General features: G+C 41.3%; 5 protein-coding genes across 7 annotated transcripts; 3 read left to right on the top strand and 2 right to left on the bottom strand.

Annotated features, from left to right (window-relative positions):
- The first annotated feature begins 718 nt into the window (after window positions 1-718).
- LOC147197741 (uncharacterized) lies at window positions 719-14,974 on the top strand. Of its 2 annotated transcripts, none has more exons than XM_086125995.1 (6): window positions 719-919; window positions 6,019-6,094; window positions 6,241-6,264; window positions 12,547-12,693; window positions 14,080-14,222; window positions 14,320-14,974. In XM_086125995.1, the coding sequence occupies exons 1-6, from the start codon at window positions 914-916 to the stop codon at window positions 14,530-14,532; spliced, it is 609 nt and encodes a 202-aa protein (XP_085982121.1). In that variant the 5' UTR covers window positions 719-913; the 3' UTR covers window positions 14,533-14,974. The 2 variants fall into 2 exon arrangements, with proteins under 2 accessions (XP_085982121.1, XP_085982123.1); XM_086125997.1 differs by lacking the exon at window positions 719-919 and adding an exon at window positions 4,615-4,698.
- A 499-nt stretch (window positions 14,975-15,473) lies between these two features.
- sdhdb (succinate dehydrogenase complex, subunit D, integral membrane protein b) lies at window positions 15,474-24,407 on the bottom strand. The gene is made up of 4 exons (XM_086125998.1): window positions 24,333-24,407; window positions 23,638-23,748; window positions 22,329-22,479; window positions 15,474-16,272 (listed from the first exon to the last, which is right to left on the bottom strand). The coding sequence occupies exons 1-4, from the start codon at window positions 24,379-24,381 to the stop codon at window positions 16,107-16,109; spliced, it is 477 nt and encodes a 158-aa protein (XP_085982124.1). The 5' UTR covers window positions 24,382-24,407; the 3' UTR covers window positions 15,474-16,106.
- A 332-nt stretch (window positions 24,408-24,739) lies between these two features.
- On the top strand, window positions 24,740-26,533 carry timm8b (translocase of inner mitochondrial membrane 8 homolog B (yeast)). Of its 2 annotated transcripts, XM_086126129.1 has the most exons (3): window positions 24,740-24,850; window positions 24,918-25,037; window positions 26,152-26,533. In XM_086126129.1, exons 1-3 carry the CDS (start codon window positions 24,740-24,742, stop codon window positions 26,317-26,319), a joined length of 399 nt encoding a protein of 132 aa, XP_085982255.1. In that variant the 3' UTR covers window positions 26,320-26,533. The 2 variants fall into 2 exon arrangements, with proteins under 2 accessions (XP_085982255.1, XP_085982254.1); XM_086126128.1 differs by having other exon boundaries at window positions 24,804-25,037.
- Window positions 26,534-26,613: 80 nt separating this feature from the next.
- il4i1 (interleukin 4 induced 1) lies at window positions 26,614-30,226 on the bottom strand. Its single transcript, XM_086126127.1, has 8 exons — window positions 30,065-30,226; window positions 29,840-29,936; window positions 29,540-29,754; window positions 29,326-29,438; window positions 28,516-28,717; window positions 28,174-28,242; window positions 27,929-28,065; window positions 26,614-27,782 (listed from the first exon to the last, which is right to left on the bottom strand). Exons 1-8 carry the CDS (start codon window positions 30,107-30,109, stop codon window positions 27,011-27,013), a joined length of 1,650 nt encoding a protein of 549 aa, XP_085982253.1. The 5' UTR covers window positions 30,110-30,226; the 3' UTR covers window positions 26,614-27,010.
- Window positions 30,227-36,806: 6,580 nt separating this feature from the next.
- snx19b (sorting nexin 19b) lies at window positions 36,807-64,063 on the top strand. Its single transcript, XM_086125337.1, has 14 exons — window positions 36,807-36,912; window positions 37,709-37,948; window positions 40,090-40,284; window positions 40,998-42,203; window positions 42,960-43,158; window positions 43,310-43,410; window positions 43,516-43,635; window positions 44,499-44,623; window positions 45,367-45,460; window positions 45,576-45,735; window positions 46,563-46,704; window positions 56,603-56,787; window positions 59,115-59,202; window positions 62,810-64,063. The coding sequence occupies exons 2-14, from the start codon at window positions 37,745-37,747 to the stop codon at window positions 62,931-62,933; spliced, it is 2,943 nt and encodes a 980-aa protein (XP_085981463.1). The 5' UTR covers window positions 36,807-36,912; window positions 37,709-37,744; the 3' UTR covers window positions 62,934-64,063.
- The last annotated feature ends 291 nt before the right edge of the window (window positions 64,064-64,354 follow it).

The raw sequence follows: 64,354 nt of genomic DNA, 5'->3' as shown, positions 1-64,354 counted from the left end.
AGAAATGTGTTAACATCATAATGAAGATGAGGCATTTCCTTTTGATTTTAATTCTCTTTTATTATTGCCCTTATTATGGGGAGCATTGACTTGAAAATGATATAAAATGCAGTATTGTGCCCTAAGATGTGTAGTGATTGACGCATATGAAGTAGTGACTCAAGTGGAGTCAAAAAATCTTTGAATTGAGTTCTTGGAATGTCATATGGACCCCCCCCCCCCCCCCCCACCACCACCACCACCACCACCACGCGCACGCTTGCACACGCACACACCTTATTGTGTTGGCATGAACACACGTGAGTCTTAATCAAAACCACGGGTGTCAAACTCGCTGTTGTCGCACATTTTAATTCCGGCTTCTCTCAGAGGGCCGTTATGACCATGAAACCATATTTTGTTTTGTTTTGAGAAATTAATTTTTTATTGTGAACAGTACATTTTATTTCTACTGCTTTATAATCTGATAGTTTCCGCCCTTTTTCTCTGCAATGACTGTTTTGTTGTGTTTTTTCCGTTTCGATTAAAATGGGTGGAGAGTACAAGAAATAGTTTCTCGAGTGTAAAATAAATAAATAAAACATCTCTGCATTACACGTGCCCTCTTGTGGCAGTAAGGACTCGGCACACTGGTGAATATTTTTTTTTCTTATATACAGTCGAATGAATGAGAATTCCCGCTCTGAAAACCGTGTTGGACTTTCCACTTCCGCGTAAGTTTTATCCGGGAAACGTCTCCACGCTCTCTTGAGTTGATTCGAATCCCACTTGTGAGACGAGGCGTGGCTTACCGCATGCAAAAGACGCATCCGGTTTGAATAAGTTCTCTTTTATTGATTAAAATTAAACCTTAACTCCTTCACCCCGTTCAGCAATCGTTGGTCAAGAGAAACCGGGACGAGCTACGGCAGTCATGTCGGTATGTTAAGCATTGTATCACTCGATATTCGATCGGCAGTTTCAACTTGTTGCAGTGTTAAATCAAATAAAGCACACTCTCATTCGACTAGAAATAGTGACTGCATTCGCATATGATCATTATCACAGTTTGCAGGTGTTCAAAGGTAAAAAGGGTCCGGGGTGGGTGGAACACCTTACGGTGTAAGGCTTCCACAATTTATATTTAATATAACGATTGCCGCTGAAATAACACGTGTGTGTGTGGGTGTGTGTGTGTGGACATAAATCGGAGATGTCTCTAATGCGACTGCAGTCTGGGTGTACTCTTGCGACCATTTGGCACATTTGAAGTCATTGACGAGTCACTGTCATGTGTTATTACACCGTTTAGTGTCTGTTTTTGATAAGCCATCGATTTTATTGCCTCTTTTCAGTTCCACTGCTCAGTAAATCATTGAATAAATTTGTGATTGTTTTGTTGTTTTAAGCATGAATAATCATTTCAGGAATTGTAATGCCTTGATTTTAGTGAGGATAATACTCAGTCAGGGCGGCCCTGTGGTCGAGTTGTTAGTGCGGCGACCTCACAGTGCAGGGTTCAATTCCAGCTCCGGCCTTCCTGTGTGGAGTTTGCATGTTCTCCCCGTGCCTGCGTGGGGTTTCTCCGAGTACTCCGGGTTCGTCCCGCATTCCAAAAACATGCGTGAGTGTGAGCATGGGTGGTTGTTCGGCTATATGTGCTCTGCAAGTGGCTGGAAACCAGTTCCGGGTGCACCCCGCCTGCTCCCGAAGATGGCTGGGATAGACTCCTTTTGGCAGCACCCATGTGTGGAGTTTGCATGTTCTCCCCGTGCCTGCGTAGGTTTTCTCCGGGTACTCCGGGTTCCTCCCGCATTCCAAAAACATGCATGGCAGGCTGATAGAGGCGAACAACCATCCAACAGTACTCAGTGTGCCCTGCAATTGGCTGGAAACTGGGTCAGTGGGGGGGGGGGGGGGGGGGGGGGGCAACTGCTTCAGGGTGTCCCCCACGACTGCCCGAAGACAGCCGGGGTAGGCTCGAGCACACCCCGCGATCCTTCAGAGGGTAAAGCGGATCATAAAGATAAGCACGGACAAAGATAAGCACACGACACGCGCAAAAAGTGCACACACACATTTTTCCACCATGAACTTGACCTTTACAGTGCAATTAAATTTCAGATTTTTTTTAAATTTTCTTTTTTAAACGGGAAGTATTTTTTTCAACACGGCACCAGGTAGCATTGAACTAAATGCTAAAATGAAATCACCATTTAAAATCTGCATTACAAGTTTACTTGGGTTACCTTTGTCTGATATTAACTTTTTTTAATGATCTTTAACAAAGTGGGGAAATGTTCTTTTTTTTATTTTTTTTTGGAGTGCTTAACACCTTTCATTGCTCCTGTTGCACTTTTAGAGGAAACCTTTGGTCTCTGGATTTTGGATCATTAAAAAGAAAATAACCACTGGAACAAAAACAAATTGGCCCTTATCTTTAATAAGCTGCAGCAGGCCTGTGCATACTTTTTATTTTTTTATTTTTATGAGCTATCTATCCAGGGCAGCACAGTGGTTGACTGGTTACCATATCCGCCTCACAATGCTGAGCCCCGGGCCCCGACTTTCCTGTGTGGTGTTTGCATGTGTGGGTTTTCTCCGGGTACTCCAGTTTCCTACCATATTCTGGTTTGGTAGATAAATTGAACACTCTAAATTGTCCACAGGTGCGATTGTGAATGTGAATGGTTGTTTGTCAATATGTACCCTGCAAGTGGTTGCCGACCAGTTCAGGGTGAACCCCCCCTCCCCCCACCGCATTGGCTCCAGCATGCCCATTAATCAATCAATCTATCTATCTATCTTTTCAAATGACCAATCTATTTGAGGTGACAAGGAGTAGAACAAAGTTCGTCTTAGTAATGATGCTTGATACATCTCCCCAATCTGTCATTCTTTTTTCACAGCCCGGTGAGAGAGAAAACACATTTCTCTTTTCTTGCTTAGTGTGTTCTGTCTTGGGTGTTGCAAAAAAGACCAGGTGTTAAATCCAGGTCCAGAAAGTTATCACCTTGCCACAGTTTGGCTATAGCTCACTGAGAGCCCGTTTACCTGGATTTGTCACCTCTGAAGTTCATCCTTCAAAATTGCTCAATTAATAATGTCTTGTGAAGTATGCAGACGTCTTGCACGATATCATCCATTGCACGGTCCTTCTTATGGAAGACAGTAATTTAAAATGGTCAAGTGTGAAGTAATTTTAGAAAATCCCAGATGAAACACAGTCAAACCTCGGTTTTCGTCCATAATCCATTCCAGAAGGCTGTTCAAAAACCGAAATTGCTCGAAAACCGAAACCACGCTCTTTTAAAAAAATAAAAAGGTTTATTGAACACGTGTGCTCACAATGGAAAGCGACACGAGGAAGCGTCACTTCCTCGTCTACCCGAGGAAGCGTCATTTCCTCGTGTAAGGAAGGCGAGAGGAGTCAAGTGGTGCATTCAAGTGCGCTCAGTTTGTTCGAGAACCGAAATTTGTTCATCATGCGAGGCATAAAAAAAAAAATGAAATTTTTGGTCGAAAATTGGTCGAGAACCGAGACGTTCAAAAACCGAGGTTTGACTGTATTTTCATGTCACAAGTAATTAAACAAAATACATTGAATAAAACATGACAAAATAATTTCTATTTTGTAAATTTGACAAAGTAATCATTTTCCCAAAGTGACATCCTGACGAGCGACAAACGCGGAAGAGTGACATCACTTAGAGTATAGGGCTCACTACGGAAAGTGTACGAAGCCAGTCAGAAATTGATTTGGAAAGCGACGGTTCAAACTTATTTGAGGAGATCCGTGTGTTTGAAGAATTGGAAGAAGAGGAGGTTGTTGGCAAGATGTATGTAGGACGATCCATGTACGAGCCATACGCTCCGGCTGCAGAAACTTTTGTGCCCGAATGACATGGAGTGCAGACGAGACCCATCGGGATTGGAAGGACAGTAAACTTTAACTTTATAGGCTGCGGTTATTCACCTCGCGTTATTGTTTGCATTTCGATGCTGTGCCGGTCCATGTTTTCTGGTCCATTGAGGTGCCCTATTCTTTTCTTTTGGCCACTCAAACAAATTTGCCTGAATGTGAACAGTGCATCGCCACACAACGCCGAGGCATTTCGCTAACTAACTCGATAACAATGGCAGTTTACGGGACAGTCAACAATGCATTACAATGGCTAACCGGCGAGTCTGCATTCTGTAAATGCCGGCGATTGTTGAACAAAAGCATTTTCATTGTTCAGCGCACTGCTAAGGGTCTAACTCTGATCCTGGGTGGGTTGCATTAAAAAAGTTCATGAAACCTGAATACCTAAGTATTACTCAAAAAATGGTTGGCCAAGTTCAGCTCATGCTGAACCTTTAACCTCGCCACCCCCAAAATAAGTCAATGAAAAAAGCTACACACCAATGTGTCTTACAAATTTAACGTGACGGTCAGGCAAGGGGTTGTATTCGACATGCTATTCATATGCATCAGAGGAATCCTATTACTAGTGAGTGCAAACTCAAGATACTGTATTGGCAACGTCAGAGCTGTTCAGGCCGGGTATGACCACATTTTTTGAGTACTGTGAAAACAAAAGCGTCTGACACCGTACGTCCTGTGGCCGGAAATAAATGCATGCTCTTCTGGGGAAATTTGTGCTTTCTACTCGCACTTGGTGTTTTTAGGAACAAGCATTGCTTTCTAGTTTATACCGGACACTCTCAGAAATAAAGGTACTGTAGACGCCCATTTTTGTTCTCCAAGGTACACATTTTTGTAATGTATCCTGTAGAATTCACAATTGGAACCCTAGGTACAGGTCAGCACTGTTTATTGTTAGAAAACGTACATAAATGGTCGGAACGGGCAAACCTTTTTGTTGGCATGTGAGGGTACAAACAAGCGCTCGGTCTATGTGAACGCTTTTTGGGAAAGACCTCGGTTGTGAGGAATGCAGTTTATAGAGAAAAAAAAGTCAGAGTAGTAAAATAGATTAATCCCTATGCATCTGCCCGACACCGAGAGGTCCGTCTTCCCCCACCAAATTGAATCAAGCTGGGAGATGTGCGGCATTACCATATTTACAGTATATACAGAATGTGTTTTACAGCAATTCACACCGTGGTGACCATGTTTATAATTTGTCATAGGTGAAAGAGCAAAAGTTTGTCGCCAGTATATTTTGTAACATTCATTTGTTTGTCTCCTTTATACTTTATTCATTGTAAAGTTGGACCTTTATTTTGATGGGGTTTTTTTTGTCAAACTTTATATATTGGGGGAAAAAAACTATTGATTGATTTTTTTAAATTTGGATTGTTAAATAAATTAACATTTATTACCACCCAAAAAAAGAAATGTACCGGAAATTGATACCGTTGAATACCGGTATTGATTCCCATGTACAGAGAATCTGAACAGAACTGATCAAATGGAAAGATACGCATCCTGAGTCATAAGGTTGTTTATCATTATCGTTTAAATGTGTTTGTTGAATGTGTGTCTTAATTAAATGTCACGTTAAATCTAAGTTGCCCATTGTTAATATGACATAACACAACACCGTGGTGAGTGTGCCAAACATTAAAATCCCTGTTAGTTGCAGTGATGCTAAGACAAAGTGGTCACGGTCTCGCTTGCATGTGATTATGCTCATCGTGAGACATACACGGGAGCCTGCCTTCACCTTTTTCTGTACTGTACGCTGGCAGGTTTGTCAGCTTGATTTTATATTCCGAGGAGTTGAAAAGGTTCCACTAATACGTATGAGTGAGTAATATGAATCATTTGAATTAATAGATCAATACATCGATGGATTCTCAACCATGCATGGAATGAGAATGTGATGGGTGGGGTGGGAGAGGGACAATTTATTTTTATATAGAAAAGAAGAATAATTGGGTATGTGGTGGTCTAAAATGTGAGCAGGTATTTTTTGTGCAGATATGTGGAAATTATGCTAATGTGATTACAAGCACCATAGAAAATGAATGGAGAGCTTATGATAATATAACAATGAAATATATATATATATATATTTTTTTTCACAATAGGTCAACTTGATGTGTACCAGTGGCATATTCCCTGTTGAGTTTCTTCATGTCTATGATGACGGCTTCAATTTCCAAGGTTGGTTAAATTCCTGATTGCAACTGTAAATATGAAAAAAACAATACCCGGTCTATTAGCTGTCGGTCGATTAGTGTTGTTTTTGGAATGTTTTTGGCCATCTTTGAAATGGGAAGTCTGAATTCTCATTTTCCTCTGTCTTGCAGCCCTCGTTGACGTGGATGACATAGGTAAATAAATTGATATTGAGAGTACAATACATGGATGAGTATTGTTTAAATATTTCCTTCAATACAAAATTTGTGTGTGTGTGTGTGTGTGTGTATATATATATATATATATATGTATATACCTGTATATATATATATATATATATATATATATATATATATATATATATATATATGTATATATGTATGTGATGGGCGCGATGCGGTAACATGGCTCTGTTGGAATGCTACTACTCAAGCAACCCTAGTCAGAGGGGTTACATGCAGAGAATGTGGGCTAAATGGTTACTTCGAAACCCACAGTCACGGTTGACCACGAAACAACTAGTAGCTCAGTGTTCCAACATCCACAAACGGCAACTGCTGTCACAACTTGAGATTGATGAGGTACAACGCAGGTTCCATGGTGAAGGGCCCCAGGCTGCCAGATCAGAGGAGGAGGTCATACCAGAGATTGGGAGGCAAGCCCCAATGAATGCAGATGATGAGATTGGGAGGCCAGCCCCAATGAATGAAATGCTGAGCGAGGCAACAACTGACCTGAAAGCTAAGATCATGGCGAGAATGAAAGCTGGGCAACCTAGAAACCGATTACAACGGCGATGTGAAGTACCACCTGAAAGCCTCATGGAAAGTGTGAATGCAGCACTGAGGGCGATCCCTACCGTAACGATCACGGAAACCAATGAGCTGATATACGCTTCAGCATCAGTGATCCTTGAGATGCTTGGCTATAAGAGCAACCATGAGATACGTTACCCACCATGGAAAAGACGGTTGGAGGCTAAGATCAAGGCGGCTCGGAAAGATGTGAGTCAATTGACTGAGGCCCAGAGAGGTGTGATGAAAAGGCCGATACCCGAGAGGTACATCCAGATGACCATACCTGAAGCACTCGAAACTGCCAAACAAAGACTCCAAGCCTTGTCCAGCCGCCTAAAGCGGTACACGAAAGAGAATGAGGCCAGATGAATAAACAGGCTGTTCGCAACACAACCTGCGAAAGTGTACGCTCAGTGGCAGGGTCCTAACAACAGAGCTGACCCACCAAGACTGGAAACTGAAAGGTACTGGAAAGGCATATGGGAGAAGGAGGTTGCACATAACAGCAGTGCACAATGGCTGGTGACCCTGAAAGAGGAGCACAGCAACCTCCCTGAACAGAACCCAGTTACCATAACAGTGGCAGACATACAGGAAAGAGTCTCAGATATGAAGAACTGGACAGCACCAGGCCCGGACATGGTCAACACCTACTGGCTAAAGAAACTCACAGCACTCCATGAGCGCCGAGCAGCACAAATGAACCAGCTGCTGAGGGATGGGACTCACCCAGGATGGCTAACCGAAGGGCGAACGATCCTGATCATGAAGGATCCCTGAAAGGGTGCAGTCCCATCCAACTATCGGCCAATAACCTGTCTCTCCACAACATGGAAGCTCATGTCAGGCATCATTGCGGCTAAGATAAGTGGACACATAGATCAATACATGAGCGAAGCACAGAAGGGCATTGGTCGAGATACCAGAAGAGCCAAACATCAGCTCCTGGTTGACAGAACAGTCGCACAAGACTGCAGGTCCCGACGTACCAACCTGTGCACAGCCTGGATTGATTACAAGAAAGCCTATGACTCGATGCCACATACATGGATCACTGAATTTTTGGAGTTGTATAAGGTGAACAGGACCCTAAGAGCCTTCGTTGCGAACTCGATGAGGATGTGGAAAACCACACTTGAAGCGAATGGCAAGCCACTTACCCAAGTGTCCATCAAATGTGGCATATACCAAGGTGATGCACTCTCCCCACTGCTGTTCTGCATAGGACTGAACCCCCTGAGCCAAGTAATCACCAAGACAGGCTATGGATACCGCCTCAGAAATGGAGCTACAATCAGTCACCTCCTCTACATGGATGACATAAAGCTGTATGCTAAGAGCGAAAGGGACATAGACTCCCTGATCCACACAACCAGGATCTACAGCAGCGACATAGGGATGTCATTCGAGCTTGAGAAATGTAGTCGGATGGTGACTAAGAGAGGAAAGGTAGTCCGCACTGAAGAGGTCTCACTCCCTGAAGGAACAATAGCAGACATTGAGGACAGCTACAAGTACCTCGGTATACCACAAGCCAATGGCAACCTCGAACTGGCAACAAGGAAAGCGGCTACGGCCAAATACCTCCAGCGAGTGAGGCAAGTCCTAAGAAGCCAGCTCAATGGCAAGAATAAGACCCGGGCAATAAACAGCTATGCCCTGCCAGTGATCAGATACCCTGCAGGAATAATAAGGTGGCCAAAGGAAGAGATTCAGACCACGGACGTTAAGACCCGAAAGCTCCTAACCATGCACGGAGGGTTCCATCCCAAATCCAGCACCCTGAGACTGTACGCAAGCCGAAAGGAAGGAGGCCGGGGACTATTGAGTGTGATAGCCACTGTCCAGGATGAAACATCCAAGCTCCATGAATACATCAAGGAGAAGGCTCCAACGGATGACGTACTCAGAGAATGCCTCAGACAATGGGGAACAGAAGATGAGGCGCTGGAAGAGGGACCATCATGGGAGGACAAGCCCCTACACGGGATGTACCACCGGACCATAACTGAAGTGGCCGATCTCAAGAAGTCCTATCAGTGGCTAGAGAGGGCTGGCCTGAAGGACAGCACAGAGGCACTCATCCTGGCTGCTCAGGAGCAGGCCCTGAGCACCAGAGCCATTGAGGCCCAGATATACCACACCAGACAAGACCCAAGGTGTAGGTTGTGCAAAGAGGCACCTGAGACGATCCAACACATAACTGCAGGGTGTAAGATGCTGGCAGGGAAAGCCTACATGGAACGCCATAACCAGGTGGCTGGCATAGTCTACCGAAACATCTGTGCGGAGTATGGACTGGAAACCCCAAGGTCAAAATGGGAAACACCTCCGAAGGTGGCGGAGAATGACAGAGCGAAGATCCTGTGGGACTTCCAGATCCAGACTGACAAGATGGTAATGGCGAACCAACCAGATATCGTGATCATAGATAAAGGGCAGAGGAAAGCCGTTGTAGTGGATGTAGCGGTCCCAAGTGATGGAAACATCAGAAAGAAGGAACACGAGAAACTCGAGAAATACCAAGGGCTCAGAGAGGAGCTGGAGAGAGCCTGGAAGGTAAAGGTGACAGTCGTGCCTGTGGTGGTCGGAGCACTCGGGGCAGTGACCCCCAAACTAGATGAGTGGTTGCAACAGATCCCGGGAACAACATCGGACATCTCAGTCCAGAAATGTGCAGTGCTGGGAACAGCAAGGATACTGCGCAGAACCCTCAAGCTTCCTGGCCTCTGGTAGAGGACCCGAGCTGAATGAGGGACGGACACCACCCGAGGGGGGGTGAGACGAGGAATTTTATCCTCCTGACTACCAGGAAAAAAATGTTGTCCAATCACATTTATTTTGTAATTCCCCAATCTATGTGAAGTAATTGGACTACTCCAAAAGAAATTTTTGAAATTCCACAACATTTTTTAAACACTTGAATACTAGGCTCAAATACACTTAAAACAACTCAACGTGTTCATAAGAGTCTTATAAATACAATGCCAACAGCATTTCAAGACAAAATGTGTTTGATAAAAAGTATTACTTTTCCTCTTCCCATAAAAAGTGCTTGCACTAAGAGAAGCCATTTTCTTACTTTTTTTAACCCCTACAAATTTGGTATCATTGGAAAGCACTGAATGTCCTCTTTAGAGTAACAAAAGGAGTTAATGCCATTGGATGCACTGGGTGGGAGATATTTAGGTTCACAAATGTCCTCTACAGAGGATAAATTTGAACTACTGGTAGTCAGGAGGTTATATATATATATATGTGTTAGAGCTGTCAAACGATTAAAATATTTAATCTAATTAAAAATGCAACTGTCATAATTAACTCAAATTCACAAAAAATTAATGTGATTACTCACACATTTTTTATCATTTCTGAATTTCCTTTTATATATTTTTGGTCCTATTTTTCCCCATTTTAATGCTCTCATCAACATGGAATCATGAATCAGTTTTCTATGTGCAAAATGCAAATATTTACTGAAATAACAATTTCGATTTTCAATTTTTTATGAACATTTTTCACTTGGAGCAGTTATTCACACATAATCTCTCACACAATGTTACTGTCCCTCATCAACAGTGAAAAAAATATTTTGTCACACAACAGCTGCTTTAACAGCTCTTTTTATGGAATCAAAACAGAGCAATATAACATTATAAAGTGCACATCTAAGGTAAACTAGTACTCAGACTATAGTGGATTCAAGCCATGGTTGCATACTTTGTTTTTCTCAAGTTTGCTTTGAACACAGCAGTAAGGCGATGTTGATTCTGTTGGTCCTTCTTGCGCGGAAGTCTCTCTACGGTTTTGCGTAGACATCATTTCGGATGACTACACTTGGTTCGATGACAACATTGAAGACGTTTTATTTTCGCTAGGTCGCTACCACTGCACCGCTGAACTTCACCGTCACTGTCAGACGAACACAGAGAAGCTCCACCCGCTCTATTTATATGGCCACGGAACACTGTAACCTTCCACACAAAATAGTTCCAAACAAGTAACAATCGCGTCAGTGGCATACATCGTATACCTGTATGATACAGGTAACTTTGGTCTTGTCAGTGGAACAATCTGGCAACTTTTTTAAAGTAAATCTTCCATTCATAAACTAAACATAAGTATCAGTTTTCGGTGTCTCGCGCTGCCGTGGCTAGCAAAACAAACGTGCGTGGACCTATAAACAGACAACAAAACAACAAGCGCGCTGCACAAGTCCACGCCCATGTCTCTTTTGCCAGCCATGGCAGTGCGAGACACCGAAAACGGATACTTCAAGAGTTTATGAAATGAAAGTTTACTTTTAAAAAGTTGCCAGATTGTTCCACTGACAAGACCAAAGCGACCTGGATGTTTTGCAGTCGTAAATTGAGCTATCATCATAGCGTGTTGAGTCTGAAATACCACTTAATGGCCAAGCACACAGCTGATGTGAGTACTCCGCCCTCTCGTCTAAGACAGACAGCTATGGATCATTTCAAAGTGAAGAAAATGGATAACACGACGAAGAACAAATTTGCTGAAGCCATAGCTAAATGTATGGCGAACGGCATTCAAGCCTGTCAACATTGTCCACAGCTCGACTCAAGCTGAAATCATTCGCATTGCATCTAACGACTCCACTACGGATTGCCAGCGAGAGCCTCCATTACAAGCTATGTTCAGAGATTGTACGTAGCGGAGAAGGCTAAGGTACACCAAGCGGGAGAAGACACTGTTTCGGGAGAGAAATAAGAGACTAGGTTGATGAGCCTCTGGTGAATAAAGAGCAGGTAGCCTGTTGAGTACGATGTATGCCACTGACGCGATTGTTACTTGTTTGGAACTATTTTGTGTGGAAGGTTACCGTGTTCCGTGTCCACATAAATAAAGGGGGTGGAGCTTCTCTGTGTTTGTCTGACAGTGACGGTGCGCTGAGGCTCGTGAGAGTTCAGCGATGCAGTCGTAGCAACCACACTGAAAATAAAACGTCTCCAGTGTTGTGCGTGACTCGAACCAAGTGTACTCACCCGAAATGATGTCTACACAAAACCATAGAGAGACTTCCGCGCAAGAAGGACCAACAGAATCAACATAGCCTGACTGCTCTGTTCAAGGCAAACTTGAGAAAAACGAAATATGCAACTATGGCTTAAATCCACAACAGGCTGAGTCCTAGTTTACCTTAGATGTGCACTTTATAATTTTGTATTGCTCTGTTTTTGATTCCATAAAAAGAGCTGTTAAAGGAGCTGTTGTGTGGCAAGATATTTTTTTCACTGTTGTTGATAGACAGTAATATTGTGTGAGAGATTGTGTGAATAACTGCTCCAAGTGAAAAATGTTCATGTAAAATTGAAAGTCAAAATTGTTGTTTCAGTAAGTATTTGCATTTTGCACATAGAAAACGGATCCAAGATTCCATGTTGATGAGAGCATTAAAACGAGAAAAAATAGGACAAAAAATGTGTGAGTAATCAAGATTAATTATGAGTTAATTTGAGTTAATTGACAGTTGCGTTTTTAATTCGATTAAATATTTTAATCGTTTGACAGCTCTAATGTATATGTATATATATATATATATATATATATGTATATATATACACACACACACACACTGTGTGTGCGTGTGTGTGTATACATATATAAAGTGTGTGTGTGTATCCAGTATTCAAGTGTTTTTTTTCCCATTTCCAGATGGACCTGTGAGGGTGGACTCTTTCAGGAAGACTCCACAGTGCTACAGTGGTTTGATTCATAATAAAGACAACAAATATCTGCTTTTAGGGGATGACAGCCAATTTGAAGTCCAAAACTTAACTATCCAACAGATATGCTTGCCTGGTAAGAAGTCACATTTTTTGTTGCATTGGTGGCTTTCTGATGTTTAGATTTTCAGTTTTCAAGTTCTTGTTTTGAAATGGCTTTAACAGTGGAACCTTCAAACGGGGCCGCAATTCATTCTGTGACTTAATTTGATTTGTTCTACTTCTAAAACACATTTCAAGCATTCCAAATGAAACAATGGAAATTTAAATAATGTGTTCCAGCTTTCAAAGTGCCGACATCATGAAGCCTTTCTGCCCCCTGCAACCCGATAACATGAAAAATTGTCCACTGGCGTAACCGCTGTCCCTGAACGGGTTAAATGTAAAGTCATTGTCAGAGTGTAAGCGTTGGTAATCCCTCAAACATTTTCTTCCCTACAATATCATGATGAGAACACAAGTGTGTTGCTGCATACGAGTTTGTTCAAGACGTTTGTATTATTAAAAACAACACAGCAATTCTCTCTGGTTCAGCTCACTGGCGGAGTCCTTTTTGTGTCTTATAAATCAAAGTCGCTACTCTGCGACTACATTGGTCTTTGATAATATTTTTATTATTGAAAAAAAAGCATTTTAAGGCCAAACGTTTAAAAAAAAAAAGATTTAAAATGAAGATGCACATCAAGCTCTTCCAGCAGTGACCTGAACTGGAAAACATTGAGAAAAAAACATAAAGAGCAGCAAGGGAAGTAGATCTCTTAATACAATATACAGTGAAATAGGATTTAACTTGTGTCATGAATTGGACAACATTAAAATTCAATAAAGAGTGCAAAGGAAACCACAGATGGCAGTAATGCAACATGACGAACGCCAACTGCCGCTAAAAAAAATTGAAAATGAAAAACTCAAATTTATCACATAAAAACATCAAACTTGTCATGTTATTACGTGAAAGGTAACATGTTAGAATGTGAAACTTTTCCAAGTAAAATGTGATATTTATCATGCTACTGTATTACGTGTTATTTCTTTTTTGTGGTTGTGTGTGGCAGCAATATACTTTTGTACAAGGTTGTATCCTTTTTTGTAACATAGAAAGTCACCGAAGTATAAAAATGATCCCAAATGTGAGTGTAAATTATCGCAAGAGTCATTTTGGCTTTTATTACTCAGTTGAAGAGGTGCAGTGAGTGAGTCATCCACAAAAAACAAACAAAAAAACCATCCAGCCCCCTTCAAACTGCTGAAGCTTTTCAGAGCCAAGGATTCTGATTGCCTTTCTTGCAGTTCAAGCACTCTGTACACTGCAGACTGAGTCGAAAACCAAGATATACAATAATTCAGCCTTAAGAGCAAAACAAAAAAACTCTCCAAGAAAACCACGCGTATTGGTTAAAGCTACTGTCATGTCAAAAAGCTATTTCGAAAAGAATGATCTTTTCTTCTGTTTTGTCTCCAGATTGCAAATTCAACTTTCAGTTTTATGATGAATCTGGCCATAAGGTCAGGAAGGGCTCTGCTGTCATACTGTATGCTATTAAAAATGATCGTAAGATGGTGGTTTGCTGTAGTGACAAGCGACAAATTCACCCAAAGGCGATGGTGAGTAGTACTCATTTGTAAAGCTCCACAATTTCTACTTTCTACAATTTTCCATGGGTTCAGTTAGAACCCACTTTATTTTTTTTTCCAACCACAGGATATTCCAGAGAAGATTGAAGCAGCGAAACATGAAGCTGTATTCTACATGATTCCACTAACTGAAGGAACACAAAAATACATGTTAGAGTCCTCCCTTTACCCGTATGAATTTTTGGGTTTTGAGCCAGCAAAACATAATAGTCAACTCACCTTGGTCTTGCATCGTAAAGTTGACGAAGTGGATGAACGCTGTCAGATCACCCTTTCCTAAATGTTCACGTTTTATAATATAAACTTGTCATATTAAGCTAAATTACACTTGTTCAGTGCAACCATATTTCATGTGTGAAATTGGTAAAAACTCCTCAGAAACAGACCAATTGCTTGTTTCTGTCTTAACTGAAATAAACATTCAACCTATAAATCATCTAAAAGCTCAAGGTTGACACGATTCATCTTTGTGCGTGTGTGGATGGCTGATGCGTGTTGAAAGCAAATCACCTCTTCAAAAACAAAAGGATTGATATGCTACGGCAAATCCGGAATGTGGTCGTTTCCCCTTCTTCTAATTTGTATTCATTGTGCGGTGCTACTTGCAGACTTCTGAGGATAAAAAGGAATCTGTTTTGGCTATCACATAAAATGTGGAAAAAGTGAAATGCTGTGAAGGTTTTCTGGATGCATGGTACAAATAAACAGAGAGAGAAGGACAAGTTGTTGTTTTTTTTTTTGCAGCAGCAGAATTGACTCTCCCAGATAAGACTTTCTACAAGCTGCTGGAGTGTCGGTGGAAAAATCTGGCGATTGAACTTGTGAAGTCGCAGATCGACTCACATTCGCTGTTCTAGTTTGATGAGGGCTGTCAAATCAAAGTTTCTCCACACCAGACTCAGTCAAGCACAAAATGATGTACCTTTCTTGCTTTGTGCATTGGCAGACTTAGCACTCATGCTTGATCTCAAAAGGGACTTCCCCCAGCCATTTCCAAAAAGTGACACCCGTATGTTTTGAAAGTCAGGTGAAGCTCGAATGAATTATTTCAAAGGGTCTGCCTCCATTCATTTGTTGATGTTATGCGTGATGACAACACGATTGTCTTCAACAAGCCGACAAAGCGCACCAACAATGACAAAAGAATGAATACAGGCAGAGGAGGCTTGCTGTGGGCTCACCCGAAGACCGTAAAATATATGATATTGCCTTGCACGGGGAGAAGTAAAATGCTTACATTTATACTCTGAAGTGGTCGTTACAGTAAAGCTGAGTGACATACAGTAAAGGACAGGTACAAGTACATGCTGTTTGGTTGTCAAGAGGGCAGCAATCAACCTTTGACCGAGATGAAGCGTCTCAAATGCAACATTTAAACACACCAATGGAGCACGTCTTACATAAGATGGATTGAAGATCAAAAGTGTATGTACAAGTGAAAGAAAATGCGTTTGAAAATCATCCAACAACTCGAATCCTTGTGGAAAAAACAAAACAAAAAAAGTAGAGGTTAAATAAGACTATTCTGGTCTGTACAATGTGACAAATGTTTTATGGCAAAATATGGAGCCTCATGAACTACGATGAGTCACTGACATGATATGGTACAGACTATAAAAGACATTGGCCTACTTCATCCCAAGTTCCAGCCCACACTGAGCTTTGACAAGTTTATCCCCACCCCCAAGGAAATTGCCCATCAGTAACTCAGCTGACCAAATTGAGCACAACCGATGAATATAAAGTACAATTACGCACATGTGAATCACTGGAAATATTGTCAAAGCCGACCGTGTATTTCTAAGAATTTCTCTGAAACACGTTGAGGTCATTCTTCCGAGCTAACATTCAGGTTCATTTGCTCCAAAGCAGGGCAATGGCTTTGCATATGCCCACATCGTTGTAGTTGAAGTAGCAAAGGCCTGCGAACGTGACCGTGGACAGAAGGAAGAGGCCCGCATTGGCGATCTTGATCTTGGTCTCCCCATGAACATAATCTGTCAAAACCTGCCCTAGACCCCTGCAAGACAAAAATATGAAATGGGATTTTAGAACTAAACTTGCAAAGTAATCAGATCTCATTCACATTTGACTGTTATATGGGACTGAGCAAATGTTAGTTTACCGCATTTTCCGCACTATAAGGCGCACCTAAAAGCATTCCATTTTCTCAAAAGCCGACAGTGCATTTCATAATCAGATGCATCTTCGATATGGATCAATATTCTGATTTCGTGGACGTGGTATTTTATATGTTCTGTAAAGCACTTTGTTACAGTTGCAGTGGTTGTGAAAGCTCTACGTAAATAAAGCTGTATTTATTTTATCTATTTATTTTGTTCTTCTACTTCTTCCTCTCATAACTTTGCTGCTGTGAAGTGGGAATTTCTCCATTGTGAGACTATTAAAAGTTTTCTTATCTTATCTTATTGTATTGTATTCCCATTCGAGTAGCTCCATCTAGTGGATGCATTGCCCAACCACAGCCATTATTGGAGCTTCTGTTCTATGCGCCTTATAATGCAATGAACCCTAGATATGAAGAGATAGATGTAACAGTTTTAAAATAGATGGTGCACCTTATACTCCGAAGCGCCGTATAGTACGGAAAATAGGCTATTTATTCAAACTCCACCAATGACTCTGAACAGGATGTGGGGAACATCACTCGGTTAAGCAATTCCACTTGTGTGGTTTTGTCCATTTTGTGTATGAGAATGCATGCCCCCCCCCCCCAAAAAAAAATCTTTGTTGGAGAACATCGTGATCATCTCCAAGACCATGTACTCGAGATGTATGCATATGGTGCTTGCATTTGAAGAGAGCCAAGTCTATTAATGGCTCCGTACATCTTCACCCAAAGCTGCCGATGGATTACTTTGAATGTTCTGTTACAGTCTATGTCACAATATCAGACTTAGACAATGAAAATTACTGAGTTGTTGTAGTGGCTAAACTCTTCTCAATTTGACACCTCTGCCATCCAAGTGAGTGAGCTTAACTGGGCTCGCTCAGTGCCAACATTCTTGGGCGCTTGAAGGTTCCTAATCCTATCAGGCACAGACTACATGCAAGAAACTTTCTAGACTTCATTTTCCACCTCATTGCACTGCTGCCGCCACCCAAATGACATCAGGATATTTGTCTCACCAGTTGTGGTCAAAGAGGACGCAACCCGACCTCCTGAGATAGCCACCTGGCCTGGAGGCCTCAGCTTAGGAGGATTTATCACCACTCATGACTGGGATTTGTGGCCTGCGCCTGCCAGGCTGTCTAGTGTTTGTTCTAACTGATGGACCAGCACACTGCTCAGACATAAAGCTCAAGCCACCTTGACGAGGCTGCAACCAGCCGGAACTAACCTGGACTTGGCCGATTTCTGCTGACAGCTGTGCTATGGCTGGCTGCACCCCCCCCCCCCTTTTTTTCATTAGCTTGATAGGGCTAGGCTTTACACGATCAAGGTTTTTGGAATCGTTGAGTAAATTTGGAGGAAAAAAACAAACACAAAAAACAATACTCAATCGCTTATTTGATCAGAAGATGGGGCAATACATCTCCTGTAATTAAATAACTTGTATATTTATGCTAGAGTCGACCCCCACCATAGCGAAAATGCATTGGAAAAAATTATTTTGACGCCCCCCAAAAAAGTTGGAACAAAATATAGCATGTGTGACATACAAATTTTACAACATCTCCTTCTTGTTTTGCAAAAGTTTAGCGCGTCTCGTCAACAACGGAGCGATTTGTTCAAACAACGCGCTTGCCTGCAGGTTGCATCTATGAGTGGCTGAACGTTCTTGGCCGGAAGGTCACATAACTTATGTTGAATGAAGAAACCTATTTTGAATCAAATGGATGTTCAAATTAATTAAAACACACACGGTGGATCGTTGTTTTTTCACATAAATGGTTCTTACTTTTTGAAGCTGTAAACCCCCCCCCCCCCAAAGAAAAAAAACAACCTACACAACCGCTCACAAGACACACGAAAAGGCTAAAAATAGATTAGCTTCCGGGCTCACAAATACATCAAGGCAGCAGAGAACCCCGGCGTGAACGAGCTCGTGTTTGCTCCAATGTTTTATTTCACGGAGCCAATCAATAGATTGTGCAAATTTTAATAATAACAACAATTTTTAGTTCACAAGCACCTGCATCAGAAATTCTTCATTTTAAAAGCAATGCAAATTGTCCAAGGAATTCAACTGGATGTTGCTATTAACACACAACCTAAAGTCACGGTTCATTACAAAAAAACAAACCCAAAAAATATACGGCACGACATGAATTAAACATAAATGACATGGATCAACTGCTACTTATCATGGCCGTTGGTGCGCTTGTGTTTTTGTAACAAGCCAATAGCTTGGTGATCACTGGAGTGATAGCTTTACATATTTCAAGAGCATAGAAAGCAAATTACTCTTAAAAAGGATGTACCGCATTTTCAGACTTTAAGTCACACTTTTTTTTTCTCCATAATTTGGCTGTTGCCGCGATTTCTACTCAGGTGCGAATTGTGTATATTAAAATTCAAGCTCAGACTGGCACCCAAACTCCCCGTACCCGAATCGTATTGATTTTTTTTTAACGTGGTTGGCAAATACTTTTGCAGCATTACTACCAGAAGGTGCACACGGTGTCCAAAGAGTATGTAAATTTCGTTCATCTGCTCTTAAGAGTCCCAACTTAAACCACATTACTGTTGTTGTTGGCTCTGCTGTTGTGATTGTGTGATGCTAGCAAGAGAGTCACTCGGGATTTTATTTTGAGATTTGAGAATATTTACAACTGCGGTGCTCAACGGGGCTGACAGACTGCCAACTTGTCACAAGTCGACTGCAAAGAGTGTAGGCCAGGGGTGCCCATTACGTCGATCCTGATCTACCGTTAGATCTAAGACAGGTCCCAAGTAGATCCGAGGAGTGTCGAGGAGAAAAAAAATAAACAACCATTTGTGTGTCTTTGTACATGTTAGTAATATATTTAGTTAGAGAATTGGGTTTTGTGTTTTAGCATTTGAAAAAACCTGTAATATACTTTTTGGCATCGAGGCCATTCCTCCTGGCCAGGGGTCGGCAATGCAAAATGTTGAAAGAGTCATATAGGACAAAAACAAAACAAAAAAACAAATATGTCTGGGGCTGCAAAAAAATAAAAGCCTTCTATAAAACTTACAATGAAGGAAACACATGCTGTATGTATGTAGGAGATTGGACTATCTCAGAATTGTTCATGTTATTCATTCCTTTGTTGTGTGTTCACGAACACCCCCATAGAATTTATTTTGTGATTTCCTCGCTTGATTTTCTGTTTTGGTGCATTATTTTCACTTTTCTTAGTGTCATTGAAGTGATCATTAATTTCCGTTTTTCGGAAGCTGTCTTTGAACGCGTCTCAAGTCGAACTAGAGGAGAGAAGGCACGGAGTCGGACGCAGACGTTAACGAGACTGTTAAAAGCATAAATAAAGTGTACGTTTAAAAAAAAACCACCACTACAGCTCTCCTTTTTTCGGAGCTGCAACATATATCTGTATCTATATTAGCCTACTATCAAAATGACTAAGTTTGCTACAATTACACGATGAGCCTTCATAATTAAATGTTTGGGTTTTTTTTCCGTGCAGTGCATTCTGTAGAGCAGGGGTGTCCAACCTTTTTTGACCGAAGATCTACTTTTCGTTCAACCAACCTACTGCGATCAACCTGGGCATACACAACACACTTAATTACAGACGCATGCCTACCCACTTTCGTGGAGCTCTGACGCGGAGGCATGGGACGCACTTTTGCAGCGTTTTTGACTATCGTAGCTCACCTGTACCGTTTAAAAAAAAAATTCACGGCCCTCCAGATTCTCTTTGCCAGTACCCTCGGTAATTGTACACGAAGCGCCGTTTTTGTTTTATTTTTATTATTCTTTTTTTTTTTTTTTGTGCAACATCACCTGCCTTGCATCCCGCACTGCGAATAGAAACGTGTCACAGGCTGTGACGCAAATCTGTGTGTGTGTCATGTTTTTACTCCTACAGAAACCTTATTTCAAACAAAAAAATGAATTTTCCTCCCACATCTTTTTCCATTTTCAAACATTTTTATAAAGCTCCAGGGAGCCATTAGATAGCGCTAAAGAGCCGCGTGTTGCCCTCCAACTATCTGCGGTAGATCACGTGGGCCCAAGCTTTTTTGGAACCATTTCAGTGATTCTTCTCCTACCTTCTTTTGAGAGTTGTCTCTGCGATTCGAAGTTTTGCTTTTCAATGTGTACCAATGAGGCGCAAAATACAAATTTGGACCTGCAAACTGTAATTCAAAACTGCTTACTTCGACCCTTGAGTTAACATATTTAAAGACTTCTGAAGTTTCTATTTTTGTTTTACATTTTAATGCCAATTAAAGCACTGTTTTGACATTCACGGATGAAATGCCTTTTAATACTTTTTAAGCATCTGCAGGAACCCTGTTCATCCACAGTAACAAAACCGTTTCCCTTAAATATTGGGTCCAAAAAGGTTGCAGCGCTCAGGACACTGTCCAACAATCTGCTTATTTACGTCTTAACTCTTTAAAATTTTTCATTTCATATAAAGCAGCACAGAAGACTATTTTTCTGTTTCCCCTTTAGTTACTCATCATTTTGTTTGACCTAGAAAAGGCAGACAGAGTCTGGAGCCTCACTCACCAAGCACGCTGAAACACGATCCTGGCCGAATGTCTTGCCAGAAAGGTCAAGGCCAAAACACGGTATCATGTAATAACTCTCAAATTCCTTTATGTCGATAGAGACATTGGCAGTGATTATGCAACCGCTCGAGGCCATATGTTCTACTCTACTCATCTACTAACAGATTTTTTTAATTGCTCATCAAATACCATCCGTCAAGAACAAGTTTGTCACTAAATAAATCACAGTCATTTAAATGTGTCACAGGCAGGCTTGTTACTCTTCAAATTTGGGATTACATTCGGGATGACTGTCAGACATGTGTTTGTCCATAGTAAATGGGTTCCTTCTTCTGGCCTGAGTAGCAAGCTATGCTTTATTGAGTCTGTCGGCTATGTATGCAAAATACTTCCAAGATCCTTATTCTACTGGCTGTGGATAACGGATGCCCAGCTGGAGAGCGAGAACTTTTACTCTCAGTCTTCCCTGACACTTGGGGGAGGCAGAAAAGCGCAGCTCACTGAGTGCTGTGGCTTTTAAACTACCAATACCAAAAATATGCAGTATTGTTTCTTATTTGAAGGTGAGGTCTCGAGATGATTTTCTCGTGCTAAACTCCTTACTTGAGTCAAACGCGCATTCCATTTTGCCAGTGATGGGCACCTTAAACGCTGGAGGGAGGTCATCATATTCCCATCAATGCAACTCGGATCCACACAAGACCACGCACTTCCGAACCAGATGAATGACAAAAATGCTATTTTAAATATGGACAAAAAAATATGTGCAAAATGCATGCCCAATATACTTCACTTTCGATATTATTCAATGCATGGATAAACGCTACACTGTTCGAACCCAACAAAAAGGGTTTGAAGCATTCAACAAAATAACCACATACTGGATTTTTTTTTCTCAGTGCGAAGGGCTTTCTTGCAAAAAATTACAATTAAGGATGTCACAAAATAAACACTATTTATTTATTATTATTAAGGAACTATGTCCTGCATCTCCAAATCCACAAAGTTTTATTGAGCCTACTCACGTTGCAGTACAGGGCAGGAGACCAGCACAACTAAGCCATCTGAAGGTGAATGGTAATATTACAACTTAAAACAAGAGTGAACTGCTGCACATTTGCAGTTTGGCACCAGCAGTCGCATATTATTCGATTTTTTTTCCCCAGTATTTATTTCAGAGTAATTTTCATCCCCATTTCCACAGTTTTTTTGTGGGAAACATCTTCAATGTTTATCACTGTTTTTTGAGGATACTTTGAGGTTTGTAACAAACTAAAACAATGTTAAAAAACAGTTGCTAATAGTACTGTATATCCACTGTAAGTTAACATTTGATTCCCACCCCCAATTGTCAACCTTTGACCGTTCAGCTCCTTGCATCTTACCAGTGTCCATGGAGGGTGAGTGCAGCAGCCAGAGAGTAATCGATAGCAGGGCCGGGGTGAAAATAGGCAACAGGCCCCATGGCTAGCAGCAGGATGCTCAACACTCGCTCAGCTGTCCAGTGCAGAGAGGCAGCTTTGGAGCCGGAGCTCGCTTTAAAATATAAGATATAGGCATTGCATTTCAATACATTAACTTGGACAAGACAACATGGGTGGCCACAAAGAATCATGGGTGGGTTGCAGGGAGGCAAAATGTACAACTACAGAAATTTGTATAAATCTCACTACAATGATTTGGGGTTATCAGGGCTCGAAACTGCGAATACAATGTGATCGAATATCGTGTGTCCTGGTAAAAATTTGATTGCACGAACGCGAGTACATATTTTAATTTGTGGTTCAAAGGATCATCTTTCATCTGTGATCCGTATGGTTCATGTGCCACGGTTCAGGTCACAGATGGTCTGCAGATTGGCTGGTGGAAAGATTTTTTGCGTGCATTCACATTTAGAGAGCGTGTTCAATCAACACTGCAATAGTAGAGCGTTAGCGGGAATCATGTTTCGCGGAAGCGGAGAGCAGCTGGCTTGACTCGTCCCTTCAACTTTCTCAGCTTGCCTTGAACACAGTTTTTATTGCCATTTCATCACATCGTGACCAATATCAACAATGCCATCACAAAATCATATTCAATCTCTAATTGAGGATGCTAAGACATTGTCAGTTGATTACGCTGTCATTGTACAATACAGCGAGCCGCGAACGGGAGTGTAAACACTGATGTCTCACGATGATCATGACAAGGGAGGTGCATTCAAAACTCCGGTTCCTCGAAAGCCATATCCTGGCTGTTTTAGATTCCTCTCTACTTCAACACACCTGATTCAAATGATCAGCTCTGTAGTTTACTCAGGCACTTGTCATGTACGCATATAGCAAACATTCTGTAGTGTACGGATTTTGGTATAGTATCCAGTTATTTCTTGTCAAGCCCCTCTTGGCAGCTAATCAAAGTGGAAATAATAAAAGAAAGCAGGTCTTGTAAACAACCAGCTGCATGGCCCTCAAGCACCAGCATGGTAAGTTTGGGTAAACTTTTAAACGTTTCAAACAGCTTTATTTCCAAAACGTGTACACTCTATTCACGCTCTGCAGCAAAAAGTAAAGTAAAATACAATTTTGTAATGTATTGGGTGTTTTTGGGCCATGAAAATGCGCTTCAGTTGAACCGACTACTGCTTTTAATGGACAACCTACTCCTTCCTATTTAGTTCATTAAATCAAGGTTCACTGTACAGACAACACTGACCACTTAGAGTTTGGGAAGCATGAATCCTTGCAGTGAGCATGTAAGTCTGCTCCTGATGTTTGTGTGGTAGAATCAACGGCCTTGCCAGCAAGGTGCTTTGGTAGAATAGAGCTGGGGGGAGAAAACAACAACATGCATGTATCAGAATCACAATATTAAAACTGAACATTGTTGAGACAACAGTCTACTTCTAAAAAAAAAAAATGAACACATATATTTTATTACAGATATGAATGAGTTGATCACTTCTTGAATCAAAAGCTGAAATGGAAATATCCCCTCATTAGATAAATATCTACTCAAGAATAATCAGCAATAGTGAGCCGAATTGAGAAGCGAATGTTGACATAATAAAACGGGACCCATGATAAGGATTTACTAATATGCAATCCTGACAGATTTACAATGGAGTCTCCTCTCCAGAATCTTCCTATACATGCGGATCACTTATAATAGTGGATTACTGTTGATTCCATTCATTTGCTATACAGGGAAACTGTCCTTTAGAGCAATTCAAATTAAATGAAATTAGCTTGATTGATTGAAGTCATGAACTTGAGATGAGCACCACTGTTTTCTGCGTACCATGCCTAACACACACATTAACAAGACACTCGGTTTAGCTCCCAAATGATCTGCCTAATTTGCGAGCAAATTCAAAACAGGAAAGCGATGAGAAAGTTTTGTATTCTTACGGTGGACTCCTCTGCGACAAACAGAAGTCAAGCGTACGATAGCCGCCATGTTGGTCAACTAACCAAGGTCGTCACGATTTACCCGGAAGTTGTTACTGAAACATCCCGATACAAAGATCTTTTAATTAAGAGAAGATACAGTTCTCTGAATTTTATGCTTACAAAACGCTATTCAGAACAAAATATCAATGACAACAAAAGCCACGACCGTAAACGCATTCATATAGGTCACAGAAAAAAATCATGGATTGTTTATTTTTTGAATGTGCTTCTTAAAATATGTACTATATAATAATGAAATACTGAGTTGTTTTCCGACAACGCCTCTTCTTGAAATATTTATGACTTTTGAAAGCGTCACTATTACGTCATCACAAGTGAACTGATTTACAAATGTGAATTGCCGAATGTCACAGCCGCCAGTGATGTATAGCGACACATCCCATAGTTTGTATGTCCGCGGTGGTCTACGCGGACTCGTGAAGCACCGGTCGCACGCACAAGCAGTTTTACCGAAGGTCACTTGATCGACGCTTACTGCTACACATCACCGTTGATACGAAAAAACAATTCTGTCTATTTAAGATCCGTTTAAGAGACGCTATGGAGGGTTTTGACAATCTCAGTGCGTCGGAGAAGGCGGAAGCGACAGAGCTTCAGCGGTTGATTGCCATAGAACAGCAAAAGGCTCAGTTTCAGGCCCAGGTTTGTACCCCAACGTGGACCGTACAGCATACAGTATTCTAATTCTGTACTGTACACGCCGACTGATGACTCAAATGATACCACATGGACTTCATTAAGCTGGTGGTTGGAACATACGCAGAAGCAATGTGAATCCAACGATAGATCTTGTTGCAAGGAGAACTAATTTGAAATACTGTACATCAGGGGAGTCCAAACGTTTTTGTTTGAGGGCCACATCCATAAAAATGGCTGAATGAAAGGGCCACTTTAAAATTCTTCAACTTTTTGAAACACGCTACAGTCAGTAAAGACAGTAATTATATATATCTTTTGTATTGTCTTGTTAATTTCAACAGCTTTCTGTTAAGGGCAAATTTGAGGATTTGTCCAATTTTGTGGGGTGGCCGACAGTCCGCTATTGAACAGAATAGATCCAGCTCCACATTCATAACCAAAACAACAAAAAATAGTTAGGTGACCATGTTTCAGTTTATTGAGGATCATAAATGTGGTGTCTTCATAAATCAGCCATCGAGCACAAAGTGGAAGAAACTATTTTTGCCTCTAAAAATTGAATTATCTTTATTCGCTATGGTGTTTTGAAGATAAATAGTGTTATAATTTTCATCATAAATGGGTTATTTGTATCTTCAAATATCCGGAAAAGTTCTACAGGATATAAACAAATGTTTTAGTATAAATGGCACCTATTTTTCTGACACACTTCTCACTCTGCCCGCCTTGACCTTTTGTAACTAACCTTGCTGCCCATGTCAAATATCATTTACTTATTTATGTATGTATGTCTGTATGGCATGTTGTGGGCTGCTGAAATGGCCCCCGGGCCGTAGTTTGACCGCACTCGCCGTTTTTTACTGAGGTTTGAATGAAAAAGGCTACTGTGTAAACATAAACTGTAACATTTACTGAAAACACGCTCTTACCAACATAATTGGAAAACATTAACAAGCAAATCACAGTTACAAAACATGAAAATATATACCTGTATATACAGTATATATATGCAGTATTATTAATATCTATAAAACATGCAGTTAAAATTATTGATTGAATTGTCTGTATTTTAGTCATGATACCCATTTCCATTCCCATCATGTCTGCTTATTTCTAGGTGCACAACTTCACAGACGTGTGCTGGGACAAGTGTGTGGATAGTCCAGGTTCGAAATTAGACTACCGGACAGAAACTTGTCTTGTCAGCTGTGTGGAGCGATTCATTGACACCACCTTGACCATCACCAACCGCTTCACTCAAATGGTGCAGAAAGGCACTCATTGAACAATGGACTGCAGAGACCTTTGTTGGACTTTATTAGCATATTAAAAATATCTATACACAAATGTTTTGGATTCCTAACATGTTTGGGGTTAGGGATGTGAAGAGTGACAATATTACTATGATATACTATTGTGATCAGCATGTTTGTTAGCATTTCATGTTTGAATGGTGTGATCATCGAATTGGAACACAAGTAAACTGGCTGTTATTGGTGGAGTGTGGATTTCATTAGGATTTCTTCCGAACACTTATTAATTTGCTTGTGGAATGCCTTTGCTTCAACAATCCAATTACACTTGCGTACACATAAACAATGCAGTATATCGGAGTTGAGTAAATTCGTAGAGCTCATCTTATTATCTCAGTTGATTTTGAACTGAACGTAGCAACCAATAGTTACCCAATTGCAAAATGCAAGAACATCAAGCAATTATCTAAACCGCTTATCCTCGCAAGCGATAATGAACATGTGATTCTGTATGCTGAAATATTCCAGTTGATTGAATCCTCAGATTTCTGAAACAGAAAGTTGAGGCAAAGAGTCATTGTAACAAATTCACTTCAAAAGTGATCACTGGTGTATTTAAATATAATTGCTTGTTTAAATATTACAACTTTATATACCTATGGAATATAATTGACTGTGACATGTAAAATGTGACGATTTTAAATTATTTTCTTCCCCAACTGATTAGGGTTGAATTGTGAGGCTATTAATATTTTTGGCCGCTCTGAGGGCAGATTTCATGGAAGTTTCTATCCAGCCGTGAGGTAAAGCGGTGTGTTCCCCAGCAAAGTGCACACGTCCCTCGCTCTGGAATAGTTCTCTGGCATAAAGACCCTGGTAGGGTGTGAAAAGGGCAAACGCGCCCAAGCTGTAGGGGTCCAAGCCCCACTTCTTCACCAGTCCACCAGTAAATAGAGACCTGATATCCTCTCCATGGATCTTAACCAAGTCGTCCAGGACCACAGCCATCAGCTCATCTTCACTCACACCTTGAAAGAGGGTGGAATCGTCAGAGCAAGTGTACGATGCGAGCAGAGCCCCTGCGTCTGTTCCTGGGAAACTGTGGCTGGGGTAATAAATGAAGCGTGATGGTCGGTCTGTGATGCTCTTCCCTCCCCTGATGCCCTCTTTCTCCCAAAAGCGCTCCATGAAGCTCAGTATCACTTTGGTGGAACTCGCATAGTGAACTGAGCGCAGGGCTTCCCTCTTGTCCGCAGAAAGCGCTGGCTGGAAGTCCATCAGGAGGGTTGCCTTGGCTGTGGCTGTAACCAGTGCCTGGTCCACCGTCAGGTTAGTCACCAAACCTGGAGTACGCACGTCCTGGTATGTCACAGTCACGTTTCTGCCTCCTGATTGGTTAACGAGTTTGACCCTGGAGTTGAGGAGGGTTGTGGCGTTCAACATGCCGTAGAAAGCCTTTGTGAGGTGGTCAAAGCCATCGGTGACCTCGTAGTACCTGGAAGAAAAGCATCCAGAGTTTGTTTGTTTTATATACCGGTATGTGTATACACACACACATATATATAGACTATATTAAGTCCATTTGAAAACAGAAAACATTTCCACATAAAATGTCACTCATGTATGTCAATATTTTCTCACTCTGTGTCATCATTGATGTCGGACTGGACGTAAAGCATCTCTAGCATGGATGTGTAAAAGAGGCTGTTTTCATTCAGGATGTCTCCAATCATCCGCAACGCACCACGACTCAGATTGCCCTCTTTCACCAAGTATTCCTTTTGACAAACATATCAATAATTCTAATCAGCAACAGTAATTCTAAACTTTCTTTGGTCACAGTCAACCTAGACTATCCTAGTCGATATGTAGTGCATATTACTTACTTTCACTGTGTAGGAGTCATACTTTTCCAACGTTGCACTACAGCCACTTGTCTGAAGATCATCTCTCACCTGCTCAAAGATTGAAATATTTAGTACAGAAAAATGTATTCTCATTCGCAACATGAAAAATGATCAAATGAGTAAAAATACTAAAATCGAAAGTACACTTCTAGAGCAGGGTATGAATACAGTATGAGTCTTCAGGATTGGTCATTTCAATTGATCAGCTCATTGATGGACTGCGATCAGTCAGATTGCATAGGCTTCACCTTCCCACACATGGTGCACAGGAGAACATGGATGGCGAGATTGACTCGAAGAGAACCCAGAATGTCTACAAACCTTCCACAGAGTCTCACTGAAGAGCTGCGCAGCTGATTTCCCCCTCTCTCCCTCATTCAGGGTGTAATTCAGCACATCATGGTTGTTTGCCACAGCCAAGTTTTTATGAAGTTTCCCATTTAGCAAAAAGTAGGTGTTCATGTCATCTTGAACAAAATGGTTCAAGGGGATTTTTAATTTGGAGACAAAGGAGAGCAGAATCCTGTGGGAAAGTATAGCATGTTATTGCAAATAATGTCTACCAGAAGTTACATTTGACGAAATACATGCAGTTGAATCAGGCAAACAATCACACTTGAATTGAAGTACAACATGAGTTATTTTAATTCTCGATTTTTCGTCTCTTCATCTCTGTGATGAGTTTTTCAACAACAACACCAATTTTTAGCGATGTAATTCGACTGCCTCAAATGTTCCTTCCTTCCATTGTTCAGTGTGATTGTTCTTATAAGGGCGCTTATCCCAGCAGACTCTCAGAGAGAGACAGGGGGAGACTTTGGAATGGTCGCCAGTCAATTGTAGAGCAAATACAGACGAACAGCATTCACGCTCACATCCAACAGCTCAGGAAAATTCACGGTCTTTCCTCTGGTCTCACTTTACCAACCCCACAAAGAAGGACCCGAGAATCTCCGGCTGCGAGGCAGACGTGCTAACCACTATTCACCGTGCTGTTGCTGCATGTCATCAATAAATTCAGTCAAAGAGAACTGAGCATGTATTCTTTCTTTTCAGCTTCAGACTTTTTTCCAAAAAATCATTTACAACGAATGAATAAAATAAAATGGTGTCAAAAGGCACTGTACTCACTTATGAAAGCTGGGGATGCGCATGGCGCCCACCTCTGCGTACCAGCCTTCTCTTGTATTCCTAAAGGTCTCAATGCGTCCTCCAATACGGTGACTGGCTTCTATTATGGTCACCTTTTTTTGTCCAACAGGTCACATTATCGGTTTTCTCACATTTTCATGAAGCGTGAGAGCTTTTTTTTTTTTTTTTACAAAAGAGAGCTGAGTCACTCTACCTTATGGCCGGCATCTTGCAAAAACTTGGCTGCGGTTATTCCAGCAATGCCCCCACCAATAATCGCTACGTGTTGAGGTGTCTTTGTGGAGGGGAGTCCTTTATCCACAATATCTAGGAGCTCACTATAGTCGGCGTCTTGAAGGCATTCATACAGGGGGTCTCCGGCGATCCCGCTCATTACAAACACCACAACTCCCAATAGAAATAAAGGAACTTGACAGAGGCAAAGAACATGTCACTTTCACTTGCCCATACATAAAGCACTCCATTTTACTTTAGGACACAGATTAATACTTACAAAATTTGCACAGTGACATGTGAGTGATCATCTTGGCAATGGAAGTCCACAGTCTGGATTTTCTTGTTCGGTGAATACTCTGAGAGGGAAATGAAGCCTATAAAGGCAAACATATAATCGATTTTGAGTTCATGGATCCAAATGATGGCAAGTTCCAAAGTTGTCCTTGACATACAGACACAAAAATCAAACTCTGTGTGAAGACCAAGCATGCATTTCACTTACCTTGGACAAAGGTAATGTCTCATAAGTTGTCATCAGCCTATTCATAGCTGAGGGTGCAAGTGTCCCTGCTGAGCTTAACTCTGAACACTTTTGTTCTCTAAAAGAAGGCACCTTGGAAATCCTGGATGTTTGGTATGTATGAATTTGCGTATATTAATGAGGGACTTTGTCGCTTCAAAGGTCTTCCAGAAACATTTTCCCACACCAGCTCAAGAGTCAACCACACTGAACAAATAAGATTAGTGAGGGTATACTAGTCAGCACAGCCCATTTCCTCCATCTTCACTCATTTTAATACTTGACTCTGCTCATTCGGTATGATTTAAAAGCACTCCATACTGGCAGGTCTGACAGCAGTATTTAGCGCGCACATGCACCACATTAACAACAATTTCCAAGCTTTCTTTAAGTCAGTATTTCATCATAACTGTATTTTAGCTGGAAACTTTATGTTTAGAATTATTATAAGTATCGAGAGGTAATCTTTTTAATCCTATACTTGCCCTTGCTGTGTGGATTAAAAAGCATTAGCATACCTTGTACAATACAACTACACAATTGATTTTTATGAAGTTAAATATCTCATACTCTGCTTTTTTATACATAACAAAGAGAAATTCTGAATTTTACGCACCTGGACTCCTTCGTTGCTGGTGCAGAAGAAAATCTACACAGGGACTTGCAGTATTTTATTTTACATGCCTATGGTGGTGTGGATGATACATTACACTGTACCGGTAGGTTATGAAACTATCTTACAATGTATGGTGGATCCGGTGCTGAACACAGCATAGTTTGAGGTCAAAGGCGTATTTTTACTGAGCAATATTGTCAATAAAAAAAGAGCACGTTGAAGAGTGGGCACATCCTTTGTTAATGTATAATGTGCATCACTTTTTCTGATCGCGAACAATGACATGTTGTAAGAAGCAGAGCGTTTGCTATTCGGCCAAAAAGTGATAATGTTCATTTCAAGTCTAAGAAATAATCCCTTTTCGCTGGGTAGAGATACTGTGAGTTACAGTACAAACACATGGGTGGAACATTTTCTAGTCTGCAGCCTTTTGCGACAAGATTGCCACAACACGTGAAGCTTTGACCTTAACTGTGATGGACAGTCGTGTGTAAGGCATTGAGGTCTTGGAAAGCTTGAAATGAACGCACCATGAGAGGATAAGAAAAAAATAGATAACTGTTCTTAAGATAACTGTTGCCTCTGAATGTGTTGTGTCCACTTAATAAAGCAAATATCATTCATTCATTCATTTTCCGATCCGCTTATCCTCACAAGTGGTCGCAGGGGGTGCTGGAGCTTATCCCAGCTGTCTTTGGGCAGTAGGCGGGGGACACCCTTAACTGGTTGCCAGCCAAATCGCAGGGCACAGTTAGACGAACAACCATTTGCGCTCACATTCACACCTAGGGACAATTTAGGCTGAGCAAATATCATGCAAATGTAAAAAAAATTAAACTGGTTGGGGGTTATGTATTGAGATGTGTTTGTTTTGATGTTGACAGTAAATGCAATTAACACTTTGAAAACTAATGGTTTGATTATTATGATTTTTCTGATAGGTGTCAGGATTCGGTTTGGGACCAACAGGTGGCACTGTAGGGCTCCCCCTGCAGCTGCACACCTGTTGGTCATTAGGTAATTAGTGCTTTAAATGGACTCTCAGCCCGAACACTCATTGTCGGGTCATTGTTGCTCTTGGCTACTGTCATGTTTGTTCGTTGCACTTTGTTTGTTTGCTTGCAACTGTCATGTTTGTTTCTGTCATGGTTCTGTTCCTGTTAGTTTTTTGCCACAGTCATGGTTTTGTTTTGCTACTTTGGATTAGTTTTGGTTGTTAGCACTTTATTTGTTTTGGATCCAGTTTTCTCTGTTTTATTAAATATAATTCGTCAAGTTCACCCTGCTCCTCCCTCCTGCCTGCTTTTTGGGGTCCACCACCACCTTGCTGCGTGACAGAATGACCTGACCACCTGGACCCCGCAGGTACTAAGGACTGGTCCCTATTCCACCATGTGCCTGGCGGAGCGCTTCTGCGGCCGACACCCTTTTTCCTTTCAGGCAGCGCTGGTGATGCGGCTGTCCTGTTTTCGTCTCGTCAAGCCGCGTCTACGGTGGGCCGAGCCCCGTCCGCATCCACGTTGAGCCGAGGCTCGTCATGCGTCTGTTCGAGCTGAGTCACATTCACGTCGACAACGAGCCGTGCCACGTCAGGCTGAGCCCCTGTTCACGTCCGGCTGTCCCATGTCCCCCGTTACGTCGAGCTCCGTCCACGTCAGGCCACACCCAGCCAAAGGATTGCCGTCGCTTTTGTTCCTGTTCCCTGGCGAGGTAAAGGTCACAGTCACTTTTGTTCCTGTTCTCCGGCGAGGCGAAGGTCTCCGTCGCTTTTGTTCTTGTTCCCGGGCGAGGTGAAGGTCGCCGTCGCTTTTGTTCCCGTTCCCCGGCGAGGCAGGCCTTCTGGACAACTTTGGGACGTCTGGGATCCGTCCCTTGAGGGAGGGGTCCTGTCATGATTCGGTTTGGGACCAACAGGTGGCACTGGAGGGCTCCCCCTGCAGCTGCACACCTGTTGCTCATTAGGTAATTAGTGCTTTAAAAGGACTCCCAGCCCGACCGGTCATTGTTGCTCTTGGCACCAAACTTGATTTCAAACTCGATCGGCAAATTGGTGCCATTGTTAAATCCAGCTTCTTTCACCTTAGACAGCTGGCCAAAATAAAACCTCTCCTCTCACATGAACACTTTGAGACAGTAATTCATGCCTTTGTCACATCCCCGCTCGATTACTGCAATGCCCTTTACTTTGGAGTCAGCCAGTCCTCCATTAAGCGCCTTCAGCTGGTCCAGAATGCCGCTGCTCGCCTCTTGACTGGTACTCGTAAGAGGGAGCACATAACTCCTTCACTGGCTCCCCATTCATTTTAGAGTTATTTTCAAGATCCTCTTATTTGTTTTCAAATCTCTGAATAATCTCGCGCCACCTTACCTCTCTGCGCTCATCCGCCCCTACACACCTGCCCGGCGCCTCAGGTCTGTGGACCAGACTTTATTAGAAGTACCAAGAACTAAACTGAGGCTCAGAGGGGATCGAGCCTTTTCTGTTGCTGGTCCCTCTCTGGAATGACCTCCCACTGAACATTCGGCAAGCCTCCTCGCTGCCCATCCTCAAAACTCACTTGTATTCTTTGGCATTCGACTCAGCATGACTTAGATTTGTTCTTGGTTTTACTGTTTGGTGCTTTCTACCGCCTTTATTACCGATTTGTCTTACTGTTTATTGTGCATGTTAAATTGCTCCATGTACAGCACTTTGTATGCAGCGATGGCTGTTTGAAAGTGCTCTATAAATACTGTTGACTTGGCTACTGTCATGTTTGTTCGTTGCGTTTTGTTTGCTTGCTACTGTCATGTTTCTGTTAGTTTTTTGCCACAGTCATGGTTTTGCTACTTTGGATTCGTTTTGCTTGTTAGCACTTTGTTTTGGATCCAGTTTTCTCTGTTTTATTAAATATAATTCGTGAAGTTCACCCTGCTCCTCCCTCCTGCCTGCTTTTTGGGGTCCACCACCTTGCTACGTGACAATAGGAGGCGGCAACGTGGTCGACTGCTTAGCGCGTCGACCTCACAGTGCAGAGGTCGTAGGTTCGATTCAGGCTTTGGCCTTCCTGTGTGGAGTTTGCATGTTCTTCCTGTACCTGCGTGGGCTTCCTCCCACGTTCCAAAAACATCCATGAAAAAGTGAAAAACAATAACAGGCAATGTAAAAATACACTTGCATGTTCTTGCTCCATGCGTATGAGGAAATCTTCTGGTACTTCAGCTCAGTAAATCCAGGTTTAGTGCCACTGCATTTTGAACCACCTGCATCTTGCTGCAGGATGGGACCTAGGTCACGACAGAAGTTGGGGAGTCCTCCCCGGAGCCAACTTGGTCACATTTTGTACTTTTCATGAGTCCTTGCGATCATGTCAATCATAGCTAAAAATACCCAGGTCTTAACAAATACAACGAATCATTGACTGAGAGGAGCACCTGTGGAAAGTGTGAGATCAGATATATTTCTGCTCAAGGTTGTTCAATTGTGAAATTAAGTGTTTTCAGGTCCTGGTGCTCAAGAAATAAGGCAGTCAGAACCTGGGCGAGTCCCCTTCCGTACCGGCTTAAAATAAATCTTCGTCACCTACAAAGTTCACATTACTGTGGAGTTGAATTGAGTTGGAATACAGTACAACCAAGTAAAATAAATATACATAACACACACACAATTCATTAAAAAAATCTGCCTATAAGTGTACAGTATACTTGTAAATAATTTGTTCCACAAAAACATGGAAGGACAATTACACACTCGATGCAATATCATGGTGAGAAGATGCGAAAACCTCACTCAAAATAGAATTTGTAATATATATATTTCTAATTCAGTTGTAAAGGTCACAATTGCAGATATCGGATGCCTTTTATTTTGAAATGCAACATCAGATCTTAATGAAAGTGCTTTCGTTGAATACCTTGGGTGGCTCAGTATGCCCTAGATCCGTCCTCCTCAACTGGCGGACCGCGATCCACGACCGGACCGCCGACCTCCTCTGTCCGGACCGCTGACCTCCTCTGTCCGGACCCTTGGCAAATTGTATAAAATAATAAATTATAAAGTGATTTTTATGTTATACATTTTCTATTTTTGGACTATAATCTGCGCATTACCGCGATCGCTTGTTAAAATTATCCGTTGTATTATTTGCGTGCACGAACAGATGTATTGCAGAGGACGCAGCAGCGCGATGGTGTGTGTATAATGTTTGACGAACTGGAGACCCTGGCTGAGCAGGGCATGTCGGCGATAACGATGCACTGATTGGCTCCTCTGAACTTAAGGTGTGCCCATACCTAAGCGTCACGCATTCAAAATGGATGATTGTGTCAGGAAACAGACGCATGCGCGACGCCACAGTGTGCTCAAAGCTTCAGCACAGGAGAGCCGCATACAGACAATTAGACAAGACGAATCGCGGGAGGTTTCGATTGTGTGCAGTTTTGCTCCCGTCTACCCGGGGATCTTTGCAGCTGTTTAACAGCAGAACACCGCAACATGGTAAATGAACATCCCAATGGCGTCCTCAAATAATATTTGCATGCCTCAGACATTGCATTCACCTTTAGTGGAAGAACAGCACTGCACATTCCTGTGGTCCCTTGTGTCAGTATTTAAAATGGTTCTTAACTCCTCTTCTGATATATTTTTCAGTGATTTCAGAGGGGATGTGAAAAGGGGAATTGTACAAATGAAAATAATATTTTTGTTTTCATGTTTAGTATTTATTTTGGTAAAATGAGTATTTTGTTTTGCTTTTGTTAAATTAAGGGAAAAAAAGACAACTACTGTTTAACAAAGTTAAAGTAAAAATGTCTTATTTCCCTAAAAGGGCTATTTCTATTATTAAGCAGGCACAACTTAACAAAATAAAAGAGTTCCTCTGCCTCAACACAATACCTCTCATTATTTGCTGTGTACTGGCAAAGTGAATAATTGTTATTTTCATGCACCCCATTATTGGTTGGTTGTGAGGAGTGTTGATTTGTATAAGCTTGGCTTGACCATACTAAATTGGCATATAGCCCTGCTCCCCATGACCGCCGTGCATGGGACCGGACCTTGGTCTTATAAAAAAAAAAAAAAAGTGGACCGACAGCATTTGTAGTTGAGGACCACTGCCCTAGATGTAGTGGGGTTGTGGGATAACGGAAACTGAATTTCGAATGATTTTTTGAAATCAGGTGAAAAGGTCAAAATTGCGGATTTTAGAGGCCTTTTATTTTTAAATGCAACATCAGCTCTTAATGAGAGTATTTAGTTGAATACATTGTGTTCCCTACACCCTGGTCTAGTCACTGGATAACGAAAATTGAATTTTTAATGATTTTTTTTCATTCAGGTGTAATGTTCAAAATTGTAAATTTCAGAGGTCTTTCATTTTGAAATATAACATCTTATCATAATGAATGCACTTAGGTTCAATACCTTCAATAGCCTAGTCTACACTATACCTCGTTCCGGGATAACAAAAATGAAAATTGTAATGATTTTTTTAAACCAGGTGTAAAGGTCAAAATTGCAGATTTAAGAGGATTTTTATTTTAAATGCAACATCAGATCCTAATGAAAGTACTCTGGTTGGTTACCTGGTGTGGCATCGTGTGCCCTCGAGCTCGTCTGGTCGCGGCATAACAAAAAATGAGTTTTTAATTAATTTTTAAAATCAAGTGTAATTTTAATCACTGATGCAGAGTTAACATTCAGTCCTGTTTCGATCTCAATTTAAGAACCTTTCTTGGTGCGACTCTGAGACAGTTAGCATTCTCCCTGGGTGAACCAATGGTTGCCTAACCGCAGAGAAGTTACTTGATAACATTATTTTAAAACCAAACCATTGACGTGCATGCATCAATTAGAAAGACTTTTGAAGGCGGTCAATGCCGCTCGCTGGCGGCTCATGATCGCATTCGACTTCGTCTTTACGTCGTGTGAAGGCTGGCTTGACAGCAGTGCATAAACGGTGTTGAAAATGGATGGCTGCGTCCTTGATAGAGGCTCTTTTGAATGTGACTATGAGTGTGTTTGCTCAGTTTCATTGTCTTTCGTTACCATGGTGTAGTTTAGCGTACTGTACAATCAAAACACCGTTTACTGGGGATTTTTGAGTGGGCGTTGCAACCATATGATGACGTCACGATACAGGAAGTAAACAGCTCACGAGATGTCTAGTTGATGATCAGCTCCAAACGATTTGCATGTTTTATATTATTTTAACGATGGTAACCATGCGCTAAGGTAAGCTATCTTTGTGTCGGTCCCACCCATCCAATAACTGCCATTATTTTATCTTTCGACCCCCCCACCCCCAGGATATCGTCATTTTTTTCTTCGCTAGCGTCAAGCCATAAAGGAAATATAAACACATGTATGTAAACATTGCATTTAGAAACATGTGACAAGTAGATACATAACGGATTTCAAATGCAAAGTGCAGTTTCAAACGTCTGCACAAATATGTCGCATTTTTTATTTTCTTTGGGACACTACCACAGCTGCTTCGACGACTTGCCTTTGTATATTAAAACGTTAAAAATGAGCAAAACACGTTTCTCGTCGGTGACACTTTATTCAAGTACCAAGGAGCGTCTGAGCAAAGAATGATCTTAAATGTGGGTAATACTTTGCAAATGGAGTTGTTCGGCGTCAAACAACTAAATTCAGTTAATCAAATAACTCCAGTGGAACTAAAAATGGTTGGAATTCATATTCATGCTCATGTTCCTTAAAACTCCTACTAGATGTACAAAGGACGTGAGAAAGAAGTTGCACTACAAGAAGTGAATTTATCTTACTAATAGGTATTTTTTCACAATTTGTCAGTGTTCTTCTCATACGATTCTTCTCATATAACTTGAGCTGATGTTTTTTTTCTTTTCAGTGTAACCCTATTTTCATTATTTGTACATATTTATTGTATGCATGCTTCCACCCAAATTCCAACAATCCTTACATATTGATAGCCTAGCTATATTCTCGCGAGTCTAGCTTTTGAATAATGTACCAAACTCATACTCTCTATTTTGTTTTCTAGGTCTGATGCAGTTGTGACAAGCACCCTCTCGGTGTCATGGCAGAGGTGCTGGGACAGAGATGTTTGCTGGGCCTTTGCATCCTGTTTGCTTGGCTCGTTCTTTTCCATCTGCTTGTTAATATCTGGCTGCTGTGCGTGTTCACCAGCCTGCTCGTGGTACTTGGGGGCTGGCTGGGGTCGCAGGCTATTTTGGAATCCAACAGTGTGATTCACCTGGAGAGGTTTATCACTCTGGAACAGGTAAATCACCACTTCCACACTTAAAATAAGTAGGCATCGTGGTATATTCACTGAGTAGACATTTTATGTGGTTCACCTCAATCATTTAAAAATGACATTGCCCCAATATATTCCACTGTCCCTCTTTTGGATTTTCTCACTCATGGATTACAGAACAAATTCATAAAAGCACAATTTACAGTGTACGCTGTGAGCACTGTTCTACATTAACAGTGGCCCGGGGCCAAAACGTAACAGTGTCAGGCCACTTGAAGTCCAGTGACTCTAGCCTGACTGGGCCACTATAAATTTCATGAATTAACTATGATTAAATGAACACTGCGCGGCCCGTTGGTCCAGTGGTTCACGTGTCGGCCTCACAGTGCAGAGGTGCAGGGTTCGAGTCCAGCTCCGCCCTTCCTGTGTGGAGTTTGCATGCTCTCCCTGTGCCTGCGTGGCATTTCTTCAGGTAATCAAGTTTCCTCCCACATTGCAAAAACATGCATGACAGGTTAATGGAACACTCTAAATTGTCCCTGGGTGTGAGTGTGAGCGTGGATCATTGTTCGTCTCTGTGTGCTCTGCGATTGCTTGGCAACCAGTTGAGGGTGTCCCCCGCCTACTGCCCAAAGACAGCTGGGATAGGCTCCAGCATGCCCCGCGACCTTTGTCAGGATAAGCGGATCAGAAAATGGATGGATAAATCAATGCTTTCTTGCTTTTTAAAAATATTCTATTTAAGTTTTATTAATAAAGTGATCGATCATCATTGATCCTTTTGCCGTTCTGCAAGCATTTTTTGCACTTCCTTACCTTAACGATGGCTTGAGCAAGATATAAGGCAGAGACATTGGAAATTGTTAAATATTCAGTTAGATTTAGATTTGAAAAAAAAAAAACATACCGAGAAAAATAACTACACCAAAGAAATATTTTCTGAAAGGCTTAAATAACACCGTATAAAGATGCTCAATATATAATTATTGCAGCTTATTGTATTCTATCATGAATATAGAGGGGCAATGCCAGTTCTGGCAGGGCCACCACAACAAGGCTAATAGCTTAATGCAGAACCCTGACAAAGATGTTGGTAAATTACATTACTTAGTCTGCATCATTTTAATCTTCACTTAAATGACAGAAATGATTTGTCAGATGTGAACACACACCATTTTTGCTGAATTTTCAATCATGCATTGATCTGACAAAAATATAAGTCGTTGGTGTCATCAGACCATTGACACATTTTACCCACATTGGTTGGGGAGATTTCAAGAGTGTTTTGGTCAAATATAGCGAGACATGGATGCCTTTCTTTGTAAGACAAAGCTTCTGTTTTGTCACCTTACTCAACAGCCCAGACATATGAGACATATGAAGGCGACATGAGATTGTTGTCACTTGCACTAAACGGCTAGTACAGTACTTGGCAGAAATTCTTGGCAGAAATTCTTCCTCTTGGGGGCCTCCCTGACCAGTTTTATCTTGTCTTTTAATCAACTTTGTAGAGACCTCTAGGCATTATTGTGCCCTTGTTTTCTCCACTTGATGATGACTGTCTCCATTGTGTTCATTTAATATTTACCGGTAATGTCTTGGAAAGGGTTTTGTATCTTTCACCAATAAAATACCTTTGATACTGCGAAGTTCTCTTGGCTCGTGCTGCAATATACGACCACAAAAATGCTCGAAACTACCAGGAGAACATCTCAACTTTATTTGCGATGAATCACAGGCACATTAACCCTTTCGTGCACCAAGTAACGTGATAAAACGATAAGCTGTCCACTGTAGTAAGTGCTGTCCCTGAAATGGTTAAATTATGGCAGTTGTGTGCCGACTCCGTTTTAACTTGAGTTTGAATGTACTGTATGTGACTCATTGTCAACACAGCCACAACCTCAGGTAAACAACATGGGAATTAGAAAGTGGTGTGTGTCTACTTTTGTATCCACTTTATTTTTGGTCTTGTGTTTTTTTATGTCACAAAAACCAAGCATTTTAATAGGGGTATGGAAACTTTTTATATCCACTTTAATGCTGTGACTAGTAAGTACAGTACAGTATACAGATAGAATTTGACACAAAGTTGACTGATTATCTTAAACTCAAGCATTCTATACTTGACCCCAAATTGCACTTTCCTTGTTGCACATTTTCAGATTCCGTCCACTGTGGAGGATGAACATCACTTGGACCAAGAAATCCACAATTCGGTGAGGAAGATTATCAGGGACTTTGTTTGTTCTTGGTACAAGACTGTGTCCTCTGAGAGTGCCTTTGAAAAGGAGGTTCAAGAGGCCATGATTTCTATGGGCATGGAGCTGAAGATGCGTGCAAAGCAACTCGACAGAAAGGTACAATTTCTAATTCAACACCTGAATTCAATGTAAAGAATTCTGTGAAGGGCGGCCCGTTGGTCCCAGTGGTTTGCGTGTCGACCTCACAGTACAGAGGTACCGGGTTCAATTCTAGCTCCGGCCTTCCTGTGTGGAGTTTGCATGTTCTCCCTGGGTCTGCGTGGGTTTTCTCTGGGTCCTCCGGTTTCCTCCCACATTCCCAAAACATGCATGGCAGGCTGATTGAACACTCTAAATTGTCCCGAGGTGTGAGTGAGCATGGGTGGTTGTTCGTCTCTGTGTGCCCTGCGATTGGCTCGCAACCGGTTCAGGGTGCGCCCCGCCTACTGCCCGAAGACAGCTGGGATAGGCTCCAGCACCCCCCGTGACCCTTGTGAGGATTAAGCGGATCGGAAAATGGATGGATGGATGGAATACTGTGAAAGTAAAATTGATGGCTATGAAACTGATGTGTGTCTTTTGTTCAATTTGGACTGCGACCTCCTTATTGGCTGAACTGTACAAATCTTTAATATCTACAATTGGTTAAAACCCCTAATTTGAAAGAGCCAGAGCCAAGTATACCAATACATTGGGGAGACAATTTTTCAGATTTTTTATTTATTATAATTATTTTTTAAGAGCTCACACCCTGGCTGATAAGTGGTTTTGAAAATGTTTGGATACATGAATTTGCCGTCCACATTTATTGGCTTTTTCTATTGCTGTAGAGGCTGACCCAGAGGATCTTGGAAATGTTTGGCTGCCATCTGCAGGACTACCTTCGAGCCAAGGAGCTGGTTGCCCAGCAGCAGATGTCTCCACCTACAAAAGCGAATAATGACAGGGAAAAGTTGTGGCAAGCATATTCCAGGGTTAGCGCACCTCACTGTGTTATGACCAGCGAGTCAGTGGAAATCAATTACACAAGAGCTCTAGTGGACTTATTGCTGCATGTTTTGGTGCCCCCACCTCACTTGGAAACAGGCACTGGACGATATGTTGTTGGAGAACTCATCACCTGCAATGTCCTGCTCCCCCTTTTTGCGAAATTGTCTGACCCCGACTGGTTAAACCTTTTCATGATAGACATATTTGGCAGTTGTAATAAATCAAGGGAGATGATTGGAGACGAGACACTGGATTTGTCAGTACCACTCCCCTCTGCTAAATTACAGCTCACTCTACCACAAGAAACCACTTACGCCTACCAAAGTAATGCGGATGTCCCTTCTCCAAAACCTCTAACAGAAAGGGACATTTTTGGAGACATGGTCTTGCCGGAACTCTCTATGCATGATGGAGCAGGTTCGGAGGAGGTCTATTGTCAACAGAATAACGTTAAAGAAGAGGAAAGTCAGACCTTGATAAACTCTTTGAGTGGAATTAACTTGAATCCCTTTTATCAAGAAAATGATTCTGACTTGGACTCTTCGTTAGCTGATTACAAACTGAATTCCATTGACTCCTTGGACATGGTAGGGCAAGAGGACGGTATGGATGACCAAGAGAAAGAATGTCGAATTAAAAGTAGTAATGGTCAAGATTTGGAGGCTCTGTGTTCCAATCAATTAGATGTCTTCTGCCCGACAGTCTCGATGAATTCAGAGACATCCCAGCACCCAAATGGCTTATTGGAAAGAACAACAGAGAATACTCCCATCGGCAGCCTTCAGAACCTGGAGACTGAAAGTAGTTTCTCTTTAGCAAACCAAGCAAGGGAGCTTCCTCTGGTTGTTGAACCAGTTGGGAACACCAATGAAGTGACTGTCATCAGCCCATTGCATGGTTCTTCCCCCTTGCCTACATTCAGTTTTGAACCTCTAAGCAGTCCCGATGGACCAATAATAATCCAAAACCTTCGTATCACTGGCACGGTCACAGCGAAGGAACACCGTGGAACCGGCTCACACCCTTACACTCTTTACACTATCAAGGTAAGAACTAGACTTACTTAATTTTTTTAATCATCTGTTCTATTCAATATTCAGTGTTCATGGGATGTGAAGAAATACAATGTGTCGTTAAGTATGGCTCAATTATAACATTAAAAGTTTGAAAGTTATGGTTTTTTTTTAAAATTTGCTCACTTTTTTTGCTCACTGTCCTACATATGCGCTCTCTCTCTCTCTCTCTCTCTCTCTCTCTCTCTCTCTCTCTCTCTCACACACACACACACTGAATGTATGTATGGTGCCTTGCAAAAGTATTTGCCCCCCCACTTGAACTAATTGGGGTTTTTTTCGTGAAGAATCAACACCAGGTGGAACACCATCGTGAAGTGGAACTGAATTTATTAGCTATCTTAAACTTTTTTTACAGATAAAAAAATTGAAAAGACATGCGAAAAAAAGAAACAAATATCTATATAGATAGAATTTTTTCTTTTTTCTTGTGAGAAGCTTTCTGAAAAGACTATCAAAATAAATACAAAGTAATGGTAGCTGAATTGCAATAAACAAGATGGATAGCAAACATCTTAAAACCTCAATACTATGAGCCGCACACCACAGTATCACAAAAGGGGCTGCCTCACCTTATTTGTGATCATAAGCTGCTTGAACAAGTTGGGCAGAATGAACTACAGTATACAAATTGCCTTCTCATCGCCTGTTTTTGTGGTGACTTATGTGGAGGAAATTGACTAAACAGTGTGAAACAAGTTGATGCTAAGCTCTCTATTTGTCTTTCAGTATGAGACGGCAATGGGTTGTGAGAACCCAGGGTGCGGCCATCCATGCTCGGAGGACGGGGACACGCCACACCCAGGTTTTGAAAGTCCATCTTCCGTTCACCCAGTGGCCTACCACATGGTCAACAGACGATACAGCGAATTTCTTAACCTACAAGCGCGCGTGGAAGAGAGAACAGAATTAAAGAAACTCATCAAAGGTTGGTTAGGAAGCGTATTCTATTTTGAAGAAAATGGCTGTTGTTTAAAATGTTTGTGCACATGCACAGCGGCTTTCCAAATATCATGCAAATATGATAATGGTGTCGGCATGCATAAATCACTTCCTAATTGTCCTATTACATTTTGAAGGTGTAAAAGGCCCAAAGAAAATATTCCCAGACATGCCCTTTGGAAACATGGACAGTGACAAGATCGAGGCCAGGAAAGGAATGCTGGAGACATTTCTAAAGGTCTGTAATACAGTTTAATTTGATTAAAATCCAAAAGTATTTTGGGGCCCAATGTAATGACGACTGGTATTTCATCATTAACACCTGTTTTCAAATTTCCCCCAGCATCTTTGTGCGATTCCTGAAATAGCCAACAGTGAACAGATGCAGGAATTTCTGGCTCTTAATACAGATGCCCGGATTGCCTTTGTCAAAAAACCTTTTATTGTTTCACGCATTGACAAGGTTTGTTGGTGGTCATTTCATTGCAGCGGCCATAGCTGAAGAGTTGATATTCACACTATGAATTATACAGACTCTGCACTCATTTAACTTTATTGTTATTATTATTATTATTATTTCGTGTTCTGTAGTTTGACTAGACATAGATGCACAAGACTGAACAGTAGTTGTTATGGCCGCATGATGAGACAAATGCTATTAAGGTGCCTTATTTTGCCTTTTTCCATTGAAATACTGTATTGGCCCGAATATAAGACGGTGTTTTTTGCATTGAAATAAGACTGAAAAAGTGGGGGTCTAGACGTTATACCAATTCACGACGCTAGATGGCGCCAGATATCATTAAAGCGAATGCTGAACTCGACTACCCAGGCCAACGTGAACCCCTGTCACGAAGAATAAAAATAAAAATAGCGGTAGCACGAAGAAGAAAAATAAAAAATAGTGGTAAGAAAGAAAAGAGAAAAAATAATAGAAGAGATAACAGGAAATGGAGAAACGTAGCGACAATCTGGTGAAAAGTGAGTTGAAGATCGGGCAGGTCAACCGGCAGCTGAGGAGAAGTTATGTAATTTACACATTAGTTTACATATTTAAATGTTCAGATATTGAGATTTAAATGAGGCAAAATAATGCTTGATGTACTGTAATTATTTTCTGTATAAAAATTAATTTGGTGTTCAAAAAGTATTTTTTCAAACTTGAGTCTTGAAAAAGAGGGGGTTGTCTTATAATAAGGGCCATCTTATATTCGGGCCAATACGGTAATTGTCACTTGAGTGAATTGTCATAAATGCAATATCAAGAGCTGGATGAATGCACATGCTACAACGTTTGCAATTTTTTAAGATCGTATATTTACGCAGATTGTGGTGAATGCAATAGTGGACACTCTGAAGACAGCCTTTCCTCGTTCAGAGCCTCAGAGCCCAACTGATGAAAATGAGGGCGAGATAGACTGTGGCAAACTTGATACTGACAAAAAGAGCAGGTATGTGATTGCGGTGTGAAGGCTAAGACCAACAACGTAACAAATGTGACTTTTGAGAGAAGTGTACCATAAGATTTGCAGCCTCCTTGCAGTGCTGAGGATTGAAAAACATATTTTTGAATTTGTCAGATTTTTAGATGTAATCTATTATTTGTCATCCCTCAAGGGGTAGTAATTCAACAGGTTATCTATTTCTGTATGGTGAGAGTCAAGCAATAACCCAAATGTTATTTTGCACTGAAAAAATGTGGTTGAGGTTTTCATGGCAAATGATAGTAACCCCCATTTTTGAAGGGATTTGATCCAAAAGATGTGGCTTCCTGGCCACAAGTGAGGTATTCCTCTCCATCAGTTACAGACAAAGCCATGAACAGAAGAAGTAATGAGAAGACAGAGATTTGTCAGTCTGCTTTCGTTTGAGAGACTATTTTTATATCTGGGAATCTGTGTTATCTACTCACATTATTTCAAGCCATCCACTTGCCATTATTTTTTTTTTTCCATGCCCAAAGACTAATAAAAACACTTGAGAAAAAAATCCTGATGTAGGTTGTTATTATTTGTGCATGAAAGGGTTAAAGTTGTCCAATGTTCATTCAAAGATGTGAAGTGTACTTCACTTTTTATTTTCATGACACTGTCAAAATTATATTTACGTTGGATTAATTTACCGTTAGCTGTTTTGTGGACCTGTCGACATTTTAAACATGAAGACAAAAGATTTTCTCTCCCCCTTCTCTCAGGTCACGCCTGAAATTCTCCAGCAAAAGCATCCCATTTATGAATGGCTCAGATGTCAGACCAACTGTCTTGTTTAGCTCGGACCAAACTCATACAGTAAGTTTTTGATCCATTCTGACTGGTCCACAATGGCGTTTCATTGTTTTGGTACACCATAAAACCTGTTTAGTCTTTGGTAACGTTTTTGTCTTTCTTTGCTGTACACTCACAGGTGTTTAATGGAATGTCTTTGGAGGACCTGCAAAGTTTTATCGATAAAGAAGAGAATCTGTCCCTCACATCACTGCCAAAGTGCAGGAACGACACGATTGTTACACAAGACGGAAATTGCCAGCATGACTCTGCCGTCAGAAAGCAAATACTAGGACACGGTAAGGCGTGTTTGTTGTTATCAGAAAGACTTCAGACATGTTAACCGTGCATAAAATAGACCACAGTAGGACACTAACAGGCACATGCCAGTCCACATTTATTCTCCTAGCTAATTTGGGCTTCATTTGTCAATATAGACTGGGGTTACCAAAGTCCGGTCCTCAAGTTTCCCTTTCCAACCTTTTTTAGATGTCTTCCCCGTCCAACACACCAGATTCAAATGATCAGTAAGCTCTGAGAATCCTGATAATGATGCTGATCATTTGAATGAGGTGTGTTGGAAGAGGGAGATGTCTAAAACAGGCTGGATGGGGGCTCTCGAGGACTGGACTTGGCCACCCCTGATATACTGTAGATTATTCCAGAGCAGATTACAACAGATCCCTCAGTTGTGCCACACATTCAGTTGATAAACCTTAAAGAGATGCAGTCTTGGAATTTGTGCACATGAGGGCAGTGTTAGTAAATAGATAAAGTGGAGAAAGTGAACAGTACATACTAAGTTTTAATGGCACGCTCAATATCTGGAGCAGTATTTTTATATTTGACTGCAATAATACTAATAATGCCATACATCATCATCACCACCTTAAAATAATGGCATGAGTCATATTTTAATGAGAAATATTTTATTGCCTTCAACATCTCATGGTGCTGGCCACCTATGCTAAAATTGTCTCCCTCCTTCGTTAAACAGAGTGCCGGTAGTCAGTTGTGTGAAATCCGAAATAAATATGATGTGATCTGTATTTTGTTCAGTTCTTTGTGTTTTCTGGGGAAAAAAAGGGCCATTATTTAGGAAGGTGACAATATGATTTCTATGCAGCGGGCACAGGTGCAGCTGAGATGGCATTGGCGGATGTTGCTTTGAACATCATGTGTCTGCTCATGAGAGAGCAGTGGAGCTGGCTGTGCACTGAGAACATTCAAAGGACCATCAGGCTGCTCTTTGGAACCCTTATTAACAGGTAATGTGAATATCGGCATGTTGAGGTGCTGCTATCAAGACAATAAACAAACTGAGTAACGAGCAGATTTTATAATTATACTGTAGAATAGACAAATGAGTCTTTACCAGCAAGTAGATTAATTGAATTGGATGAACCAAATTAATAAAATAGTGTCTGTATTATTATATATATATTTTTTACATACAATTTAGTGGCATTGATAAATCGCCTAATCTTTGACATCACAGTTCCAGTAAATCCCCCAAAATGCCACAGGAGGGAAAATTCAATTGATGACAGCAAGAAAAGCTAAGAGCTAAAGTGGTCCTCTTGCTTGATTTTTGGCTAGTAAATTGGATTAAAAACAAAACAACAACAAAAAAAAAAAACAGCATAATTTCAAGGTGAAAGTATATTAAAATACTGGAAAGTTGATTACAGTCATAACTCACAGGGATCATATTTACATATATTTACGTACCGGTAATGATTTTAACTGGTCATCTGCTACTTTAATAGCAACTTCCACGTTGCAATTAAGGTTAAGTACTTTAAGAAAAATGCATTAAGGGTCATGCTTATTATACATATGGACATAAATGTTATGGCTTGTGGTTATGGTTACTTTTTTAGAGATTAACAGCATGATACGAGAACAGAACACAAGAGCTGGCATGAGCAATATAAATGTTGGAAGGTTCCACAATTGGGCTACCAAAGAGGATCGCCAACTTCTTAATTCACACATATGATAAAAATGCTATTTCAATAAGGACAAATTGTGCGTATATGCATGTTTTTAAATTGAATCAATGTACAGAAGATTATTCTGTTAGATATTAATTTTCAAATGTATACTGTATATAAAATGTCCACTCCAACTAAAAAAAATATAATAACCACCCACTATGGTTTTTCTTTTTTTTTCACGTGCATGAAAATTTCCATCGAAAGATGGCCCAGAAAACAAAAGAAAACACCTGAACAGTAAACCGTCATCCGCCATTCGTCACAACAATAGTTTTTTTGCCCTTCCGTGCTATAGCGGATTCCAGCTAGTATTTAGACTTTACTTTTATGTTGGATCACTCTTGACTTATATAGGTGCTTTTTAAAGTTGTTTTTTTTTCAGAAAGAAATGCTGCAAGCCATATTAGAACTCAGATGGTAGAATTTGCCAGTTTGGGATATGAAGACACGTTTTTGCTAGTGGAGATTCCACAGAGAGGGAAGATGTTCATGAGCCAAAGAGACATCAGGATCAGAATCAGATTTATTGGCCAAGTATGCAAGAAACACAGAAGGAATTTACTTCCGAGTTATAACCCGTTCAGAGGAATAAAGACAAGACAGCAATAACCAACAGGTGGGGGGGGGCAAAACGAGAAGCTTGATGGGTCACTGTTAAGCGCCTCAATATCTTAGATGTGAAAGGAAACAGTCTGGAAGAGGAGGGAAAAAAACGGACTCAACCATTCTCCTCAATGGGAGGATGGCTTGACCCAGAGAAAAAAACCTCAGCAAATGTAGCGTACGTTTTAAAACACAGTACAACAATTCTCAAGTCTTAACATGAATACAGTGAAGATTTTGACATTGCACCTGGGAGGCAATTTTTACAGTTGATGAAAATGGAATAACTGGGCCCTCCAATGTTTTTCCAAAGTTAAGCCATTTTAGAGGAGCTTGATTCCATTTTTGAAATGTTTTGATGATTTTCTGTTTTCGGTTTGTTATGAAAGGCTGGCACGGTGGTCGACTGGTTAGCACGTCCGCCTCACAGTGCAGAGGTCGTAGGTTCAAATCGGGGCCCGGCCTTCCTGTGTGGAGTTTTCTCCTGCGACTCCGTTTCCTCCCACATTCTGAAAATATGCATGGTAGGTTGATTGAACGCTCGAAATTGTCCCTAGGTGAGTGTGAGTGTGGATGGTTGTTCGTCTCTGTGTGGTCCTGCGATTGGCTGGCAACCAGTTCAGGATATACCCCGCCTGTTGGCCGAAGACAGCTGGGATGACTCCATCATACCCGTGACCCTCGTGAATATAAAGTGGTTCGAATTTTGGATGGATTTGTTATAAAATAGAATGAAAACATTGAAAAACGACACTTCTACCAACTGCAGAAATACTGTACATTACAACACCGGTGACCCTAAAGAAGTAGTCCCGTCATAAACTACCCAAACATTTGCTTCTGACAGGTATGTCAAATAGCTGCCAGTAAACTAATATGCCGACAGTGATGTCCACTTCTGGCCTTCAAGTCGAGTCGTGCGACCCGATGCTCCCTCGGGTGTCGGTGCAAAAATATTGTTGCTTCATTTTGCAAAGGCGTCTGCTATTTGAAATAGTTCCAACGGCCAAGTGTGACAGGCCTTGTGCTTTTGTTTGACCTCGTCTATATTAGGCAGCATTCTGTCAGCATTGCAGTGGCAGCTCTGTGTGGCAAGTTTTTCCTCTCATTTGTCATATCTTTGTGCAGCACAAACGAGCATCTTCCCCTCTCCAGAATGCTATTTGGGAGTCAAAAACAACTGGAATCATATTGCTTTTGTGTACTTACTTTTAACGTAGACAGACATTTCAAGGCATAAACAACATTTTTTTAGTTTGCAGCTAATGGTGTTCCTTAGCACTGCGTCATGCCCAAGTCCCTTACTTGCTTTGGAACACTGTTTGCAGCTGTGGAGTCAGCCTGGGTTGTTGTTGTTCTGATCATAATTTCACAACGTGATTTTTAGAGCTCCCACTTTGGTATGGACTGCGGTTACATGATACAGTTGCCTAAATGTTATGCTCAATCCTGGCACAAACCTTCTACCTAAAAGTAGTTCTCTTGGTCTCAACCTACTGTAGAGGTTCTTGCAGCCCCCCCCCCCCCCCCCCATACACATACATACACACACACACACACACCCTCCCCTCCACATTCATAACTGCCCAATCGATGATCTAGTTTTTGCATCGTGGACTAATGCAGTGTTTCGGTGTGAACGTATGACGCATATTAATTTACCCTTCTTTGGCTTTGTGTTGGGATGCAAGTGAGCTTCCTTTACATCCATCCATTATCCAAACCGCTTATCCTCAGTACAACATACGTAATTCTCGCCTCCAAAATCCAAACGGAGCTGCTGCCCCCCCCCCCCCCACCTCCCACACTCCTCTTTTACACCTGACTCTCAATGACTGAGTGATTCTTTATTTTTACTTTCTAAAATAGCATATTAATGCTCACATAAACAATTCCAGCGGCACTGCAAGTCCTCGATGACAACTTGATGTCCGAGGTGAGGATGAGGGTAGGATTCAAACACTGTCAGCAGCTGCCTTTTGGTAATGACCTCACTCCTTCAGTGTGTTTTTTTGGTGTGTGTGTTGCTGTTTCTGCTTCACTATTCGAGGGATCTTTCTCTGGCATTGAGTGTTTGCTTGAGTTTCAGTTGGCTTAAATGAATGTGACGTCTTGCTGCATTAGTTAGTCAATGACCATAATATTGTTTTTAAAATAAATATGTATATATTTTTTTAGGACGGTGTGATATTAATGAGTTTCGACACACAACTGGGCCTGTGCTAATGTCATATGTTGACCAGATCAGTTTGCAGTAACGGATCTTTTACTGTTTAGCCAGCTGCAGACTTGGAAAACTTGAGGAAAAACCTAGATTCAACTAATTTCCCCACATGCAAAAAATATTTATTCTCAGGTATCTGTTTTGATTTATTAGCAGGATTAGTAGCCATTTGTTTTTAGGCTTGATTGCCTCTGATTTGTTATCTTTCAAGAGCCTCACTTTCTTCCAGATGGGATTTAACAGCAGTGGTTCCGAGAGTTTATTATTTTGGACACTGCGTTTGAAATGGAATGGTCTTCTTGACAGACTACTTTCTTTTTGTTTTTGTTTTTTTCATCATGCGGTAACACAACATTTGGCCGCCTTCAGTAAAATGGTATGTTCCCCTTTAAATGTTTAAAATGTTTATTATTTGAAATGGTTTGGTAATTATTACTGTAAAATTGTGATGCCAGTTTAAAAAAATATTTTTTTTAGTTTTTGGATAAACGGCCCAGATAATGGAAAGAAGGTATTGACTGACTCATATTGATTCGTCACACGGTTTTGAGGCGTATAAAGTCACTGCTGGAAGCTCAGTGCTACTGTCAGCAGCAATTCTCTCCATGTCGGTTTGTTTGACCAGTGGGCTATGCGTGACAGATTTGCAAATGATGAGAAGAAACAAGGGGAGAATTGGATAAAAAAGATGGTTGTTACGTAATGAGACGTGTAATCTCTAAGCTTTGTGAGGCTGGAGGAGGTGTGACATCTCTGCACATGCTGTTCCTCGGTGATAACTTGACACACTTCCCAAAGTGGAAGCAGGCTGTTTTCTAGCTCTCTCAAACTTTTTTGTCATTCGCGCCATGAGACTACTAAATAAATATCGTTATGTGTCTTGGATCGGGCGAAACCTCACAAGTCCGTCACAGACCAGGCCGCACCTAATCATCATATGCTTCCGTCATGATTCGGTCCATCGGCGCAAGTTCGTCGGGGAGGCGGGACAAGCAGCTGTCAAAGTCATGTCGACAGAGGCATTATAGACATGCGCGTTTGTTTTCTGCTCAGAAAAGACTAAGAGAGAGTATGGACCCGTTCCTGGATGATGGGGAGGGAGCTATTTTCCAAAAAGAACTTGAGGTGACAAGTTTGTTAAATGACACCACGTTTGTAAATCACCCCCAAGATTTGCAGTTGGCAAACAGAGCATGCGTTGTAATGCAACGTGGACTTTTGTGCTAGTCCCTTAGTCACGAGTTACTGTACACCACATTGTGATTGTGTACCCCACGTCGTAACTAGGAGGGCAACGTCTTCATATTAATCAATGCCAAAGAACTGATCAATGGACGTGTCACCCAATACGGCAAGACGAACCAAAAAATTCTGACATGCCAGACTTTCGATGTCTTTTAGTAGCGAAGCGTCCCAGGCGCCTCGCGACCAAGCGTTGAGTATGTCACACTACACGTGCTATGACTTCGTTTGTCTGCGACACTTCTCTCGGCTCAAATTCGGGCAACATTTCTGTAGTCTGATGCCGGCATGAGTGGTTTGTGTCTTACCGATGAAGGCCAAAGTTAAAACGATAATTAAAAAAGGCATGCTAAGGTGAGGTTCACAATCTTAGTTTTTTTGAATCAGACTTTATAAGTTCCAGATTGTTGTACAGACAAAACCAGATCACGTGCATGTAGATTCTTTGTTTGACTTGTTGGTCATTATATGAATACATTTCCTTAGTCATTCCTTAATCCTGCAACATATTATTAATATTCATTGTGCAAATTCAATGAGTAACTAATTATATACACCTAATGTCTTATTTAGAATAAAGCTAACAGCTGGAATATTTTCGGCCTAGGGAACGCAGTACATATTTCATACAAATGATCACAGTGATAAATATTTAAGGAAAAGTAAAATTTATATGCCAGTCAGTGAAGTCCTGTTGAGGTTATGAAGTACACACTGCACTCACAACATGTCGCAACATGTAAGTATGACAGCTAATTATCGACTCTGTTAATTCAGTTCCACGAAAAGCAAGTAGGACGTAATGGCACACCACTTGGATGCTTGCGAAATCACCTTGATGAGGGCTAAATGCTGTGTTGTAAATAAAGACGGTAGCAGGATGAAGTCATCCAGCAGCCCCTGAGCCCCTTCACATCTCTGTTTTCTGTTTTTGACCACTCACCTGAGTCCGGGCCCTGAGCTGTGCCTCCAAAGTAACGGTTCATCCTCTGTCTCCAGAGACATACTTGTGCAATGACATCATGTCTGTTGAAAAACCTGTAGGCTTATTTTAGCTCAAGCGGGGCCGCGGGTTTTACCATAAATGGTAGCAGAAATCAAAGGAACTTTGTACAGTTGTTGGTCAGCTTGGCAGATCAAAACAGCTGCCAGGAGGGCCTTATATTGTGGCAGGTTGATTGGAGCATGGACCTCAGGCTTGTCGGTGAATCAAGCCATGCATGTTCTTTTTGTCTTCTCTGTTTGTAACTGGGCGGCTTAGCAGTTGATTAACCTCTTCTGATGTTTTACTGAAAAAAAAAAATCACTTATTCGTGCCGTGCTGCAAGTTGACGGACAAGACAGACGGCCCTGTGGTATTTTCCTCTTTATTTTTCCCGTCTTACAAATATTTATTTGACAGTTGAGCTGGAAAACCACTCTTGTGGCTTTTACCGTAGCCCTAACGCAATCGAGACTTAAGACTCCACCAGACCGCAACATCTGATATAGCATTACTTGGCATCCGTTCGCTTTAATTGGCTAAAAATTGCATGTGGGTTTGCGTGGGCCAGTGGGAAATCAATCCCCACAGTGATTGCCATAAGACTCGAGTGGTGATGACAGCAGAAACTTCATTTGATGAATGTTATTGTAGTAAAGGCAGAGCTCCAGTAGCAACTGGGTATTTATAGTCTATATACTATTAATGTGACATGTTCTGAACCAAGACAGTGTTCATATAAACTTCTGTGTGCCATATGTGATATTCTGAGCCATGGATCAGATGTCATATTTATTTTTTAACTTTGGCATGAATCAAGACACCGTCCGAGACTGTCGCAATCAAACTGCATGTGTCCACATTCAAACTCCATCTAGAAATGGAACAGACGTGTATATGACTATCAGACTTTGCAACACGTCCTGAGTAGAAGCGGGTGAAGTGATAATCGTGAACCAGATTGCTCGACCGGGCTGAATGCCTCACTGGGAGTAGATATGTCACAACAGCGAGGTGAAAACAACTTTGCTCATGGCTGACATCAATAGTGGCTTGTTAGAAATGACTTTCAATTGCATTGGCTGGTACGTTGAGTGGACACTTTATTTGGTACACCTGCACATTTGAATGCTTGTACAAGAGATAGTACTGGTACAGTGATCCCTCGCTTATCGCGGTTAATAGGGATCAGAATCCCCCGCAAAAGAGGAAAAACCCGCGAAGTAGGTGCCACCTCCTGAACAGGTATATGTACATGTGTATGAGTATATAGAACATTTATATATATATATGTATGTATGTATATGTTTATATATCTATCTCTCTCTCTCTCTCTATATATATATATACAGTACAGTATATATATAAAGTTACAATACAATACATCCTGATTTATATAGAGCTTTCACAGCAGCTGCAGCTGTAACAAAGCGCTTTACAAAACAGTTAACAAAGTAAATAATAAACACAACACTTTTCCCTCATACGCTTTGTTGTTTGTTAGGTTAGGTAAGTGTATAAATAACAAAATACAGTAAATATAAACATGTAGTACTGTATATGTTGCTCTATGTGACTCGCTGTTGTTTTGCTGACTTTCGCGGCCTCTCGCCGACCTTTTGCGGCATTTTCGCTATTTAAAAAAAATAAAATTCGGAATATCTTTGAAAAATCCGCAATGCACTGAAACCGCGATAAGTGAACCGCGAAGTAGCGAGAGATCACTGTATCTCGAAATATGATGCAATGTGGTTTACAAAGGAATTCAATCATTTTGTCAAACCAAACTGAGTATTATTATTATTAGGATATTAAAGTCCGATTATTTTATTTATTTTAGACAGATATTCGATCTTATTTGATTTGAACCCCTTCAGGGACAGCGGTTACCACAGTGGACAGTTTATCATGTTATCAGGTTACAGGGTGCATGAAAGGGTTAAACACATGCCTAATATTATGGACAGTGTGCGCGCATACACCTTTTCTGTCAAAAGTGGAAGATTGGAGATGTATAGAGAGCCTGCAGCGTTGTCCATCGCCATCACTAACTGACTTTTACAGCGGGGCAATTAACACTTGGTCTTCTTGACCGATTCCAAATTATGTTTTTGGCTCTCATTCCGAGTCAAGCTGTTTTTACTAAGCACCTGGTGCTCAATTACTTTTGTTGCCAAGATGGTAAGTGAAGCATTGGAAGCAAGTAGATTATTCACAGCTGTATCATTGAGTTTGATAGTGTATGCCTTTGTGATATTTTCCTCTCTGCCGCATGAAGTACCATGTCAGATTTAGGCTATTTTTAGCAGTTACAAGTCTGGATCAACAGGGTCACTTTTTCATTTTTCCACACAATGACTCTCCATGTCTTTGAATCTGGAAAGTCACTAAATCTGACTAAATTGCAGCACATCTGACTGTTCCCAAAGTGACTTGATGCCTTGCAGATATGGAATGTTATTCCAAGGGGTTTTCGGATAATTTTGTGACGGGACAGGGTTTTAAGAACACATACATTCAATCTTCTCTTTCCTTACAAGTTTGTTTGGTTTTGTGTCCCCAAATATTAATCAGTGAAGAAACATCTGCCCCCTTGGCCTACAAGGTAGTACAAAATCATTATCTACTCAAGACAATTTTTTTCTCTTCGGGATGTTGATGTTCAAAAATATCTCGCTTGACTTGCTTAAGTGAACCTTTGCCGGACAACTTGCCTTTTCTCATTCGATCCAAGCGGTTGCCGTTCTCTAGGTTGATGTGCCTTCTCTCTAACAATAGGCTTTGATCTTAAAAAGAAACTCCTTTTCCCCTGGAGTTGTTTGGTCATGGTCCTGCCACATCCACATAATGACTGGGGATTTCTTCCTTTTTGCTCACAGGCTATAAATGAATGATTTCAACTGTGGGAATGTAAACTGTTTTCAGGATGTTCCTGTTGTCCTCACAATTATCTCTGATGTAATCGAGTTTACTGACGAAGAGGCTTTTAAGTGGAACCAGAATTAACAGTGCATTCTACAGAAATTAGGTCTGGATTAAGTCCCAGCTCAATGCTTGTGTGGTACACTAGCACAACAAACTGTTGTCCCTTTTGCTTTGGTGTGACTATGCAGTCTCCTACATTAAAGGGGAAGTCAACCAAAAAATATGTCTTTGCAATATGTTCAATGCAGGCCCGCAAGTCCCAGTAGCAGTATTCTGATTAATATTGCATGAGTGAATATATATTACGCAGCAAAATCCACCCTTTTTGATCCATCTCAGGGGCCAGCCATTTTGCCACTTACTGTCGACTGAGGGGCTCAGGTACCGACCTATCACGGCTCAGCTAGCGAATATCACATGACCAAACTCAGAAAACAGGTGAGTGAGCTGTGATTGGTTGTGACCCGAGCCGTGAGCGACTGCGATGTCCTTTTAAGGCAACGGCAAGTGGCAAAATGGCCACTGCCTGAGATGGATTAAAACGGGTGTATTTGCCGCTTAGTTTATATTACACAAACACAATATTAATCAGAATACCGTGTTTAGAGTCACGGAGCTGCATTGAATATATTGGAAAGAATATTTACAATTTCTGTTTATTTTTTACAGTGTAAAATTGAATATTTGTCATTTGACATTTTCTGGCTTTTTATATTTTGTTCAAGCCATTCCACATGGAAGGGTTTGACCTCACATGCAAAATAAAATAAAATAAAACAAATAATGTGCGCAGCTCGGTAGAAAGATCACTGAGCATTAGCCTGTCTCGTTTTCCCAAAGTTTTGGAATTTCTAATAAGCCCAATTGTCATTTTAATTAAATAGATGAAAAAAAACAACTGACTGGTCTGCCATGATTTTTCAGTGTCGGTCAAGTCAGGTGCAATGTCAAGGTCACAATACAGTGAACTCAATGACCGTTTTGTAAACCTGTCGAAATCGCAGGTTCAACAGACTGTCAATGTGCGCTTTTATGATATTGCATCATTTTGTAAGAACGAGGTGGTTTTCTTAGCCTGAAAAAAACGTGAAGAAAATATATATTAACTTTTATGACAAAATCTGTTTACCGGGAACTCCATTTTTCTTCAATGTTTCAAACCTGAAACTGTTTTTATTTTCAAATTTCAGATGGCTGGATGTGAGTGTGGCCAATCTGACATGTACCAGATACTGGGTCCATTACCTTCAGGTCATCCAGGAGTCTGTGTGGCCAGGAGGAGTTTTGCCCACTTCACCGCAAATAGAACGAAGCCAGCAGCAGAAGGACGACACCAAGAAACAAGCCTTACATTGTCTGATGAGTCTTCTGCCAGGTACACAATTTGACTTAGACTGCAGTTGTGGAAGCTCTAAGGACCAACACAATCTGTCCAAGGACTACAAGTAGGTGGTGGGCCCAGGGCAGGTTTCATGTACAGCACAATAATGCCTTTTGGAGTAGAAGGCACACCTTCAATGAATGACCTCTTTTAAAACTGTTTTCATATATAGGGCGCACCACATTATAAGACGCAGCTACAATAGTGGCTGTGGTTGTGTTACGCAGCTACGAGATGGAGCTACGCTAAAGGGAATACAATACAACACAGAACAGCTTTATTTATATTGAGTTTTCACAACCGCTGCAGCTGTAACAAAATGCTTTACAGAACATTTAAAAGTCTATGTCCACAAAATCAGAATATAAGATCCATATATAAGGCAAATCGGATTATAAAGCGCACTTTTGAAAAAATGAATGCTTTTAGGTGCGCTTTATAATGTGGAACGTACGGTATTTAGACTATCCCCAGCACTTCATTTTGAAACAGATGCAACAAAAATTGTTGGCGCTCTTGCATATTTTTAATTTATCAATAACTTTGTGTAGGTTACCGGATCTGGCAAACTGAGCGGACAGCTTTGCTCAGAGTCTGAAATTCCTTGATATCGCTGTAGTTGTTAGACAATGACACGCCTCGACATTTTTTTTTCTTGTTTAGCGGTCGCCGGGTGGGATACTCAGGGGTTGGATCAAATGTTTAACTTTAAAATGCACTATTGGAGTTGATAATTAGTAATTTCATGTTCAAAGTCACACTATACAGACATAGTCACATTTCTAAAGTAACATTTTGTCATATCAGTCTTTTTCAGATTTGGTGGGTAAAGTTTTTTTTTTTTTTATCTGTCAATCTCCTGACGAGTGTATATCGTGTCACAGAAAAGCGGAGCACAAAGACACATTGACAGACTACCGCTACATTTCTCTTCAAATTATGTTTGCTAGAGACTACCACAGAAATGGAGTGCTATGTTGTATGTCTGTATTGGAAAAGGATTGTCCCATAAACCCCATCACAGACCGCGATATCAATTTTTGTTATGAACATGTTCACAATCATTTTAAAAATAAGTACAATAATAGACAAAAAAACCCCCCACATGAAATATAAAACAGTTTCATTACACATCCAAAAAGGAGTGGGACAAAGTGAAGCACGCTTCATGTGGAACACGACAGAAGAAATTCACCTTGGCACCAGAGGGTGTGCTGTGGCAGAAGAATGCAGATTTCACCTTTAAAACTAAGGTGTGGTGTCATGCTAAATGCTACATCGTCATTATGTGATGTGGATTGCTTTGGTTTGCCGAGAGGCTGCGAATGAAAATCAGCTTTGACTACATTTTCATACCTTAGTAGTTCGATATGTTGCTGATCTAACAGCTGAGGAGATCCTTTATGAAGTTGCCGCCGCCTCCTCTTTGTCGTTCCCCCTTATTCGACAGAAAAGCTGACGGCAATGAATCAGACACAGCGGGGTCCCCTCACATGCACCATGATAAAATCTGTCTCCTACTCAGACATCATTTGGAACACGACAAAAACTGCACCCAAGCTCCCTTGGTCTCCAACGGCCTGAGAGTGCCAGACCAACTACTTTTTAACTTTGTGGCATGCACATGTGGAATTTCAGTGAAAGCCTCCATCGATGAGCGTATTGGGGTCATGTTAGACAACAGCAGAAAGCTGATCTCTACCTGTCAGAACATCATTACCTTCAGCACTAAAAGCACTGTGGCTTCTGCCAAAACAGTGTGGCGGCGAAGGCAGTTTGGCAAAACGAATAAGCCTCTGAAATGGTCTTGGCCACTGTTTTCTTCGCAAACCCTTGAGAACCACACAGCTTTTCCTCACCTAAAAATAGAAGGGGTCAGGTTATAACATCGTTAAAGCGGGACACAACCCTCTGCAAATGTAGGTTGTTTGCCTGTCTGTAGCTGTGTTTCCATTGCCTTCGGGAATGCACAAAATGCACACTGGTGATGGAAACGCAAATTTTGAAAACCTCTCCAATATCGCAAAAAAGATTTGGTCTCTCATGAGGTGGTTTTTAAAATGTTTTGCAGGCGTAACATTTGGCGCTTATTGCACTTGGCTGGCTACATGCGCTGTGCGCTGATGGCGCGTGAACAGTGCATGTGCTCAGCTTAGAGGGAATATAGGTCTCAATATTGTTCTTAAGGGTTTTGTTGAGGACAGTTAAAGTTGAAATGCCAGTTTATAAGGAACTCATTTATACCACAGTGCTCCCATACTCTGATATGAAAATGATTTAGGCAGTAAATGTCATTGCCTTTCTTGCCTTTGTGTCCACAGATGTAGTCACCGATTTTCTCAGCTCAGAAAAGTACAAACTCAGTTGGGAGATTGTCTTTGATTCCTTCCAAAACCCCTACATTAACAGGTAAGTCATACCACTATTGTGCACTCTTTTTCTTACCCCTCAAGATGCATACATTTCGATTAGACCCCAGTTAAAAAAAAACAAACAACTGCTGGCCCATTCAGTCTCGGAACATCATTTTCAAAAAGTGTTTATCCAAAACCAATTCCAATGAAGTTGGGATAAGATGATAAGCTGTCCACTGTGGTAACCGCTCTCCCTGAAAGGATTAAACAAATAAAAACAGAATACAATAATTTGCACGTCATGTGCAGTCTTATGTTTAATTTAATACACGACAAAGACAAGATATTTAATAAACATTATTGGTTTCAGCAAATCATCATTCACTTTGGAATTTACGGCTGGTACACATTCCAAAAAAGCTGTGTTTGAGGTGACCAAGGTGGTCTAAGAGCTGCTCTGTGACAGGGTCCGAGGGGTGGATGAGATCCACCTTGAGTTCCTAATGGTCTAGATCAGTGGTCCTCAACTAGAAAGGCTGTAGGTCCACTTTTTTTTTTTTTTTTATAAGACCAAGGTCCGGTCCCATGCACGGCGGTCATGGGGAGCAGGGCTATATGCCAATTTAGTATGGTCAAGCCAAGCTTATACAAATCAACACTCCTCACAACCAACCAATAATGGGGTGCATGAAAATAACAATTATTCACTTTGCCAGTACACAGCAAATAATGAGAGGTATTGTGTTGAGGCAGAGGAACTCTTTTATTTTGTTAAGTTGTGCCTGCTTAATAATAGAAATAGCCCTTTTAGGGAAATAAGACATTTTTACTTTAACTTTGTTAAACAGTAGTTGTCCTTTTTTCCCTTAATTTAACAAAAGCAAAACAAAATACTCATTTTACCAAAATAAATACTAAACATGAAAACAAAAATATTATTTTCATTTGTACAATTCCCCTTTTCACATCCCCTCTGAAATCACTGAAAAATATATCAGAAGAGGAGTTAAGAACCATTTTAAATACTGACACAAGGGAGCACAGGAATGTGCAGTGCTGTTCTTCCACTAAAGGTGAATGCAATGTCTGAGGCATGCAAATATTATTTGAGGACGCCATTGTGATGTTCATTTACCATGTTGCGGTGTTCTGCTGTTAAACAGCTGCAAAGATCCCCGGGTAGACGGGAGCAAAACTGCACACAATCGAAACCTCCCGCGATTCGTCTTGTCTAATTGTCTGTGTGCGGCTCTCCTGGGCTGAAGCTGTGAGCACACTGTGGCTTCGCGCATGCGTCTGTTTCCTGACACAATCATCCATTTTGAATGCGTGACGCTTAGGTATGGGCACACCTTAAGTTCAGAGGAGCCAATCAGCGCATCGTTATCGCCGACATGCCCTGCTCAGCCAGGGTCTCCAGTTCGTCAAACATTATACACACACAGTCGCGCTGCTGCCTCCTCTGCAATACATCTGTTCGTGCACGCAAATAATACAACGGATAATTTTAACAAGCGATCGCGGTAATGCGCAGATTATAGTCCAAAAATAGAAAATGTATAACGTAAAAATCACTTTATAATTTATTATTTTATACAATTTGCCGAGGGTCCAGACAGAGGAGGTCCGGACAGAGGAGGTCGGCGGTCCGGTCGTGGATCGCGGTCCGCCAGTTGAGGAGGACGGGTCTAGATGTTGTGGAGTTGTCCTGATTGAGATCATCAGAGATGCCTCTGTTACTTTGCATGATCATCGGAGACAGTGCCTTCAGGTTGGCAGCCTCTGCAACCCCCCTCTCAAAAAGAGAGACCTGATCGGTGTGTTCCAACTACAGGGGGGTTACACTCCTCAGCCTTCCTGGTCATGTCTATTCAGGGGTGTTTGAAAAGTGGGTTAGTCGGGAAGGTGACTCTCAGATCCAGGAGGAGCGGTGTGGTTTTCATTCATTAGTTTTGTGGACTTGGAGAAGGCGTTTGACTGTATCCCTTGGGGAATCCTGTGGGGGTTGCTTTGTGATTATATGGGGCACCAAACCCCCTCATACAGTCTTTTTGGTCCCTGTGCGACTGGTATCAGAGTTTGGACCACATTGCTGGCAATAAGTCCGATTTATTTCCAGTGAGGGTTGGACTCGATCGTCATCGATTCTGTTCATAACCTTCATGGACAGAATGTCAAGGTGCAGTTGAGGAGTAGAGGGGATCCTGTTTGGTTTTCTTAGAATTACATCTCTGCTTTTTCCAAATGATGTGGTATTTTCGGCTACATGCAGCCACGATCCCCAACTCTTAACAGCAGCAGTTCATATCCAAGTGTGAAGCGGTTGCAATGAAAACCTTCAAATCTGAGACCATGGTCCTCAGTCAGAAAAGGTTGCTCTGCCCTTTCCAGGTCAGGTCCTGCCCCAATTGAAGTAGCTCAAGAATCTTGAGGTCTTGATTACAAGTCAGGGCAAGATGGGAGTGGGAGGTCGACAGGTTGTGTGTGGTCAGTGCAGCAGACTCTCAATGTATTAGTCGATCTATGTCCCCACCCTCTCCTGTGTTCACGAGCTGTGGGCCCTGACCAAAAGAACAAGATACCAGATCGGGCTCGTGATGTCCGAGAAGACGCTGGAGGAGTATGGCCATTTTTCAATTTGAAGAACGTAGAGTACGGTCTTGTGAACTCGCCAAGTCGTGTCTTCTTAAGAACTTACACGAGATCGTTCTTCATAAGATCGTGAGTATTTTGGATATTGGAACGACTGCGTACTTGTTAGCTTCCCCCCCAACTGACTGATTTCCATGATACCAAGAGGAAATGCATCGTGGGATATTTTCTTCACCATGCCTTCACAGGTATCCAACCAATATATCCTTGGTTTATGCTAGCTGACAAGAACAACCTCCGGGCATTCCGTGCGTTTTAGGTTTATTTGTGCTTTGAATTGCAATCGTACTTGGGCCACGACTGATGACGTTCCGCAGTATTACAAGAACACAAATTGAGAGAGGGCTTATGTCTCCTGATTGGACTGCGAACAGAACACCTTGGGAGCCCCTGGAAGGAAGAGTTGCTGGCGTGAGGGAAGTCTGGGGTTCCCTGGTAGAGCAGCTGCTGCCCCTTCAAAATGACCCCTGATAAGCGCAAGAAAATGGATGGATAGAGAATAATGAATACGTATACTATAATAATAATAATAATAATAATAATACATTTTATTTATAAGCGCCTTTCAAGACACCCAAGGACACTTTACAATAACAAAAAACACAAAATAATACGGGCTGAGCAGCGGCAGCCAAAACGCGCCAGCGTTCACTCAACCCGGAAGTCAGAAAAGGTATACTGTACTTGTACCCGCAATATTATAAAATCTGTGCCTCTACTGCACTTATAGCTGTGATTTCCTAGTTCACAATATTTGAAACTTCGAATATAAAGGACAAGGACTCACCTCAAGTGATTTTATTGCATGTGTACCACTCAAAGTAAACTCGCCAGTGACTGTGCACTATGGACCATGACGTAAACGTGGACCTCATCATGACTCTCGTGATGAAGCGCTGACTGGTTTGTTGAACGAATTTTTAAGCTTAATCTAGATTCTGGTGATTTAGTACAGTCACTCGAGCTTTTGTTCCCATCACTAATTAAACTCCCATGTTCCCTTCTATTAGACACCTGGTTTACAGCATTTGTGATCTTTTATTGGAGTTCCTGGTTCCTGAATTGCCCGAGCAAAGCTTTCAAAGGAGTTTGCTGCAGAGCCTCTCCAAGAACCCAGAAAAACTCTTGGCCTGAGGAGACGACCCAAATGAACTGTTACAATTGATGCCCTCCGTCATGGTGTCTCAAACCTTCTGATTTCAAGATGAGCACTTAAAGTTTGTTTCACCGCTCTGAACCCAAACCCGCTCAAATATAATCATGTTCTGCCCTAACGTCAACATACGGTACTTAAACAGTTAATAAATGATCCAGCAAGCTTTAGCTAAATGTATTTTGCCAAACGTGTGTCTGCTTGACAATCGGTGATACAGTTCACCGATTTTTACACTGACAGTTGCAACCCCCCCCCCCCAATAATGTAACCATATTTTGATGAATGAACCAAACAGTTTTCAGGGGTCTTAAAATGGTCTCTGACATTTAGTCAAAATACCCAAGGGATAAAGCATGACAGCTCACTAGAACACTGGTTGAAAAATAGTTTACAATGTGCCAGTAATGTCGAATTGGATGTTCTCCACGATGAAGTGCTTTTTTCCCCCTCCTTTTTTGCCTTAAAACCATGTGCAAACCCCTAATTTAGGTGAAACATCAAGTGCCCATATTCATCCAGTGACTACTAATCATGTGTTTGCTAATAATGTGTTATAAGGTGACTGATTGTCTTGTTTACAGATTGACATGAAAAATGTTATGTTATGTTCATGCATATTTTGTTGTGATAAATGTTTCATCTCAAGCCAAAGGAAGTAAGACCAACATGGGGCACCCTGATTATCATAATAGTGTATGTAGTTATGTTGTCAGAAAATGTTTGTCTAGGTGTACCTGAACTATACAGGCGTGGACACCTTTTTTTGGTCATAGCTTTGGCTCAGGTGATGTCATTTTTTGAATGCCAAATTGCACGCTGTTGTATGCCATGACACTTTAATGTATTTATGCCACTTTGTCTCGTGCAGCATGTAATGGAAAGTTAAACTGTCTCAGATGCTATGATATGTACAAGTCACACCTGTCTTTTCTTTACTTCTTAATTTTCAACCACACTCACATTCACACCTTTGGGCAAATTTCGAGTCTTAAATTAACCTAACGTGCATGTTTGTGGCACGTGGTTGCCATGCTAACGACCTGCCAGTATACAGCTGAAACCTATCTTCCCTTTTTCTCAACGATACAAATAAATGTGTCATCATGTATGGCTTGCATGTTGTGAATTGTTTTAAAATACAGTGTATGCTTGTTTTTTTTTTTTTTTGCAGCATATTTTTAATTTAGCAAAACAACAAAGTTACCCAAATGACGTAATAACTGCGCTCTGAGCATCACAATGACATGTTGTATCCTCACGCACTCATGGCTCATGTCCAACAACAGTACGTGTCCATAATATCCAACAGTGTAAGGGCCCAGTATATATATCAGGGGTGGCCAACCCGCGGCTCTTTGGCTGGTTCCATGCGGCTCCCGGGCTTTCACACTACAATTGT

The sequence above is a fragment of the Hippocampus guttulatus genome, chromosome 12 (assembly GCF_054856545.1).
Source record: "Hippocampus guttulatus isolate MCC_2025c chromosome 12, RoL_Hgut_1.0, whole genome shotgun sequence".
NCBI lineage: Eukaryota > Metazoa > Chordata > Actinopteri > Syngnathiformes > Syngnathidae > Hippocampus > Hippocampus guttulatus.
The sequence above is the reverse complement of the archived record's forward strand: the minus strand, read 5'-3'. Positions and strand labels throughout refer to the sequence as shown.

Bases quoted from the DNA above. Each gene is read 5' to 3' on its own strand.
- sdhdb (XM_086125998.1), bottom strand. From the start codon at position 24,381: ATGGCGGCTATCGTACGCTTGACTTCTGTTTGTCGCAGAGGAGTCCAC. The intron at 22,480-23,637 runs GTCAGTGTTGTC...TATATTTTAAAG, and splicing joins TGCTTCCCAAACTCTAAGTG to CGAGCTCCGGCTCCAAAGCT. The intron at 16,273-22,328 runs GTAAGATGCAAG...TTTGTCTTGCAG, and splicing joins CTCACCCTCCATGGACACTG to GGGTCTAGGGCAGGTTTTGA.
- timm8b (XM_086126129.1), top strand. From the start codon at position 24,740: ATGTCACAGCCGCCAGTGATGTATAGCGACACATCCCATAGTTTGTAT. The intron at 24,851-24,917 runs GTCACTTGATCG...TGTCTATTTAAG, and splicing joins CACAAGCAGTTTTACCGAAG to ATCCGTTTAAGAGACGCTAT. The intron at 25,038-26,151 runs GTTTGTACCCCA...GCTTATTTCTAG, and splicing joins AGGCTCAGTTTCAGGCCCAG to GTGCACAACTTCACAGACGT.
- il4i1 (XM_086126127.1), bottom strand. From the start codon at position 30,109: ATGAATAGGCTGATGACAACTTATGAGACATTACCTTTGTCCAAG. The intron at 28,718-29,325 runs GTGAGTACAGTG...ACTTTCCCACAG, and splicing joins CGCATCCCCAGCTTTCATAA to GATTCTGCTCTCCTTTGTCT. The intron at 27,783-27,928 runs GTGAGAAAATAT...CTTTTCTTCCAG, and splicing joins GACATCAATGATGACACAGA to GTACTACGAGGTCACCGATG.
- snx19b (XM_086125337.1), top strand. From the start codon at position 37,745: ATGGCAGAGGTGCTGGGACAGAGATGTTTGCTGGGCCTTTGCATCCTG. The intron at 37,949-40,089 runs GTAAATCACCAC...GCACATTTTCAG, and splicing joins GGTTTATCACTCTGGAACAG to ATTCCGTCCACTGTGGAGGA. The intron at 45,461-45,575 runs GTAAGTTTTTGA...GTACACTCACAG, and splicing joins GCTCGGACCAAACTCATACA to GTGTTTAATGGAATGTCTTT.
- LOC147197741 (XM_086125995.1), top strand. The intron at 6,265-12,546 runs GTAAATAAATTG...TCCCATTTCCAG, and splicing joins CGTTGACGTGGATGACATAG to ATGGACCTGTGAGGGTGGAC. The intron at 12,694-14,079 runs GTAAGAAGTCAC...TTTTGTCTCCAG, and splicing joins CCAACAGATATGCTTGCCTG to ATTGCAAATTCAACTTTCAG.